General features: G+C 43.6%; 3 protein-coding genes, 1 long non-coding RNA gene and 1 pseudogene across 5 annotated transcripts; 2 read left to right on the top strand and 3 right to left on the bottom strand.

Moving 5' to 3' along the window:
* Window positions 1–13,919: 13,919 nt before the first annotated feature.
* On the top strand, window positions 13,920–50,091 carry LOC123129523 (GDSL esterase/lipase At1g28600-like; annotated as a pseudogene).
* A 759-nt stretch (window positions 50,092–50,850) lies between these two features.
* Window positions 50,851–52,699, bottom strand: LOC123130428 (uncharacterized). Its single transcript, XR_006463826.1, has 2 exons — window positions 52,538–52,699; window positions 50,851–51,763 (listed from the first exon to the last, which is right to left on the bottom strand). It is a non-coding gene; the product is annotated as an uncharacterized lncRNA (long non-coding RNA).
* Window positions 52,700–56,750: 4,051 nt separating this feature from the next.
* Window positions 56,751–57,531, bottom strand: LOC123130427 (uncharacterized). Its single transcript, XM_044550327.1, has one exon. It carries the CDS (start codon window positions 57,490–57,492, stop codon window positions 57,109–57,111), a length of 384 nt encoding a protein of 127 aa, XP_044406262.1. The 5' UTR covers window positions 57,493–57,531; the 3' UTR covers window positions 56,751–57,108.
* Window positions 57,532–61,096: 3,565 nt separating this feature from the next.
* Window positions 61,097–63,414, top strand: LOC123132390 (40S ribosomal protein S14-3). Of its 2 annotated transcripts, none has more exons than XM_044552172.1 (6): window positions 61,097–61,268; window positions 62,313–62,432; window positions 62,524–62,569; window positions 62,659–62,744; window positions 62,828–62,957; window positions 63,085–63,414. In XM_044552172.1, the coding sequence occupies exons 1-6, from the start codon at window positions 61,266–61,268 to the stop codon at window positions 63,150–63,152; spliced, it is 453 nt and encodes a 150-aa protein (XP_044408107.1). In that variant the 5' UTR covers window positions 61,097–61,265; the 3' UTR covers window positions 63,153–63,414. The 2 variants fall into 2 exon arrangements, with proteins under 2 accessions (XP_044408107.1, XP_044408108.1); XM_044552173.1 differs by lacking the exon at window positions 61,097–61,268 and adding an exon at window positions 61,945–62,010.
* Window positions 63,403–64,340, bottom strand: LOC123132389 (early nodulin-like protein 1). The gene is made up of 2 exons (XM_044552171.1): window positions 64,121–64,340; window positions 63,403–64,020 (listed from the first exon to the last, which is right to left on the bottom strand). Exons 1-2 carry the CDS (start codon window positions 64,296–64,298, stop codon window positions 63,578–63,580), a joined length of 621 nt encoding a protein of 206 aa, XP_044408106.1. The 5' UTR covers window positions 64,299–64,340; the 3' UTR covers window positions 63,403–63,577.
* Window positions 64,341–72,089: the final 7,749 nt, after the last annotated feature.

Raw genomic sequence — 72,089 nt, 5'->3', positions numbered from 1 at the left:
TTGGAGAGCATTTTCCAGAAGCCTGAGCCTAACATGAGCCAAATGCTGAGTATGATGAAGCATCTGCCACGCGATGTTGAATACCCAACGGAATTCTTTGTCAAAGACCTAGACTATCTTCCCCGTACCATTTACCATATCATCAGGAAAACTGTATGGCCTTTCAAAGGACATTTATCTGAAGCGAAGCTTGAAGGAGCAATGAAGACTTTGGTTTTCTATATCTTCAATGGCATCAGCTTCAATGCTCAAGACTTTATCAGGCAGTTGGCTGCATCTGGCTCCGACATCTTTGGTCTGAAGTTCTATGCTCCATGGGTAATGCGTCTTATCAAGCTTCACTCTGCCTTCAACTATCAGCCGTCTGCGCGCAATCATCTAGTATTCTTGCCAGAGGTTGATCTGTCTGTTGAAGCTATTTACCCAGAGCCTGCAAAGGATCCAATTTATCTTCACAATGTTGATCGTCAAAGCTTCACCCAACCCATTGAAGGAGTTCAGGCCGTCTCTCGTGTTTATCCCTTGGCTGGCAACACACGTGCCCCTCGCACCCAAACTGAAGCCACTTCAAGCACCATTTCCCAAAGGCCTCGGAAGAGATCTCGTGTTCTCAATGACCGAGAGCTTATCATCGCTCTACATCAGAAACATGATAAGCATCATGACTAGCTGAAGCGTCAGATGCAAAGCCTCTTGGTGGACGTCAATCGCATTCGAAATCTTGCCACCAAGAATGCCTTTGTTACTCATGAAACCTGTCGGAGGTCTTGGAAGAGTTTGACATTGCTCAGTGCTGAAGCTGATCTTCAAGACGATGGCTTCATAGAGAGATTCAAGTTTGACTCAACTCCTCCAAGGAATGCTCACTTGCGTCGGACTCCCTCACTTGAAGACTCTGACTATTCTTTCTCAGCTGCAATGGTGAATGCCAGAGTCATAGATGATCAAGATGATGCTACCTCACCACCTCCAACTTCAGCGCGTGTCGACACTGCACCAAGTTCTTCTGCACCACCGGACCTCAACGACGACCCTGCTGCTTCGCCTACTCCTCATGGGAACGAGTAGAAGCTCTATGTCTTCAACCTTTTTGGTCCTTACTGACAAAAGGGGGAGAAGCATATGAGTTGATAGTCTTCAAGCGGGTCCATATGGGTGGTTGCTTTACTTTTGCTATACTTTTGCCAAGTGCTTACAACTCTCGCTTTTGAAACATTTGCTTCATTTTTGAGTTGTAACACTTAAACTTGATGGCCGTCTGCTACCTTTTCGACACTATGTGATGTGACGATAAATTCCGCATGTGTGACGATAAATTCCGCACGAAGTTATTTTGCAGACGTCCATTTTTCATTATGCATGTCATTATCTTCGTTATATCCTGTCATGCATGATGAATTGTCTTCATAAGTAGAAGAGGAGCTCCGCAAGTACAACCTGCCATATGCATTTGCATTCAAAAGCAAAATACTTATATGCACATCTTCAGGGGGAGCCTTCCTGCTACTTACGAAGACAATGTCTAAATCCTTTACAATTTCACATACTTTTATCCCCGTTGAAAACTTCAACTAGTTTGTCATCAATCACCAAAAAGGGGGAGATTGTAAGTGCATCTAGTGCCACCCCTAGTTGGTTTTGGAGTATTGATGACAAACCTGGTTGAGGGACTAATGTGTTTGTGAGAATTGCAGGATAACACAGGTAGTAGTCCCTCAATGATTTGATTTTCCTACCAGAGATGACCCCTAAAAATGTATGAAGACATTGAAGACAAAGGTGGTATGTGAAGATATTCACATTGAAGAGTATGACAAGAGAAGACATTGAGTGAAGACTATGGAGCGTGAAGACTTAGTTGTTTCATTGTTTCCTTTTCTTCGTTGTTGAGTCATAGGAACCACCGTACTGTTAAGTGGGGTCCCAGTGAACTAGTCAGAATGACTGAAGTGATGCTTAACCAAAATCCTATGTCTTCAAGCGAAGACAATGAGAGCAAATCTTATCCAGAGCTGGATGAGTCAGCTTTGCTTGTAGCCCAAGTAAAGTTGTCATGTGTGTTTGAAATCTGACCGTTGGAACACGTGTCAGTTCCTTAGTGACCCAGGGTCATTTCGGACAAATCAGGTCGAGTTGCCTAGTGGCTATAAATATCCCACCCCCTACACCATAAACTGGTTGGCTGCTCAGAGTTAGTACACGGCTTTTGCCGTTTGAGAGCAACCCACCTCGAAGCCTTTGAGAGAGAAATCCTTGCGAGGACAAAGCCCTAAACACCCAGAGCCAAAGAGTGTTAGGCATCACTGAAGTCTTCTTGTCTGTATGATCTGAAGACTTGTTACACTTGAGGACTGTGAATCCTCCAGCCAGTTAGGCATCGCGTTCTGAGCATCCAAGAGTCATTGTGGATTGCCGGTGAACGAAGTTTGTGAAGGTTTGGAAGTCTCCCTTGAAGACTTACCAGAGTGATTGAGCGAGGACTGGGTGTCCTTAGCTCAAGGGGAATAAGGTGAAGACGCGGTCTTCTGAGTTAAATCTCAACCTCCCTAACCAGACGTACAGTTTTCACAACAACTGGAACTGGTCCAACAAATCATTTTCTTCAACGAGCCACTGGTTCTATCCTTCCCATCTCTTTATTTGAAATTAATCCTTGTGAAGTCATTGCCTGTTTGCATTATCCTTTTGTCTTCACTATGTGACTGCTTGTTCTGATTGGCTTCATACTATCTTCCATCCTGATCCATAATGCCTAGCTGCTAGTAGTCTTTGTGCTTTCACTTCATTGTATACTTTACTATGGCTTGCCTAGTGTAGTCTACCTACCGCTACATGGTAATAGGTTTATTTCTATTGTTTGTCTTCAAAACTTCCATGTTTTGAAGACTTTCATAAAAATCGCCTATTCACCCCCCCCCCCTCTAGTCGATCACTAGCACTTTCAAACATACACTTCTTCTTCAATCTTGCCATTGAGAAAAGCGCTCTTCACATCCATTTGATACAGAAGGATGTTATGATGATTTGCATAGGCTAGCAGTATGTGTATAGCTTCAAGCCTAGCCACAGGAGCAAATGTTTCATTGAAGTCAATTCCTTCAACTTGAGTGTATCCTTGGGCAACGAGACGAGCCTTGTTTCTGACAACTTGACCATGCTCATCTTGCTTGTCGCGATATATCCATTTAGTGCCTATGATATTGTGTTTACAAGGATCAGGACGCTTGACCAGTTCCCATACATTATTCACCTTGAACTGTTGAAGCTCTTCTTGCATAGCTTCAATCCATTCAGGTTCCATGAAGGCTTCATCAACTTTCTTGGGTTCAGCTATTGATACGAATGCAAAGTGCCCACAGAAATTTGCTAGTTGTGTTGCCCTTGAACGAGTGAGTGGACCAGGTGCATTGATGCTATCAATTATCTTCTCAATTTGTACTTCATTTGCAACACGAGGATGAACTGGACGAAGATTTTGCTCTTGCTGATCATTGTCATCATTTGAAGGATTGTCTTGAGGCTGAGCATTGTCTTCAGGTTGATCAGGTGCAGAGATGATAAGTTCCTCTTCAGGTTGTACTTCAGACGGTATGATTTCTCCAGTTCCCATAAGCTTGATGGATTCACTGGGTGGAATTTCATCTAGCACATTTGGCAGGTGCTCTCTTTGCGAGCCGTTAGTCTCATCGAACTGCACATCCATAGTTTCAACCACTTTGTAGTGAAAGAGGTTGAAGACTCTGTAGGAGTGTGAATCCTTTCCGTAACCAAGCATAAAACCTTCATGTGCTTTCGTTGCAAATTTTGAAGTGTGATGTGGATCCTTGATCCAGCACCTAGCACCAAATACTCTGAAGTAACTGACATTTGGCTTCTTACCAGTGAGGAGTTCATAGGATGTTTTCTTCAGAAGCTTGTGAAGATAAACACGGTTTATGACATGGCATGCAGTATCAATAGCTTCAGGCCAGAACTTTCTTGGTGTCTTGTATTCATCAAGCATCGTCCAAGCCATCTCAATGAGTGTTCTGTTCTTGCGTTCCATGATGCCATTCTGCTGCGGCATGTACGGAGCTGAGAACTCATGAGTGATGCCCAATGTATCGAGATAAGTGTCGAGGCCGGTGTTCTTGAATTCAGTGCCATTGTCACTTCCGATGTGCTTGATCTTGACGCCATAGTTGTTCATGGCTCGATTGGCGAAGCGTCTGAAGACATCCTGCACTTCAGTCTTATAGAGGATTATATGCACCCATGTATATCTTGAATAATCATCAACAATGACGAAGCCATAGAGACAAGCAGTAGTAGTAAGGGTAGAGTAGTGAGTAGGGCCGAAGAGGTCCATGTGTAGCAGTTCGAAGGGTTGAGTCATTGTCATGATTGTCTTCGAGGGATGCTTGGCCCTCGTCATCTTTCCAGCTTCGCAGGCACCGCATAAGTGATCCTTCTTGAACTTGACGCCCTCGATTCCTATGACGTGTTTATTCTTTGCAAGAGTATGCAAGTTCCTCATGCCAGCATGCCCTAACCTCCGATGCCAGAGCCAGCATTCTGAAGCTTTTGCAAGAAGACATACGGCAAGCTGTGGTCCTGCTGAGAAATCTACCATGTACAAATCATCCTTCCGATACCCTTCAAAGACTAGAGACTTGTCAGATTCCATTAGAACAAGGCAACGATATTTTCCAAATATCACAATCATGTTCAAATCGCAAAGCCTTGAGACAGATATTAAGTTGAAACCAAGGGATTCAACATGCATCACTTTATCCATGTGCTGATTCTTTGAGATTGCAACTCTACCTAGACCCAATACCTTGCTTTTACCAGTATTAGCAAATGTGATGTGACTTTTGTCAGATGGATGTAGGGTTGAGTCCATGAGAAGACTTTGTTTGCCAGTCATGTGATTAGTACATCCACTATCAATAATCCATTCTGAAGCAGCTAGTGTCATATCCTACAGTGCAGTTAGGGGGATAGGCTTCACGAAGAGCATTGTGAAGCATAAACATTTGACGAGCAAGAGGATTATTAAAGCTTAGATCGAGGTTAGGACTGATAGGGCAAGTAGCAAGCGACTCAGGAACAAAATACATAATAAGACCATTTGAGAATTTGATCTTGCGCCCTACAAGATGTTTAAGGTCCCCAACAATAGCTTCAGACGCATTTGATTTTCGGCTGGAGACCTTTCCCTGCAAAAGAGAGTTAAGCTTTCTTAGCCACCCACATCTTCAACGGTGGCTTCGAAGCAATGAGTCTAAGTGCAGCATCTGAGAAATTTGGCTTTGGAGCCCAAGCAAATAGTCTTGCAGGGGGAGAATAGTACTCATAAGAATAAGCAGAGTAGTTCTGGGTCTTATGAACATGGCGGTTTGATGAAACACGCTCATATTCATAGGCCTGAGTATGGTTTCCCTGCAAAACATTTGCGTTAGTGCGACTCAGGTGAGTCCTCTGTCTGTATGAAGCCTTTGGACCATATGAAGCCTGTGGTCTGGGGTTTGTCTTCTTCCCTTGTGGTGTCAGGATGACATTCACAGGAAGATTCTCTAGACACCTTTTAGGCACCCAGACTTTCTTCATAGGTGGCCCATTCCTGCAGTTAGTACCAATATACCTGGCAAACACTTCACCATTCTGATTCTTAAACAGTTTATAGTTTGCATCAAAGGATTCATCAATGATGATGGGATTAGCACAAGTGAAGCCAGATAGGGTGGATGGATCCACTGAAGGTTTCTTTGCAGCAACCCATGTGGTTTTGCAGCAACCCAACACCCTCTTTCCTAGGGTTTCAGTTCAGGATTTGCCTTTTGAGGACATCACATAGTGTCTGATGCCCTTTGAGACTTTTGTACATCCCTGTTTCAAGCAATGTCTTCAACCTAGCATTTTCATCAACAATATAAGTGGCATCCTCAGCAGAGGGGTTAGTTACCACATCAAAAGTTGAAGATATTGCAACAGTAGCAACAGTAGAACATTCAACAACAGAAGTAGCGTTATCACGCTCAAGGCATTTAAGACATGGTGGTTCAAATCCTTCCTGAGCGGGACTGATTTGTTCGGCGCGAAGTGACTCGTTTTCCTTTTGAAGATCTTCATGAGCCACTCTCAATTTCTCAAGTTCTTGCTTCCTTTGAAGATAATCATAGGAAAGCTTTTCATGAGTTGTTGAGAGCGTTTTATAACGACTTTCAAGTTCCTCATACTTAACATGAAGATTTTTTATGTCTTCAATTAAGGACTGAGATTGAGTCATTTCAGCGTCCAACAGGTTATCGCTTTTGTCTAACAGTTTTTGAATATGTTCCATAGCTTTCTGTTGTTCAGTTGCAATTTTAGCAAGTGTTTTGTAGCTGGGTTTGGAATCACAATCAGAGTCATCTTCACTGGATGTTTGATAGTGAGTATTGCATGAGTTTACCTTGGCACCGCGTGCTATGAAGCGGTAGGTTGGAGAGGATGGATCGGGTTCGGGAGACATTGTTTTAAGTGACTCCTTGAAGTCGAGGAACCATGGATCCTGACATGTCCGATGATCTTCATAAACATCAGAAATCCGATCCCATATAAGCTTTGCATTGCAGATATGCATTATGCGCCTGAACTCATCTCTGGACAGAGAGGAGCATATAATGTCCTTCGCCTTGACATCCAGCAGAGTGAACTTCTGAATGTCTTCGGCATCCGCCATCTTGCATAAGTCGGTGAGGCCAATCTCCGTGACCGGCCAAAGCTCACTGTCCATTGCAAGGAGTTGCTTCCTCATCATAGTCTTCCATTTGGGATAATCAGTGCCATCGAAGACAGGGCACGCAGCGGAGACTTTGATTATCCCTGCAGTCAACATAGCTAAAACTCCAGGTGGTTAAACCGAATCACACGAAACAAGGGAGTACCTTGCTCTGATACCAATTGAAAGTGCTAGTGGTCGACTAGAGGGGGGGTGAATAGGCGATTTTTATGAAATTCTTCAAAACATGGAAGTTTCGAAGACAAATGATAGAAATGAACCTATTACCATACAGCGGAAGGTAGACTACACTAGGCAAGCCATAGTCAAGTATACAATGAAGTGAAAGCACAAAGACTAATAGCAGCTAGGCAGTATAGATCAGGATGGAAGATAGTAAGAAGCCAATCAGAACAAGCAGTCACACGGTGAAGACAAAATAGATAATGCAAACAGGTTGTGACTTCACAAGGACCAACTGCAAATAAAGAGATGGGAAGGAGAAAACCAGTTGCTCGTTGAAGACAATGATTTGTTGGACCAGTTCCAGTTGCTGTGACAACTGTACGTCTGGTTAGGGAGGCTGAGATTTAACTCAGAAGACCGTGTCTTCACCTTATTCCCCTTGAGCTAAGGACACCCAGTCCTCGCCCAATCACTCTGGTAAGTCTTCAAGGTAGACTTCCAAACCTTCACAGACTTCGTTCACCGGCGATCCACAATGACTCTTGGATGCTCAAAACGCGATGCCTAACCGGCTGGAGAATTCACAGTCCTCAAGTGTAACAAGTCTTCGGATCACACAGACAGGAAGACTTCAGTGATGCCTAACACTCTTTGGCTCTGGGTGTTTAGGGCTTTGTCCTCGCAAGGATTTCTCTCTCAAAGGCTTCGAGGTGGGTTGCTCTCAAACGACAAAAGTTATGCACTAACTCTAAGCAGCCAACCAATTTATGGTGTAGGGGGTGGGCTATTTATAACCACTAGGCAACCCGACCTGATTTGTCCGAAATGACCCTGTGTCACTAAGGAACTGACACGTGTTCCAACGGTCATATTTCAAACACACGCGGCAACTTTACTTGGGCTACAAGTAAAGCTGAATCATCCAGCTCTGGATAAGATTTGCTCTCATAGTCTTCGCTCGAAGACATAGGATTTTTGGTTAAGCATCACTTCATTCACTCTGACTTTGTTCACTGGGACCCCACTTAACAGTACGGTGGTTCCTATGACTCAACAAAGAAGAAAAGGAAACGACGAAACAGCTAAGTCATCGCGCTCCATAGTCTTCACGTGATGTCTTCTCATGTCATAGTCTTCAATGCGAATATCTTCACATAACACCTTTGTCTTCAATGTCTTCATACATTTTTAGGGGTCATCTCTGGTAGGAAAACCAAATCAATGAGGGACTACTACCTGTGTTATCCTGCAATTCTCACAAACACATTAGTCCCTCAACCAGGTTTGTCATCAATACTCCAAAACCAACTAGGGGTGGCACTAGATGCACTTACAGGTTGGCCAATTATAGCCGCTCCGAGCGAACCACAGCTGTGTGGGTTCATTCGGTTCCACCCTGTATCGAGGAGTTGTGGCCTCTTGATTGTAACACTGTGATTTTGCAATAAAACTCCCTTTTACCCTGCAAAAAAAGATAATGGACAATAGAGCAAGTTTTTAAAACGACTTATGCAAGCGACCAATCCAACGATCACGCAATCGAATTAGCACCTAGGACATTCCCACAATCCCACTCATCTTTCAAGAGGTATTTACTTGCAATGCTACCAAAACCTTTACGGTTTATGATGGTACTACAGTTGACTTTCCTCCTGTACCATTACCTTCATTCTGGTTTATTGGTCCCCATTGTAATATGTGTCAAATTTTGATTATAAATTTAACTAATGAAATGTTTATGCATGTCACGAAAAATTATATCATTGAAAACTATGTTCAAATACGAATCCAACAATATAACTTTTATAGACATGCACTAACATTTTATCAGTTAAATGTTTGGTCAAAATTTAGCATAAATTACAATGGTGACTAATAAACCAAGACGGAGATAGTAGTAGCTAAAAGCCACACTTTGCAGGGTAGTGAGGTTCCTTTGTGCCAGAATCATGTGAAGGCTAGGAGTGTTGCTACTAGTGTTCCTTGTGAACACGTAGTATATATCGTGTACGTGGAAATCTCTGGTGTGGGTCCAAACATTGATCATCATGGCTCTTGGCTACAGATGGTGAGGAGTAATAGTCTTAATAAATGGCATTGGTGATCAAGTGCGGTACGGCTTTTCGATCCTCCCCCCTCCTCCCCTCCCGGTCGCTCCTGCGAGCGACGGGGAGGGGAAACCCTAGCCGTCGGCCTTAGGGCCCCTCCTCCTCCCTTCTCCCCTCACCGCTGTCAGCTCGCGCTGACGGGCGAAGCCCGGTCAGCGGCGGCGGGGCCTCACTTCCCCCGCTTGATGGTGGCCGACGCGGGTCAGTTTGGTCGGGCGGCGGCGTGGCGCTAGCAGAGAGCACGGCGGTGGGCGGCGGTGTCAGGGATTGTGCCTGGTGGCGGCGTGATGGGCTCTGTGGTGCCCTGGGCGTGTTGCGTCTGGAGTTGTGGCGGCGGCCACAGTCGTGAAGCTCGGCGGCCCTCCTTTAGCGGGTGGTTGTCGCGGATGCGAAGGCGCGTCATGCCTGGCCATGTGGGCGGCAGGTCTAGGCTGGCTCCCGGGGCATCCCCGTTCGTCCTTGCAGCGGACCTGAAGATGGTGGCCTTCCCTGGATCTTCTTCCTGCCTCGCCGGTGGGCGCCATCGGCGTCCTCTGGTGGCCGGATCTGGCGGCTGGTGGGGCTAAGGGTCTGGTAGGGATGGATTGGGGGAAACCCTTGGCCGACTGTTGTGGCCGCAATGTCGGCGGCGCTCCGGCGTCGTTCACTTTCTTGAAGGCGGCATTGCGATCTTGCCTCGCCCTCTCTTCCCGTCTCGGGTGAAAGCCCAAATCTCCGGATTAGGTGGTGACGGCGTGCCAGCGTCGTTTTCTTCTTGAAGACACCACCTTGGGATGGCGAAGTGGTGGTCGAAGCTCCGACGCGGGTGTGGTCTGCCGGTTAACTTCAGTGGTGTTCCGGCTTGGCTACTTGCGGTTGAAGTTGATGCTTGCATGTGTTGGTGGCGATGTTGGGGTGTGTTGCTGCGTGGTGCGATGGTCGTGCTTGTCGTCCTCTCCCCGGCCACCAGTTAGTCCTGGCCGTGTGAGCTCGGTGGTGAGCGACCCTACCTGCCGACGGCGTTATGTCCTCCGATCCAAGACACTAGAAGGCAGGGGTCCTTCTTCGGAGGCAGGGCGGATGGCAGACTGACAATGGCTGGCTTCTAGGGAGTCGACGGAGCGTAGCAATCCTCCGGCAGCGGGACACTACCTCATCTTAGTTGCCTCGTGTGCTAGTTCTTGTTTGCCAAGGGCCTCGATGCTCAAGCTTGCGCTTGGTGCATTCGGGGCTTGTTAGCGGCTCCATCAGTGTCATGTATCTTTGTCGTTTCTTTCTTTCTCTTTTGTTTTGGCTTGTATGACTTGTGATGTGGTGGTTGCTTTATAAGATAAAGCGGGGGGGGGGGGGGTGCCCTTTTTCGTTATCAAGTGGGGTACGATGGAACCGAAATACTGGGGGTAAAGGAATGTGGTAAAGAATCAAATTCCGGGAGGACTTGTTCTGAAACCATACCGAAGGGTGTGCCTTGTCAAGAAGTTATGTTCTTGCCCGTAAAAAAATGAACTTATGTTCATGAAGAGGTAACTGGATCCTAAATGTTAATACAAAGATTTCAGGTGGAAAATAATGAACTTCAGAGAACACTAGTTGTTTTCCACGGAGGTGTGGCTTGGTACCATTCCTTTCTCCGCAGAGATATGGTTCACCTTGGCTCCGTTGCATGGACTAGGCTTGATACCATGTCCATTGTCATCCTCATTCTTCTATGTAATATCCCAATTCTCATTTGTAATGTTAAATAGAAGCATGACTTCCGCGCCCAAGTCTGCATCCTAAAGTTACTAAGCTCCTAGTAAATGAAGCGATGCGAGCGATCTGGACAATTTTTACGTGTTGGACCCCACTTGTCAGATTGCAGGAGCGATGGTCTCTAGGCTGAGCTAGGCTGGTATGTTAACGTGTCGTTTCTGTACTACTCCCTCCTTTTCAGTTTATAGGGCTTAATTCAAAAATCTCACCCACCAAGGTAGATAGTGAGTGATGGAATATTTTTTGTAATTTGTAAAAGCACCAAATTAATGCGTTTGTTTTTCTCAAAAGTTTATGTTTACCAATGTATTAATTGCAATGCATGCATGCATAAAGTACATACATTGATCAATTTTCTCTTAATACTTACATGTAATTATTTAATGCACTTTGGAATCTGAACTTGTGATGAGGAACAATCAAATTGAGTCTATAAAATGAAAAAACTAAAATTTTGAAATAAGCCTTGTAAACCAAAAAGAAGGAAGTACTTTGGCTTAGGTCGGTTTTGCGGCCCAGCATGCGTCAAAAAAGAACCGAAAGGTGTTCTGTTCGCAGCTGCAAGCTCCCCGAGGGATGAGACTTGCCTGCTCCCCGGCGTGTGCCCATCCGTGCTTCCGCGTACGTGGCTTGATTTAATTGAACAAAATAAGACCCGGCCCCACCCTCTTAAAATCAGGGGGGAGATGATTAAATTAAAAAAAAAAGAGAAAAAAACCGATAAAGTGGGAGCACGGATGGGAGCATGAGGAGGGAGCAGGCAAGCCGAATCCCTCCCCGAGGGGGGTATGGGCGGAGGAAATTCAGCGCCTCCTCATCGTACAGGCAATCTGGGGAGAACGTATCCTATGCAACGCTCAACTCATGCACCAGTTGCGCCAATGGCCCATGAGCCGTCGGATTAAAATGAAGGGACAAGATCTATCTACTATGTGGGCTGCTGGAACATTGCAGAAAGGGCCTTGTAGTGTCTCTAAATAATTCCGACTTCCGAGTAATCTGGAGCGATAGTATCTTGTTTTCTTCTCGCCCTCTTGTGTACTGCTGGAACTTTGGGTTAGAAAATTTTACCCAAACCTAGTCGTATTCTCTTTCTCTCTGGATTGTACTGATAATCTCTGCCTATTGAATCTCGATCAGCTGTCGTACCATCTGAATCGGCCATGCACACTCGAGTTCTTTTTGCAGTCGGCCGGCGGCGGCTCATTGAGAGTGTTTCAGTGTGGTCCATATGCAGGAGCTCTAAGAATCGAGGCGTGTTCTCTTCTTCGTTTATCAATGTTATGGACATATTTTCTTTCATACTTCTGTCATCCTTTGTTTTCCGTTTTGTTTTACTGATAGATAAGTATGACCAATGCTCCTCCAAATTTAACGATGTGCACAGTTAAGGCTTATGGTCCAGCGCTCTCTCTATCGATGTGTAGTCTGGATATTGTAACATATTTTTGCAGCTCTTGCATCCCAACCTTAAAAGCAGAATGCAACTTGTATCCCCCATAAAAACAGTTCGAATAGAAATAAACAAAGGGATCTGCTCTCTGATCCTTGATTTGTAAACAAATGTAAATGGAAAGTGTCAAACTGAACTTTGTGAAATCCAAACTAGTTGTACATTGTAGCGACCCTCTAAATTAATACCCTTGTTGGGTCCTGGGTGCTGCTTGTTCTTAGCTTAGTCATTTTGGTGCCTGCAGCTCAAGAAAACTCATCATGAGGACATGATGTTTGAACAACAGTGCTTAATTATGTCCCTGGCAGCTGTATTAAATCCGTAGAGATGTACTCGTTGTATATGTGAAATTTCATAGGACCAACACTCTATTTGATTTTATGCTTATTCACCTGAACCACACAATTTTGTTAGGTACATAACAGTTTCAGGTTACTGAAGAGGAATTTGAGATTAGGATTCTTTCCTTTGTGGTTTGCATTTCCTGTAACATATATATCAGCTTACAAAGAATTAACAGAAAAGAAACAATAAAAGCTTTAACCTGTTCCCGCAAGTGAGAACAGATTCTTCTAATCGACACTCAAACATGATTTTAGTAGTAAGAACCATGATCTGGTACAGAAATCCGGACCAAATAGTACTGAATTTTCGGCACTATAAAGATAAATGTTATCCAATCAAATCACTTTTGTTTTATCCTTTTCTTTTGAATGTACATCAGAAAATAGGTGTTGTTTGTGTTTTTCAGGTCCTCTCCAAATGTTCACTTGCAAGCTCATCTTTAAACAAAAATTGTTTGCTCTTCAAGGTAATGTTCGACTTGCATCCATTTTCTCCTTTTTAGCATTTTAAGATATCTATTTCAACTTACTAGGAGTTGCATGGTGATCAATCTATCTGTGAATGCTTCTGTAAAAAAGATGCAGTGTATGTGTAGATAAACAGTTGCAGATACAAATGACGATGTTAAACTAGAGAGCAAGAGCACATTAGATCTTTTGTTTTAGGAGATGATAATTATGTAATGTAAAACTAGGTTCTCCTTGTGATTTTATTACCTTGTACATAATTTCTTACTCCATTTGTGTATACGAGTATAATGTACAAAGATATAGATGTACACGCAGCACAACGAGCAACCTTTGGACGATTCCGGCTGTGGCAGCCGCTTGCATGTGTTGTTGCTTCAATGCCAATGACGGTCACCCAGGAGAGAAAAGGAGAGAGACAAAGAGAAAAAGTGTGATAGGAAGGTATGTGTCGACTAGTACAGGAGAGCTCGAGAGGGAGACTGAGATAGGCGCTTCCTGGTTCAGCAGTAAAAGGGAGGTCAAAGGGAGAACATGACTGACTCTGGAAGCGTGTTTTGTATGATTCAGCAGCACTACAAGGTCTAATTTGTAAATGTTTCAGCAGCCCACATCGTAGATGGATTCTGTCCCTTCATTTTTAATCCAACGGCTGGTTGACCATTGGCGCACCTGGTGCATGAGTTGGGGCGTTGCACAGGATACATTCTCGAAATCTGGGGGCCTCCTCAACGCCCGTGCGCCCACCACTGTCGCTCTTCGGGCTCCTCGCCAACACGCTGCGGGGAGAACTCCCCGACTTTGCTGCGTTCGCCGTCGTGGGCGGGACACTGTCCCTTGGGTGAGATTCATCCACCTATCTCTACGGAAGAGCTCGAGAGCAGATGCACCTCGCCGCCGTCGAGGCCACCACGGCCGCCTGCGTGTGCGACGAGGTGGAGGGGGATCTCCTGCTGGAACTTGGCAGCGGGAATGAGTCGGGAAGAGGAGATCTCACGGAGCCGTTGATTTTGAGTCCGCACATAATTACCGATTCACTGGACCTGCAGGTTAGGCGACTGTACTTAGTATGTCTTCTTGGTCTCTTAGGTTCAGGTTATATGAGAAGGAAAATAATTTTTGTGCCTGCATATATTCATCTAAGAAATATTCCAACAACTGAAAATATGTCTGTACTATGGTCTGATGCAGGTTCGGAGGACAAAATCTCGATGTTGTGGCCAAACAAGTTCCTTTGATAAATAAATATGTTCACTTCTACAAAATGTAGTAGCAGCAGGTGTTTAAACTTACAACCAGTATTTTTTTTCCACTCTCAAATAAATTTGTGCTAGCCTTTTGTTTTTGTTCATTTACAGGTTGAAGAAAATAAACATGATAAGTCTGGCCTCTGACAGGGTCTCTATTGCTGTCTTTCTTGATCAGAATCTCCTCATCCATGATACATCATCGGCCAACAATGAGGTTAATCCAGTTTGCTGCTAGGTTCATGTAGTATGGTTTCTAACCCAGACGAGAGTTATTTGGGGTGCTTTTAGAAATCAGATTCACTGTCCTTGAGAACATTCTTCTAATTCATGATGTTCAGGTGAGCAACAAGCAACTTGGCTGTAACATATAATTGACAGTGGGCGAGTAGAGAACCCCTGCATTACTGATGTTTACCTTCTTCTGTAGTCCAAATGTCTTCTGGCTAAGGAACTATAATCACATCTACTCCCTCCGTAAACAAATATAAGAGCATTTACATCACTAGTTTAGTCATCTAAACGCTCTTGTATTTCTTTACAGAGGGAGTACATCACAATGGCTTCTCTCACAACTCCTGGATTCGGGAGATGCAACATCCATCGGACAAATCAATAATAATCAGTATAATTTTAGCGCACCAGTTTCAACCAGATGATGTTCAGAATTGCAGGTCTAAACTAAGGAGAGGCTCACGTAAGAAGAGTAGTGGAGGAGTAAATAACCTGACGGAAAATTACATGAAGCATTCTTATGTTTGAATTGTGTGCAATATATTGTTTTATTTGCTTGGGTCAGATGAAATTTAATTTTACATGCGGCTTTGTTTGGCCTGTTAAAATCCTCCACTAACTGAAATGCATCTAATTTACCGGTTAAGTACTCCTATATTTTTTTCGGATATTCTGTTTAGGCTTTAGCTATTGTCCAGTTAATATCTCATTATTGTTTTGGACTGAGCCATGTCAATTATTATGGGTCAGGAGAGGGCATCATACATTCATACTGCTGGTGCTCTACAGTTCATTATTTTTGTTCCCATCAAAAAACAGAAGTTCATTCTTTTTGCTTTCTTTATTCTTCATTCACTTTCTAGAGGCAAGATGGATGGATCAAGTAGTTAGATGACACCCTTGTAGACTTGTAGTAGTGGATTAGTGTGTTTTGGTGTATCTGTGCAAGCATGGCGACGCTTCACTGGTGTTGAAGGCTCTATTTCCCGAGTAGATTAAGGTGCTTCTTATATCAATAGTTTAACCATTTAGACGAGGTGTTCCATATATTTGTGGACTCCATGTTTACAACAAATAATACCTCATGCTTAAAGTTTTGATGTAATTAATACCATATTTGGTACATATTTAACACATGTTTCTCCTTAATTTTGATTTGTGTAAAGTGTGTTGCCCAAGTGTACTAACAATATTTTTCAATGACATGCTTTCATAAAGACACTGGGAATGTACTTTCACATATTTTTGCATCAATCACAATGTGTCTTGCTCATAAGTAAAAAATGATCATTTTATATATTTTGCTTTGTGCTTGCTGGTGTCTCCCTTTAGCAGCGTAATCTTGCAAATTGAATAATATCTTTTATTATTAATCAATTTAATAAACATTTTTTGCACTGCACATACATAATTAGTAGTGTCCAATCAAAAGATATTAATCAATTTAATAAACATTTTTTGCATTGCACATACATGATTAGTAGTGTCCAATCAAAAGATGGGGACCGAACCCATCAAAGCAAACAACATAAAATACGCCGCCCAACAAACAACGGTAATTAAACGATTAGAAGAAAAATACACAACGGACATGATAGTGAACAAGGGCGCAGCGAAGCGCGCGTCCCCTTCTAGTCCGATTGCATGCCCCCACACCCTTTCCTTTTCCCACGAGGTGACACAATGGCAAGTAAGGGACGAAGGAATCAATCCAAATAAATGCTAGGAACACTTGTGTCGGCCTTGGCCATATCCCCCTGTCTCGAGCACCCCTCCTCGCCCCCCAGCACCGCACTCCCCTCCGCCCCATTTCACCCATCAGAGCACAAGCTCTAGCCCACTTGTCCTCTAGAAATTTCTCGCCGGAGTGCAACGGTCGTCGTCCCTTCGCCGCAAGGTGTCGCTGCCATCCTACGAATCGGTGCCCTCCTTTTCTCTTGCTTTCCGTATATCACCATCTTGTCTCGTGGTTTTTTTGTCTTGCTTCGTGACTGGGCTGGCCCTATAACTCTGTTAGCCACAGTTTGGGGAAGCTTCTACGACCGGTTCATGGAACCATCCACCGGTTCTGATAGGTTTTGGGAAGGTTCCACATGGTTTTTTGCTCTCTTTTTTTCCTTTCCATGGTTTATCTTTGTATAGGTTATCATTGTTTTTTCTTTTACTCTTGGCTCTCCTTTTTTGTCTATTTGTTTCTATGTTTTCCTTTCCTTTCTTTTCAAATACATGTTGAATTTTATGAATACACATTGAACATTTTTCGTATACATGTTGAGCATGTTTTAAATGCACGCTAAACAAATTTCAAATACACGGCGAACATTTATTTGGATACATGGTAAAAAAAATTCAAATGCACACTGAACATTTGTTAAATACATGGTAATTTTTATAAAACACACACTGAATTTTTTTAAAGCGTTCAAACATCTTTTTAGTGTTATCAAGTTCATTTAATGTCAAGAATATTTTTCAAAAATATGTGAATACATTTTAACATTGAACGATTTTTTTTCAAAAATATCATAAACATATTTCTAAATGCATGAAACATTTTATCAATTTTGTGAAGAACTTTTGAATATGGTACAGACATTTTTTACAAATTACAAAAACACATTTGTACATTTTTATGAACATTTTGACAAAAATTCAAGAACATATTTTTGTATGTCAGAACATTTTCTAAAATGGTACAGATATTTATAAATATTACGCGAGCATTTTCACATCCCATGAATATTTCTTAAAAAATTGTGATGAACATGTTTTTAAATAACTAAACATTTTCTAAATGCCACGTATTTTTTGAATGGTCTGAACATTTTATTTTACCATTCATGAACATTTTATAATGTTCGATGAACATTTTATATAGATTGAGTAAGTAAAATTTTAAGATATATATAAATTTGGAATATGTCAAAGTATAAATATAACTAAAAATGAAAAATAAAATAGAAAAACAACAAACCAACATGTATGTAACAGTCTTTTTTGGCAAGCTCTAAAGCTTATTATTGCAGCACACAATGTTTACAGGGACAGATAAAAGACCATTGGGTTGACCTATCTAAACATGACGGCCAACCCCTATGGATAAAGCATGCTTTGTGAGTTTGTGAGCTTCGATATTCGAGCTTCTAAACGCATGAATAATATTACAAGTGGCAAAAGTAGACTTTCGATGTATGATTTCCTGTATGATCGCCCCATAAACAGCTCAGCTCTATTGAATGTCTTCCATGACCAACCTGCAAGCAAAAGCCACATGTAGCTTCCTCTCATGAAGATCATCTGCGAGAGCTAGGGCCCCCCTGATTGCAAGAGCTTCGAGTGTAGTCGGATCGGATATGTTTGGCAAAACAACAGTCGATGCACCCAAAAACATGCATGTTTGGTCCCTGCAAACCGCACCTACAGCTCCATGTGAGGCTCCTCTACCAACTGCGGCATCGACATTAACCTTCACAAGCTCCGTCGGAGAGGCGATCCACGTTGTTGGCCTGTTTGGTTATGAAGCAGACACATGTGATCTCGGAGTCTAAATGGCCTTTAGCTCACAAAGGTATGACTGCACGAAGCCATGGATGGAAAACTGAGTTTAATAATTTCCTCATGGATCACTTTCCGTCGTGCTCTCCATAACGACCATAGAGTGACTGCAAAAGGGAAGGTCGTAGTGGACCGGCTTAGTCAGGTTTGGTTTGTTCCTTTATTTTGTACCGTTTTTACTTTTTGCTCATTCGTTCGCCTTTTTTCTTTGTTCGTTCGTTTTATCATTTTTATTTTTATTTTTATTATATTTTACAAAAAATGTGTATAATCCATAATTAATTTATATTGATTCCGGAAATCGTTCGGTCCGTTTAAAAAATGTTCATGCAGCGTAAAATATTTGTTCACACAATTTTTTAAAAAGTATATACCAATTAGGATTAAGTTCTCATGCATTTCAAAAATATGTTTGTGAAATTTCCGAAAACAAATATACAATGTAAAAAATGTGTCATACCACTAAAAATGTTCATTCATATAAAAATATGTTTGGGATTTTTCTAAAAAAATATTTATTCAACGCAAAAAATGTTGTGTAATTTAAAAAAAATCTTTAATACCATTAAAGGAAATGTTCGCAACACTAAAAGAATGTTCATGTGTTTCAAAAAAAATTGACATTAAAACTGTTTATTCAATGTAAATAAAAGTCAGTATAATTTTAGAAAGTATTTCAAACATTTAAAATACTGTTTGTGAACAAAAATATATTCTAACACTTAAGAAATCTTTTCTTGTTTTAAATTTATTTTATGATAATTTATGAAAAAGTATGTGTTAAAAAACAATGTTTGTGACATTAAAAAAAATCAACGTGCATTTGAAAAATGTTCAACCAGTATTTCAGGAAAAAACATCAACGTGTATTTATAAAACTTTCAATGCTGTTAGTGAATGCACTCTTATCACCACCTTTTTAAAAATACACATGTTTATTTAAGATTGGCAAGAGGATGGCTGCCTCGACTCAAATCTGTTAGTGAATGCCCTCTTATCACTACAGGGAGGCGAGAGAAATTCCTCGAAGGTAGTGTTAAGGGGATGGGGCCTTACTGGTGTTAGCGGCAAAGGGCAGGGAAAATAGGTTCAAACCCATGACTTCTGGCATGATGGACCATCACTTTAACCAACTGAGCTATTTCCCTCTTTCGTAACTACTGTCGATTCAACAGTCACCTACCGATTAATTCTGTAACTATACTGAAGTAGTTGTACAACAAAATGCCCTTCACCTTTAGTACCTTCTTCTTATATATATTATGTTATATACTAAAGGTGTCAAAGTAAAAAAAATGAAATATATAATGAACATTTCTTATTACGCTGGGACTGATTTGTGTGCACGGAAAAGAAAGAAAAAAGGTAGATTGGGCTGGCCTAGATTTGAGCAGCGATAGGCAAGCGTATACTCTTGTAGTAGGCGAGATATAGCATGTGCGTACACGAGGCCCTGTGAGTGGGATGTACAGAGTCTGTTGCGGCCTAGTAACCTAAAACTCTAAGCTCCCTCGACAAGAGCTCTCCTGGTGAATCGTGGGGTGTGAAGAGTGTGTGGCCCCCGGGTGATAGTGGGTTAAACATTTTGTGTGGGCAGCTGGTTCCTTGCGTGTCCATTTTTCTTAGGTACGTCTCCTCCGTGTGATGTGGAGGATAGCTTTTTTTAAGGAAAGGATGTGGAGGATAGTGTAAGTGCATCTAGTGCCCCTTAGTGATTTTGGTGTATTGAAGACTTATACGTTAAAGGACTAATGCGTTTGTGAGTGTACACAGGTCTATAAGCCTATGAGGAGTTTGCTATTTACAGAGAAAGTTAACCCCTAAAAATGAAATTCTTTGACTGAAGACTTTGAATCACTGAAGACTTTCTGAAGACTTTGAAAGTGCAGAAATTGGTGTGACCTTGAAGACTTGGTATTCGTTCGAGGAACATGAAGTGTGAAGACTTTTTGTTTTTGTAGTTTCATTTTCTCTTTCTTGAGTCATAGGAAACATCGTACTGTTAAAGGGGGTCGAGGAAATACTAAGGAAAAATTTCCATGTGATGCTCAACTCAAAATCCTACACCTACCAATCCCTTCGAGTGAAGCCATTGGAAATCTCATACAGTTCAGTCAATTTCTTCAGTGACAGAGACGAAGTTCTTCTGGTCTCTGAGGAATTTGTCCTGACTGAGGAGTTAGGAATTCGCCAGTGCGGATTGCCTACACAGTGAGGAACATGATAGCCCTGAAGATTTTGCTACTCAAAATTCCGACCGTTGCTGTGCTATGCGCCAGCTATCCCAAAATATCTATCCACCTAACGGTCATGTCATTGAAGGGCATTTATGTCTTATCATGTCGGGCTGCTCCCTAGGCTATAAATAGCCGCCCCCTACAACCACTAGTTGGTTGGCTGCTCCGAGAGAATCTGACACTTGTCATTTGAGAGCAACCCATCCTTTGAGGACTTTGAGCGAAAATCATCAAGTGAGGAAAAACCCAAAACCCAAACACCTACAAACCCCAAGTGATTGAGCATCACTGAAGAGATTGATCCTGCGTGGATCCGACACTTGTTACCTTTGAAGACTGTGCTTCTTCCAGACGGTTAGGCATCATGGTCTAGAGCATCCAAGAGAAATTGTGGATCGTCGAGTGACCGAGTTTGTGAAGGTTTGGAAATCGCCTGAAGACTTACCACGAGTGATTGGACAAGGTCTGTGTGACCTTAGTTCAAGGAGAATACGGTGAGGACTGGGTGTCCTGAGCTGCGTGTTCAGGACTGGGTGTCCGGGACTGTGTGTCCTCGAGTTTAAATACTCAGCCGCTCCAACCAGACATACAACTGAGACAGCAGTTGGAACTGGTCTACCAAATCATTGTCTTCACCAAGCTTACTGGTTCTATTTCCTCATAACTGTGTTGTGTGCTTGTTCATATCTGTGTTTGAAGACTTTGACTGAAGACTTTCTCAATTTCCTCAGTTCAATTTCTTCAGTCTATTTGTCTTCATCATGTGTTATCCTGTGCTTACGCTTCTGTACTCTGTGCCTATCTTCATTTTATCATGATGACTATGCTTGTATTCTGTTATGTTTACTTTTGAGTACTCATTCCGCTGCTAGTAGTTCTTCGCTAAGGAATTTGCTCACCGGCAAATTTCTCAGTGAAGAATTTCATAAAAATTGCCTATTCACCCCCCTCTAGTCGATATAACGCACTTTCAATTGGTATCACAGTAAGGTACTCCCTTGTTCTGTGTGATTTTGGTTTAACCGCCTGGAGTTTTAGTTATGTCGACCGCAGGTATGATCAAGGTCTCTGCTGGGTGTCCTACCTTCGATGGTACGGACTACCCCTACTGGAAGAACAAGATGCGAATGCATCTTGAAGCAATTGATAACGATCTCTGGTATGTTGTGGAAAATGGTGTTCCCTCAGTCACACCTTCTCTGAATGCTGCTGATGTGAAGAGATTCAAGCAACTCGACTCTCAAGCGAAGAATATCATATGTGGCCATCTGAGCAAAGGACACTATGGCAGAGTGAGTGCTTTGGAGACAGCGAAGTTTATCTGGGACAGGTTGTCCAAAGTGAATGAAGGAGTCTCAACTCAGCGTGAATCTCGAGTTGATGTTCTTCGCAATCTCTTCAACCGCTTCAAAAGACTCGACAATGAAAATGTTCAACAAACCTTCGATCGCCTTACTGACATCTCAAATGAGCTTCAAGCACTTGGTGCCACTGACATCATCGACCATGAGGTGGTGAAGAAATTGCTGAGATCGCTTGATTCCTCATTTGACACTTTGACATTGATGATACAAGAACATGCTGATTACAAGTCACTTGATCCCACTGATATTCTCGAAAGGCTAAATACTCATGAGTTCCAACTTGCTGAAAAGAGAGATCTCTATGGTTCAAGCTATGGTAGAACACGTGCGCTGAAGCCAAGGCAGTATCTGAGTCCGAAGAACTAAGCCATGATCTGGCTCTGCTTGTGAAGAAGTTTCAAAAGTTCTCAAGACGTGGTCGTCTTGGAAGACCCTCAAGGAGCAGTGATTCCTCATCCAGTGACTACAAGAGGAGGCTCTGCCACAAATGCAAGAAGCCTGGACATTACATTCAAGATTGTCCTCAATGGAAAAAGGAATCAAAGAAAAATAAATACAAGGATTACAGTTCTGATGATGCGAAGAAAAAGAAAAAATCCACAAAATCCTCATCATCAAAATCCTCAAGGCCTTCATATCACAAGAAGAGCAGCTCCAAGAAGGCCAGGGCATTCATTGGCAAGGAAATGGACTCTGAGGCTGAATCTGAAGAAAATGAGGAAGAGGAGTCATCTGAGGAGTCCGAATCCGGAGTGGCGAGCCTAGCTCTCGCTACTGCATTCGTCAGCAAGTCTATCTTCAACACTGAAGAAAATAACCTCACCAACAAAGCTGATGAAGGGGATGATGACTATGCTCCCACCTATTGCTTCATGGCAAAGGGTGCCAAGGTACTCAAATATACCTCATCTGAATCAAGTGAGAATGAATCTGATGAAAATCTTAAGACCAGCTATTCTAAACTTGCTAAGACTGCTGTAAAACAACAAAGGGCTTTAGAAAAGGTTCAAAACATGCTAGACAAAAGTGATGATATGTTGGGTGAAGAAATGGATCGCACTAAAGCCTTGACTGAAAATCTTCAGAGATTTCAGACTAGGTTTGACAATCTTCAAAGTCATCATAACACTCTCTTATCTGATCATGAGAAGCTTTCTTATGAATTTCTTCAAAGAAAGTAAGATCTTGAAAAGCTAAGAGTGAGTTATGAAGATCTTTAGAAGGAGCGCAATTCATTACTTGCTCAACATATCAGCACTTATCAGGAAGAATTTGTTCCTCCATGCTTGAAGTGCATTGAACGTGAATCTGCTAATTCTTCACCTAAATGTTCAAATGCTGCTAATGTTTCAAATTCTTCACATGCCTCTACTATCACTAATTCCTCATCTGAGGACATTGCTAGTATCACTGATGATGCAGGGTTGAAGGAATTGTACATGACAGGCATGTACAAAAGCCTCAAAGGGCATCAGACTCTTTGTGATGTGCTTAAAAAGCAGATCCTCAACAGGAACCCTAGGAAAGAGGGTATTGCCTTTGAGAGGAAACTCAATGTTGATGGTACATATTGGAAGCCTGAGTAGTACCCCAAAACTACATGGGTTGCTGCAAAGGGACCTCCAGTTGATCCATCTAACCTATCTGGATATGCATGTGAATCTCCTCATCCTGATGATGAGTCATTTGACTCCAACTACAAACTATTCAAAAATCAGAATGGTGAAGTATTTGCTAGATATGTTGGCACTAACTGCAGGAACGGTCCCCCTATGAAGAAAATCTGGGTTCCCAAAAGATGCCTTGAAAATCTTCAGGTGAATGTCATCATGACGCCACCTGTGAAGAATAGGAACCCCAGATCAAATGCTTCATATGGACCAAATTCTTCATATGGATCCAAGTCCTCATACGGACAAAACTCCTCACATGGATCATATTCCTCAAAAGGATCAAAGTTCTCAAATGAACATCATCGTGCTAACCCGTCTGTTTTGCAGGAAAGATCTAAGGATTATGGATATGTGCATTGTTCTTCAAATTATTATGTCCATAAGTCCTCGAGCAATTTCTCTGCTTACTCTTATGCTTATTCTAACCCCTCTTATGTGAAACGAAATGGACCGGCTTCTATGTCATCCTTCTCGTATGGAGCTCGCAGAATGATGAACTCTTTGCCACTCCTTCAGATGTGGGTGGTGAAGAAAAAGAACTAATCTCTTCTGCAGGGTCAGGTCTCCAGACGTACGTAATCGTCTGAAGAATTTGCTGGAGACCTGAGTATGCCTGATAGGACGCAAGCTAATCATGAAGAAATGAACTTTTATTTCTCACGTCCTCATATTGCTTTATCTGTTCTTTTGCTTGATGAAATTGATCTGATGAATTGATGTCATATTCTTCACTAATGAAGTATATGAGTTTGTAAGCTGCACTAATTCATCTGTGGGATGATCAACCCAAAGCCACTGAGTGGGTCCTAGATAGTGGATGTACAAACCACATGACTGGTGACAAGAATCTATTGATGGATGCTCCATTATCTCCGTCGCATCTGAAGCATATCATCTTTGCTGACAAAGGCAAAAGTCAGGTATTGGGTCTAAGTAAGGTTGCGATCACAAAGGATCGACACATGGACAAAGTCATGCTTGTTGAGTCCTTAGGATACAACCTTATGTCTATCTCAATGCTTTGTGCTCTTGATATGGTTGTTGTCTTTGGCAAGTACCGTTGTGTTGTGGTTATGGAAGCTGACAATTCCAAAGTCTTCAAAAGCTTTAGGAGAGGAGACCTGTATATTGTTGATTTCTCTACAGGACCACAACCAGCCGTGTGCTTACTTGCAAAAGCTTCAGAAGGCTGGCTCTGGCATCGACGACTTGGTCATGCAGGCATGAGGAATTTGCACACGCTTGCAAAGAAGAAGCATGTCATTGACATCGAGAATGTCAAATTCCTCAAGGATCACCTATGTGGAGCCTGTGAAGCTGGGAAGATGACGAAGGCCAAGCATCCAGCAAAGACTATCATGACCACCACTCGCCCATTTGAATTGCTTCACATGGATCTCTTTGGTCCTAATCATTATTCTGCTATTTCAAATGAAGCATCTCAATATGGCTTTGTTATTGTTGATGATTATTCTCGCTACACATGGGTACACCTTGTCACTTACAAACATGAAGTGCGGGAAGTCTTCAAACGATTTTCCTCGAGGGCTTCAACCAACTTTGGTGTGAAGATCAAGCACATCAGAAGTGACAATGGCACTGAGTTCAAGAATTCTGGTCTCGATGACTATCTTGATGAACTTGGTATTACTGATGAGTTATCTGCTCCTTATACTCCTGAGCAGAACAGCGTCGTGGAGCATAAGAACAGGACTCTTGCTGAGATGGCTTGCACTATGCTTGATGAATACAAAACGCCTCGTCGGTTCTAGACTGAGGCAATTGATACTGCGTGCCACATCATCAACAGAGTATATCTTCACAAATTTTTCAAGAAAATTGCCTATGAACTCCTTGCTGATAAGAAAACACAATGTAAGTTATTTCAAAGTCTTCGGTGCTAAATGTTGGATTAGAGATCCTCATCACAACTCAAAATTTGCACCGAAAGCACATGAAGGTTTTATGCTTGGTTACGGAAAGGACTCGCACACCTACAGAGTCTTCAACAACGTTCTTCATAAGGTTGTTGAAACTGTAGATGTGCGGTTCAATGAAACTAATGGCTCGCAAAGAGAGCACCTACCTACTGTGATAGATGAACCAGCACCTGAGGAAACTATCAAGTTCAAGGCTACTGAGGATGTCATTCCCACTGAAGAATCTGCTGAAGAATTCATTCCAGAACATGAAGAACGTCGAGCTAATGCACCTGAAGAAAATGCTGAAGAAAATGGTGCTGAAGAAAATGTTGATCAAATTCTTCAACGGCAACCAGCTCATCCTCGCATTGCAAAAGAAGTGCAAGTTGAAAAGATCATCAATGACATCAAAGTGCCAGGTCCTCTCACACACTCAAAAGCTTCACATTTGTCTAACTTTTGTGGGCACTATGCTTTTGTCTCTATTATAGAGCCCACTAAGGTAGATGAATCATTTCTGGAGCCTAGGTGGATTCAGGCCATGAAAGAAGAATTACATCAGTTCGAGCTCAACAATGTCTGGGAACTGGTCAAACGTCCAGATCCTCGCAAGCACAATATCATCGGCACAAAGTGGATCTACCGCAACAAGCAAGATGAAAATGGCCTTGTGGTGAGGAATAAGGCACGGCTTGTAGCTCAAGGCTACACACAGGTTGACGGAATTGATTTCGATGAAACTTTTGCACCTGTTGCTAGGCTTGAGGCTATTCGCATATTACTTGCTTATGCTAACCATCATAATATCACTTTATATCAAATGGATGTGAAAAGTGCATTCCTCAATGGTAAGCTTGAGGAAGAAGTATATATTGCTCAACCCCCAGGTTTTGAAGATCCAAAGAATCATGACAAAGTCTTCAAACTCAACAAGGCCCTCTATGGCCTCAAGCAGGCCCCACGGGCGTGGTATGATACTTTGAAGGAATTCCTCATGATGAAAGGCTTCAAACCCGGTTCACTCGACCCTACTCTTTTCATTAAATCTTATGATGGTTAATTGTTTGTGTGCCAAATATATGTTGATGATATTATCTTTGACTGTACTGACCAACGTTATAGTGATGAATTTGCCTATATGATGAGTGAAGAATACCAAATGTCTATGATGGTAGAGTTGAAATTCTTCTTAGGTCTTCAAATTCGTCAACAACGCAATGGCATATTCATATCTCAGGATAAATACCTCAAGGATGTACTGAGGAAATTCGGCATGCAAGATTGCAAAGGCGTCAAAATTCCTATGCCAACAAATGACCATCTATGCACTGATGAAAATGGTATTGACTTCGATCATAAGGTATACCGCTCCATGATTGGTTCTTTATTGTACTTATGTGCATCTAGGCCAGATATAATGCTTAGTGTTTGCATGTGTGCCCGATTTCAAGCTACACCGAAAGAATCACACCATAAGGCTGTGAAGCATATTCTTCGATATCTAGCTCACACACCAACACTTGGATTATGGTACCCCAAGGGCTCGGCTTTTGATCTCATTGGATATTCTGACTCTGACTATGCTGGTGATCGTGTGGACCGCAAGTCAACATCTGGTACATGTCATTTCCTCGGACGATCTTTGGTCTGTTGGTCCTCGAAGAAACAGAACTGTGTATCACTATCTACTGCTGAAGCTAAGTACATTGCCGCTGGTTCTTAGTGTGCTCAACTGCTATGGATGAAGCAAACTCTCAAGGACTACGGCATCAACATGATGAATGTGCCTCTCTTCTGTGACAATGAGAGTGCCATCAAGATTGCTCACAACCCAGTTCACCACTCGAAGACAAAGCACATTCAGATTCGTCATCATTTTCTTCATGATCATGTGTTGAAGGGCGACATTTCTATTGAGCATGTGAAGACTGAAGAACAGCTAGCCGATATCTTCACAAAGCCCTTGGATGAGAAGAGATTTAGCAAGTTGCGGTGTGAGCTAAATATCCTAGAATCTTCGAATGTTCTTTGAAAAGGACACTCATCCTAATACTTATGCAAAATTGATGATTTAGATGTGTAACACATGAAGAAACGTTTTTCTTCAATTCAATGAAGGACAACACTCTTAGTGTGAAGAAATTAACGACGAATTTGATTCTCAGAACCCTACGATAATTGTACGCAGTGTCTGAAATCATCATTCTTATACGGTGGGTCACGCCACCACCAAAAGTTGAAATTCCTCAATTATTCATATTCTTCAACTTTGCATTGTCTTCACTGCTTCCGTCGTTTTTCTTCATTGACTATATATATATAAGTTTATGTCCTCTACATCATTCACTTATTGCTAATTCAAGTTGGTTTTTCTGCTAAGTGAATGTGATCGGACCCTTCCCCCTCTATGCTATACTCAACCCAATCTATTCACAAATTCTTCATGTGCGTTCTATTTGAAACTCGTTCAAAATCTTCACTGTGTCCTTGTCAGCTGAAGAAATTGTGAACGGAACTTTAAAACCTATCTTATCAAAATTTTCGGCTTTGCCGCTTAAACCGTTCTGCATCCCACGTTATACTTATCCACTCACCCACGATCGCACATGATCTCCACCTCTCAGTACGTGGGTGACACATGTCAAGCGAATGAGAAGGGTCAGGGGCACGTTCGTCCAATTTCTTCGGGCGAGCAGTTTTTCACCGTGGCTATAAATACCCCTCCGTCCCTTCCTCACTTCTTTTACTCCGCTCGACCTCTCTCTCCAGCTCGAGCTTCTCAAACCCTAGCGCCGCCGCTACTTCATCGCCGCCGGTGAGGAAGAGCTTCACTGCCTCGACCTCGTCGCCAACGTACTCGCGCCGACCGCGGAAATCTTCACTCCGCCGCCGCTGTAGCCGTCTTCCTCCGCCAAGTTAGGGCATGGAAGATCTGCATAGACGAACTTCACATCTCCTCACTCCAGTTCGTCATGTTCTTCGTCCAGGGTAATTAAAAGTTACTGCCCTCGTTGATTCGAATGATTATCTTCAAAATCTTCAAAGGTGTTTTTCTTCATAGTTTCACACACTATGTCAGGACCCCGATTCCAAGTCACATTGGTCTAGCCGGTAACACCTCATATCACTTTGCGGCCTCACGCATGGTATTCCCATGTGTGTCGCCTTACCATGGCCCGGGACCGTTTGCGCTTTTGGCTCACGTATATGATAGTGTCGCTAGCATCCATGTGACAGAGAACCCGGGCCGACATGGCTAGTCGTGAACACAAAGCGGCACCAACCTATGGGGACATGCATACATGAATCACATCGAGCATGTCGGTCAGCAGCGTGTGAATCCGGGCTGTAGCACTGGGCTAACAGGACTCCGGGAACCCGGGCTGTAGCAGGCTAGGCAGGACTCCGGATGTCACTGCGTGACATTTCCCCAAAGGGACAGACACAGGAACGAAGTGAAACACATGCCGGCCAGTCAAGTGTCCTGAGCAGTAGTGCTGGGCTAGCAGGACTCCGATGAACCGGGCTGTAGCGGACTACTATGGCTCATGGAAGCACAAGACTACATTTCCCCATAAGAGAGGCTACCAAGGATAAATAACTAGGTTGTCGGATCCCACACATACCAAGCATTTCAATCATACACACAATATGCTTGATATGTGTGAATACAACATGGCATCATAACATAACTCTACGACTCAAGTATTTATTCATTAGGCTTCGAGGAGCGAGATATTACAAACATGGGTCTCATGACCCAACAATCATAGCATACAAATCAAAGCACATGCGGAAGCTTAACATGTCTGAGTACAGACATCTACAATGAAAGAGGCTAAGAAGCCTGACTATCTACCAGATCCTGCCGAGGGCACAAGATCGTAGCTGAGGTAGCAAGCTAAACATCGAATCCCACACGGAACTACTAGCGAGACTGACGTCTCTCTGCAAAACATAGTGAGTACAATTGTACTCAGCAAGACTTACATCAGAACTAACTACATATGCATCGGTATCAACAAAGGGGTAGTGGAGTTTAACTGTAGCAAGCCAGCTTTGACCTAGTGGCTAACCTGAACTACAACTACAAGCAACTCTTTTGAGGTGGCGCACACGAGTCCACATATTCACCATTCAATACACCACTATGGATCCGCTCCCGTCTCCCTACGAGAAGGCCATCCATAGCACTCACACTTATCTTGCGAGTTTTAGAGTATCCACTTTCACTTGTCTATGAACTATGCAAGGGGTCCAAGTTTCCATATCCGAGGAATCCGGCTATTCGAATAGATATTGATAACCCTGCAGGGGTGTACTTCTTCACACACACTCCCACCACTTACCGTCGTTTACACGACATGTACTCGGCAACCTTCAAGTGGAAGCCCAACAAGGGTGTCGGCCACGGCCTACCTAAACACTTAAGTCTTTAGTCCAGGTTTATCGCCTATCCAGGTTCCATCCGCAGGGAGTCCGGCCGAGGTTTCCACATACGGCCCCGAACGATGTGAACAGGGTTCTCGAGACACCAAACGGGCGCCCGGTACACCGTGCCACGGTGTATCTACCACATCATAGCCCACCCCTAGGGTCAGCGCTACGCACGGCCGCCAACACATAACCTACAAACACCAAAAACTAGTTGCAACTCCTGGATAGAGTACTAGGGTGATTAAGAAGCCGAGAGGGTCAATTAAGGATCCGAATGAGTGGTAGTAGCTGTTCATAGATCACAGACACAGAACTCAGTTCCTGAGGACGGTTTCAATGAGACAACCCACCATGTACTCCTACATGGCCTCTCACCGCTATCTTTACCAAAACGTCTTCACACACTTAGCTCACACACAGTACGACATGTTCACACACCTCCGATTCATTCCAGATGAATCAGACCTGACACAACTCTATGCAATAGCAGGCATGACAAACAAGCATGAATGAGTAGGCACATCAGGGCTCAAACAACTCCTACTCATGCTAGTGGGTTTCATCTATTTACTGTGGCAATGATAGATCATGCAGAGGATAAGGGGTTCAACTACCGCAACAAGTAAAAGATGAATCGTTGTTGTCCTAATGCAGTAAAAGAGAGCAGGAGCGAGAGAGTGGGATTGTATCGGAATGAACAAGGGGGTTGTGCTTGCCTGGCACTTCTAAAGATATTATAGCTCTTCATCGGTGTCATCGAACTCATCGTCCAAACCATGTCTATCGAGAGGGGACAAATACCGGCAACAGAGAAAGAAACACAATCAATGCAATGCACAATATGATGCATGATCATGACATGGTAAAATGAGTGTGTTGGGATAATGCAACTACAACCAGATGGGTTTGAGCTATTTTGAACCAAAGATTCAAAGTTCAAACTCATTTGTGATCTTAAATAGTGCTTATCATGTTTTTGCACTAAACAGCAAGTTAACTTGTTTAAACATGCATGAAACCAGTACAGATGGATAGATTGGATTTTTCTGATCATTTTCCATATATAAATCTTTGCATTTGGAGTTACAGATTAATTTCTATGAATTTTTGAAGTTTGCAACATTTTCTGGAATTTCCTATATAAAAATAAATCTAGAAAATACTTATTGCGTCAGCATAGCCTCACTATGACGTCAGCAGGTCATCTGCGGCTGACCAGGTCAAACCTGACCAGTGGGGTCCACTGGTCAGTCACACTGTGCTGTCTGGGTCACCGACAAGTGGGGTCAGGTCAACAGCCACGTCAGCAAGTCAGCACTGAGGTGTGGGGTCGGTCAATGTGTGACGTGGCCGGGTCAAACTGACCTGTGGGGCCCATGTGGTTAGTTTAATCTAAACAAAAACTAAACCAGAGTTAATTAGGTAGCGGGGCCCACATGTCTGTGAGTCTGTGGGTCATTAGCTTAGTGCTAATTAGTTGTTAGGCCGGTGTTTAGCTGCCGGCGACGAGCAAACGCGGCGGCGAGGCTCAGGTTTCGCCCACGGGCGACCAAACCCGTGGCGGAGGGCATCTACGCGTTGCTCGTGCTCGTCCGCATCGAGCAGTGCAAGCGGCAGTGGCTAGGGCGGCCCGTAGCGACGGCAATGGCGACAAGTGCGGTGGCCGGAGCTCGGTGGTGCCTAGGAGCCAGGTAGCTAGGCCGCATCTAGGTGGGCCTAGGAGCATGACGGACGGCACAGCTGGGCCTGGTAAGCTCAGAGGTGAGAAGGAGGTCAGCCATGGCAGACGGCGGCCTCGGGAGCTCATGGGGCGGCGGCTAGAGGAAGCTAGCGAGAGGGGGAGGCGAGGGAAAAAGCTCAGGGGCTCACGGCGAGTGCAGGGGAGCAAACGGCAAGCTCGGGGAGGCACGGACGACGACGGGGCATCTCGGGCGATCTGGGGAGGCAGAAAGTTGAAGACGACGGCGTCGGCGGCGTTTGGCGGTGGCCGGCGTTGCTTGACTCAGCGAAGAGGGTGTTGGCTACGAGGCGATGGCCGTGGACACGTCGGCGAGGCAAGGGGGAGGCGGTGGCTGCGGCAGCAACGATCAGTGGTGATGGCTGCTCTCGGTGGAGAGAACAGAGGAGGGGGAGACCGTTCGGGGAAGAGAGAGAAAGGTCCAGGGCGGTGAGTGGAAGCGAGAGGGAGCGCTGGGCGTCTCCGTGGCACGTCTGGAGGGCCAGGGCCGTGCGACTGAAGCAGGAGGTGGCAAGGCGTCGTCGGCGCGCTCGCCACGCACCTGCCTGTCCTCCTGGCAGGAGGAAGAAGACCACCCAGCCCCTGGTGGGTTGGGCCTCTTCTGCCAGGTAAGGCCCAGGTACTCCCTCCTTCTCTATTTTTTATTTACTGTTTTCTATTTTTTTCCCTCTCTGTTTTGATTTAGTTTTAGCCACTAAATCATTTTCATAAATTCTGTAGGTTATTATATGGCTTGCTAAAATATATACAAAGCCACTCACAAACTTCCAGAATTATTGAAGTTATATTTAATATATATTAAATATAAATCCAAAGCAAATAATTATTGGATTAATTCAAATGGCCAAAATAAATGTTTCTGAGCTCATAAAAATATTGGTTTGAATTTTAGCTCCTGCCAATAATTCTATGGAATAACAGGAACATTTTATTGGACTCATTTGAGAAGATTTTTAAAGTTGGTTATTTTTGAACTGATTTCTGAGGGTTTCAACAAACCTCAATTCAACTTTCAGAAATTAGACATGATGCATGGATACTCTCTTATGCAACTATTGCAAACAATTCTAGGGCTGTGACAACTCACCCCCACTAAACAAGAATCTCATCCCGAGATTCAAGACGTGAGGTAAGAAGACAGAGGGGACACAAAACTAATGCAATCCTCATGACCCAACTGCTCTTCTCAAATATATTGATCCATTGCATCATATTGATCTTGGCGTCTTGCTTTGAGAACTACGTCCAACATGACAACGAGTAGAAAGGAACAATTTTTAGAAGAATCGATCTTCTTGAGGTTCGAGCAACTTAGGATCATCTTGATGATCACAAGATCAACTCACGGAATGAGACATAGAAACATCTCTGGAGCTGAGAGGCAAAACTTGCATCAGGAGCGATAGAAGAAACAATTTGACGAGGGTTTCAAAGTAGCGAGGGAAATTGCCATGATTCCAAAATGGGGCACCTCGGGGAAGGTGACTCAAAGAACCATTCCCTTAAGTGGCAAAAAGAATTACTTTTGATACAAGATCATTGAAATTCTTTATACCAGCCTAAGGCATTCACAAATGATCGTGTGAACAAATTCGAAAGAATGGCATACCCATACCAGAATGGATGATGTGGACTACCTTGTTGAAGACAACACAATGGATGATTTTGCTTATCATCGGGGATGGATGGGACCCATAGTAAGTCCACTTTTGAAGATGATCTTGGACAACAAGTGTTGAGGAGGGCAGCCCATGGGAAATTGGCACAATGGTGGTGCAAGCTGGGAACAAAATGCAACTGTTGGGAATGTTCCAACCATCATATCTGCCCGAGATTCAGATCTGGTTGGTGATAGGATACTTCAGACTCAGCATGTCTGAAAAGAAAGTTTGCAACACAAATCGACGAGATGACGTTGCGATATTCTCGGGAAATGAACTACGATAATAAGCTCCAAAAATGAGTTGGTTCTGCTACACACATGTGAGCATGTTGTCCAAGACAAGAATGACCACATGGTAGTCTTATAATAAAACACTATCGAGTTCTGGTCGGGAACCATCATCAAGGATTTCGAAGTCTTTACGCAAGTCCATGGATTAGATCCCAAGCATAGACTTCTTTTCCTTGAACAAGTCAATCAGTGGCTTGGTGGGCTACAAAATACATATGGAGTGGAGGTAATTAATCTACCAAACCATAGAATACATTCACACATGCATAACTGACTTGGGATGGTACCAGGGGAAACAAAGACAATCTTTCTCGAACTCACGGCGGCAACTTGCACCAAGTGCACATGAATTCGAGGAAGTCACTTCTTCCATCCAAGCATAAGATTCATGAACGGAACACGAAGGCATTGCTTACAAAGTTTCCAACACTAGGTTGATGTTCAACATGATTCATGGGGGAGACAAAATGCTATTGATGGACTCAATAGCAACTCATCGGAATTTCCATATCACTGGACTTCCACCATCAGGTGAACACGGTGATAGTGTTGGTCAGACCAAAAGATGTAATGGTGTATGCTCGAGGAATCAGCCACAAGCAAGACAACATTACGAACATCGTTGGTTCTGATTTGACTTGACGATAGCCAATACTCGAGTCAAAGTTTTGACAATACAATAGATCCAACAACCGGTCACGAGGAACAATCGATGAAGATATCATCTTTCTTCAACACACACACACACACAAAGATATCCCTTAACACGAACTAAGTTAGACAAGCTTTTATCTTCCAACTCTCCAAGTTGTTGTCTAGCTCAACCAACTAGCTCAAGGATATCCAACACAGATTCTTGGAGAAGGGGTGATTTATAAGAAAACCAACTTGATCACGAACTCAACATAGCGGTTAGGTGACAGCCAGGTAATACTTCCGAGAAGATCTTCGGAAAATCACGAACCACCGATATGTTACTAAGCTCGAGAACAATCTTGCTCTTCAGAGCAAGACGACATGATCAAATAAGCAACGGATTGAATAATCCTAACTCATTGATCGAAGAGTGCACCGGAAAAAAAGACTAGGTAGCACGATCAATCTCAGAACGATGGTTCAGTAACCAACACGCTAAGGATGAGAATATTGTCCTTTAACTACCAAGCAACGAAGTTGCTAGGAGTATTGATTTCACACATCACGATTCACTTGTCGGCATTCCGGTTACAATAACACAGGAACCGAGGAATGAACAACGATGGCGAGGAGTATCACTATATCAAGAATTCATGAGAGGTTGTGCAATTCTCATGACATTCTTGGCATAATACGGTAATACTTTAGGGTAGAACAGAATCAAAAGCTGGATTGGCATTTTGATCTGCGGAGCACAACTATTTTGACCCAATCCTGGATATGGATGAGGTACTGGAGTTTTCTTTCTCCTAGTCATTCCGAGATAGAATGGCTTGACGGACCACAAGAATAATAAGCATCGATAGCATGAATGCATAATTACTCCTGACTATCAATTGATAGACGAAGGTCAGAGTACAACTGAAAAGGGACAACTCAAAGGAACATATCACTTTCTGAGTTGTTGATGCATAGGTTAGCATGTCGAACGGGTTCAACATAACTCTTCCGGATAACCCATGCAGAAAGGTAGAACTGGCAGAGTCACAATGTAGAACGGAGAACTCATCGAGAGCACTCTTATTGTGATCTTTTGATCCAACAAACTTCTGCCATAAGTGGTTCATAGTATTTGGAAGAAGGAAATACCACGGACCTCGAGGACTAATGCAAAGGTTACTAATAACCTAAAGGAACGAGCAAACACTATCAACATGAAGTAAGTAGGGTGAATCTCGGGTTCAAAACCCAGAAATAGAAGGCCTACTAACTAAATGGCATCACGGGATGCTTTCGAGAATGGTGGCCAGAATCATCACACTGGGAACACAAAACATGGCTAAATTACTAGGTGACTCCCTAAACACCTAGGGTCATAATAATAGCTCCAACATATATGTTGAGGCAATAGAGTACCTCAACTGACCGGTTAGTTTGCTTATTCTGACCAAAAGGACATTGGGAACGGAAAGAAAGGATTTGTAAATGCATCAGACTATTTAGTAACCTGGGATGACTCGGACAACATAACGGCTGTAAATGCTCAAAAATATTTGAGACATCCTGCAAAATGGTGGCATAACCACTCAACAACACAATATCAAGGTTCCGAGATCAACTGTCAACATACGGAAGTAGTAGGAACGGAACTGAGGCTTGAAACTATCAATTCTATAAGTCTATGGATTAGTAACATGTCATCCTGATAGATAGATGACAAGGCCTAGTTCTTAATCCCTGTAGAAAAGAAGAGGTTGACTCAGATCAGAAGGGCATAGGGTAAAGGAGTAAAAAGAGCCTTACGTTCCCTTCCACAATCAATTCCCTTACATAAATAAAGCATTTCTAGACTCGACTTCGACCAGTTTCGCTTGGTAATCCTATAGGCAGTCAGGCTCTGATACCAAAGTTGTCAGGACTCCGATTCCAAGTCACATTGGTCTAGCCGGTAACACCTCATATCACTTTGCTGCCTCACGCACGGTATTCTCACGGGTGTCGCCTTACCATGGCCCAGGACCATTTGCGTCTTTTGGCTCACGTATATGATAGTGTCGCTAGCATCCATGTGATAGAGAATCCAGGCCGACATGGCTAGTCGTGAACCCAAAGCGGCACCAACCTACGGGGACAGGCATACATGAATCACATCGAGCATGTCGGTCAGCAGCGTGTGAATCCGGGCTGTAGAACTAGGCTAACAGGACTCCGGGAACCCGGGCTGTAGCAGGCTAGGCAGGACTCCGGATGTCACCGCGTGACATTTCCCCGAAGGGACAGACACAGGAACGAAGTGAAACACATGCCGGCCAGTCAAGTGTCCTGACCAGTAGTGCTGGGCTAGCAGGACTCCGGTGAACCGGGCTGTAGCGGACAACTATGGCTCATGGAAGCACAAGACTACATTTCCCCATAAGAGAGGCTACCAAGGATAAATAACTAGGTTGTCGGATCCCACACATACCAAGCATTTCAATCATACACACAATATGCTCGATATGTATAAATACAACATGGCATCACAACATAACTCTATGACTCAAGTATTTATTCATTAGGCTCCGAGGAGCGAGATATTACAAACATGGGTCTCATGACCCAACAATCATAGCATACAAATCAAAGCACATGCGGAAGCTTAACATGTCTGAGTACAGACGTCTACAATGAAAGAGGCTAAGAAGCCTGACTATCTACCAGATCCTGCCGAGGGCACAAGATCGTAGCTGAGGTAGCAAGCTAAACGTCGAAGCCCACACGGAACTACTAGCGAGACTGACGTCTCTCTGCAAAACATAGTGAGTACAATTGTACTCAGCAAGACTTACATCAGAACTAACTACATATGCATCGGTATCAACAAAGGGGTAGTGGAGTTTAACTGTAGCAAGCCAGCTTTGACCCAGTGGCTAACCTGAACTACGACTACAAGCAACTCTTTTGAGGTGGCGCACACGAGTCCACATATTCACCATTCAATACACCACTATGGATCCGCTCCCGTCTCCCTACGAGAAGGCCATCCATAGCACTCACACTTATCTTGCGAGTTTTAGAGTATCCACTTTCACTTGTCTATGAACTATGCAAGGGGTCCAAGTTTCCATATCCGAGGAATCCGGCTATTCGAATAGATATTGATAACCCTGCAGGGGTGTACTTCTTCACACACGCTCCCACCACTTACCGTCGTTTACACGACATGTACTCGGCAACCTTCAAGCGGAAGCCCAACGAGGGTGTCGGCCACGGCCTACCTAAACACTTAAGTCTCTAATCCAGGTTTATCGCCTATCCAGGTTCCATCCGCAGGGAGTCCGGCCGAGGTTTCCACATACGGCCCCGAACGATGTGAACAGGGTTCCCGAGACACCAAACAGGCGCCCGGTACACCGTGCCATGGTGTATCTACCGCATCATAGCCCACCCCTAGGGTCAGCGCTACGCACGGCCGCCAACACATAACCTACAAACACCAGAAACTAGTTGCAACTCCTGGATAGAGTACTAGGGTGATTAAGAAGCCAAGAGGGTCAATTAAGGATCCCAATGAGTGGTAGTAGCTGTTCATGGATCACAGACATAGAACTCAGTTTCTGAGGACGGTTTCAATGAGACAACCCACCATGTACTCCTACATGGCCTCTCACCGCTACCTTTACCAAAATGTGTTCACACACTTAGCTCACACATAGTAGGACATGTTCACACACCTCCGATTCATTTCCGATGAATCAGACCTAACACAACTCTATGCAATAGCAGGCATGACAAACAAGCATGAATGAGTAGGCACATCAGGGCTCAAACAACTCCTACTCATGCTAGTGGGTTTCATCTATTTACTGTGGCAATGACAGGTCATGCAGAGGATAAGGGGTTCAACTACCGCAACAAGTAACAGATGAATTGTTGTTGTCCTAATGCAGTAAAAGAGAGCAGGAGCGAGAGAGTGGGATTGTATCGGAATGAACAAGGGGGTTGTGCTTGCCTGGCACTTCTAAAGATATTATAGCTCTTCATCAGTGTCATCGAACTCATCGTCGAAACCACGTCCATTGAGAGGGGACAAATACCGGCAACAGAGAAAGAAACACAATCAATGCAATGCACAATATGATATATTCATGACATGGTAAAATGAGTGTGTTGGGATTATGCAACTACAACTAGATGGGTTTGAGCTATTTTGAACCAAAGATTCAAAGTTCAAACTCATTTGTGATCTTAAATAGTGCTTATCATGTTTTTGCACTAAACAGCAAGTTAACTTGTTTAAACATGCATGAAACCAGTACAAATGGATAGATTGGATTTTTCTGATCATTTTCCATATATAAATCTTTGCATTTGGAGTTACAGATTAATTTCTATGAATTTTTGAAGTTTGCAACATTTTCTGGAATTTCCTATATAAAATAAATCCAGAAAATACTTATTGCGTCAGCATAGCGTCACTATGACATCAGCAGGTCAACTGCAGCTGACCAGGTCAAACCTGACCAGTGGGGTCCACTGGTCAGTCACACTGTGCTGTCTGGGTCACCGACAGGTGGGGTCAGGTCAACAGCCACGTCAGCAAGTCAGCACTGACGTGTGGGGTCGGTCAACATGTGACGTGGCCGGGTCAAACTGACCTGTGGGGCCCGTGTGGTTAGTTTAATCTAAACAAAAACTAAACCAGAGTTAATTAGGCAGCGGGGCCCACATGTCTGTGAGTCTGTGGGTCATTAGCTTAGTGCTAATTAGTTGTTAGGCCGGTGTTTAGCTGCTGGCGACGAGCAAACGCGGTGGCGAGGCTTGGGTTTCGCCCACGGGCGACCAAACCCGCGGCGGAGGGCATCTACGCGTTGCTCGTCCTCGTCCGCATCGAGCAGTGCAAGCGGCAGTGGCTAGGGCGGCCCGTAGCGACGGCAACGGCGACAAGTGCGGTGGCCGGAGCTCGGTGGTGCATGAGCGTAGAGCTACGGCTCGCCCTCGAGGGAACTAGGTAGCTAGGCCACATCTAGGGGGGCCTAGGAGCATGACGGACGGCATAGCTGGGCCTGGTAAGCTCAAAGGTGAGCAGGAGGTCGGCCATGGCGGACGGCGGCCTCGGGAGCTCATGGGGCGGCGGCTAGAGGAAGCTAGCGAGAGGGGGAGGCGAGGGGAAAAGCTCAGGGGCTCACGGCGAGTGCAGGGGAGCAAACAGCAAGCTCGGGGAGGCACGGACGATGATGGGGCATCTCCGGCGATTTGGGGAGGCGGAAAGTTGAAGACGACGGCGTCGACGGCGTTTGGCGGCGTCCGGCGTTGCTTGACTCAGCGGAGAGGGTGTTGGCGACGAGGCGATGGCCGTGGACACGTCAGTGAGGCAAGGGGGAGGCGGTGGCTGCGGCAGCAGCGAGCGATGGCGACGACTGCGCTCAATGGAGAGAACAGAGGAGGGGGAGACCGTTCGGGGAAGAGAGAGAGAGGTCTAGGGCGGTGAGTGGAAGCGAGAGGGAGCGCTGGGCGTCTCCGTGGCACGTCTGGAGGGCCGGGGTCGTGCGGCTGAAGCAGGAGGTGGCAAGGCGTCATCGGCGCGCTCGCCACGCACCTGCATGTCCTCCTGGCAGGAGGAAGAAGACCACCCAGCCCCTGGTGGGCTGGGCCTCTTCTGCCAGGTAAGGCCCAGGTACTCCCTCCTTCTCTGTTTTCTATTTACTATTTTCTATTTTTTTCCTCTCTGTTTTGATTTAGTTTTAGCCACTAAATCATTTTCATAAATTTTGTAGGTTATTATATGGCTTGCTAAAATATATACAAAGCCACTCACAAACTTCCAGAATTATTGAAGTTATATTTAATATATATTAAATATAAATCCAAAGCAAATAATTATTGGATTAATTCAAATGGCCAAAATAAATGTTTCTGAGCTCATAAAAATATTGGTTTGAATTTTAGCCCCTGCCAATAATTCTATGGAATAACAGGAACATTTTATTGGACTCATTTGAGAAGATTTTTAAAGTTGGTTATTTTTAAACTAATTTCTGAGGGTTTCAACAAACCTCAATTCAACTTTCAGAAATTAGACATGATGCATGGATACTCTCTTATGCAACTATTGCAAACAATTCTAGGGCTGTGACACACTAAACACCTCACAAGTCATCTGTTCTTGATTCGTTTCTCTAAGATCATTTTTCTTCAAGATTCCTCAATTGTGTGGATCTTCGATCTATACAACTCTGGAACCTAAGACAAAGAACGCTTAATGAAATTCTTCAAGACTCATCTGGTCAAATTCCTCAAACTTGTTCTTTTGAAAAACCCTCTGAGAACGCATATGACCTCTCCAAATTCCTCGCAACTATACTCTATTCACAGGTACACATGTCAGCCGCTGAATCACTAGGTTCTCATCAACTTAACTCATTTGCAGCGTTCCTCAAAGAAAAGTTGCATACTTCTTCAGAGAATTCAATTGTTCAAATTCCTCAACTGAAGAAAATGGCCGACGGTAAGAAGCCACAGAAGGGAGGAAAGAGGCCTGAGGTAAATACAGCGTTTGAGATCCCTGATGAAATATAAGCTGGGTACTGCACACCTACTGAGGAAACCAAGAATGAGCGCAAAGTGCGCATTCAGAAGATAGAGAGGAGATGGGCAAGAGAATGGAGGGAGTACAGATATGTCACTCCTAAGTATATGAAGAAATTCACACTCAATCCTCCATGCCCAAGAGCTCCATTGGCACCTGGCCAAATCGCTGATCCCACCAGCCTCAAGCGCGGTGAGGAATCCTGATGAATGGGCCAAGCGCCAAGCCAAGTTGGCTAAGCAAGCCAAAGAAGCAGTGAGGAAATTCAATGAAGACTCTGCTGCTGCCGGTGCCTCTGCTGAGGCCTTTGCTGTCAAGCCAAAGAAGGCTATGTCAAAGAAGCCTGCGCGCAAGCCAAGTGCTTCACCAACAATGCCCTCACGGCCAGAATCCTCAAAGCCCTCACGGCCAATTCCTCATGCTGCTCCTGTTCCTCCAAAGTCCTCAGCTCCTCCGCCTAAGCCCTCAGCTGTTCCGACTAAATCCTCAGCACCTGTGCATCTCGCCTCGTGCCAAAAGACTGCAGGCATCTCCATTGCCTCAGGTGTCTCAGCTAGTTCCTCAGCTGCACCAAGTTCCTCAGCTGGCCCCTCACTTCTGAAGACAAAGGCCATTGCTGGATGAGGTCCTCGCCCAAGTCCTTAAAAGAAACAAGTCGCTTTCCAAGTACCGTCTGAAGAAGACGAAGCTGATGATGATGAACTTGCAGAAATCATCAGAAACAGGCAAGTCAGGGCCGCTAGAGCTAAAGGATCAGATGTGCCACTGCTTTTGGATCCCAAGTTGATCCTCGACTACATTGATGTCTGGCACAAGGACCCCAACACTCACATGCCTGACTTCAAGCTGACTCCTGGCCAAAGTCACATGCTGACCCACTTCATTTAAGAAGAAAAGTGGAAATTTGAGAAGGCCGGGCAGATCAAGAAAGCGCAGTACAAGAAAGAGCGCTATCTGAATAAAAATGTTGTCTCTATGACAACTGAAGAACTTGTCACTATTCAGACTGAGATCAAGAAACTCAGTGATGACTTTGACGCATATCGCGCTGATTGGCTTGGAGCCAAGGTTCGTTTTGTGAAACTTGCGGATAACTTCACTTCCAATGTTGCAGCCCCAATGCAATAGGAAATTCCTCAGGCTGAAGCATCTGCTCAGCCTGCTGAAGAAAATGCCAGCACCGCTGATGACAATCAGGCTGCTGAAGAAAATGTGAGTTCCAGGGCTGATGACTGCATTCCAGCCACTGAAGAAATTGCCAGGGCACCCACTAGTGGTGCACCTGAAAAAACTGAAGAACTCAGGGCAACTGCATCAGTTGTGCCTGAAGAACATCAACCAGATTCCTCAGCTGCTCCTGCACCAACTTCAACTCCAATCCTTCCATCTGCATCAGATGTGAAGAAGACCAAGGTTGCAGAGCGTGCTGCAGTGAAGAAAAGAAAAGCATCAGTTGCTTCAGATTCTTCAGCTCCGAAGAAAATGAAGCCTATGACAAGTTCATTTGCAAATCCAATTGATGTTGTTCTCATCCCAACCAGGCCATCAAAGGACCTTGTTCCTTTTGATGAATAATATGTGATCCCCAGCGGATCTGATGAAGAAACTCCTTCTGCTGCTTTGTCTGAACCGTTGGATGAAGAAATTGAAGTGGATGCGATCCCTTCAACACCTATCATCTCCTCGCCTATGCCCCAGTTCACAGCTGAAGAGGCTGGCGTTGAAGAAATGGAAGATGAAGATGTGGACGTTGGCTGCTCCACACCCGTAATCAGTGATGAATTCTGGGAAAGTCAACATCCAAACTCTCCAATGTTCACCCCTCTACAACAAATTCGTCAGTCCCCCACACAAACTGCACAAATGGGCTCTGAAGAAACTCATCCCACTGCATCTGTCCATGAGAAAATTCCAGCCACTAGCGCTGAAGAAACTGCTGCTGCTGAACAACCAATGACGCAGACTGCCACTGAGGAGGAACCAAAAATTCCTCAGCCTGAAGAACCTGCGATTGAAATTCCTGAGATCGTGATGCAACTCACTGACACTCCTCTGCCGAAGCCAAAGGATCCATTCTCATGCAAGCAAAAGTTCAAGGCTGATGATTTCTTCGGCGAGCACGTATTCTTCGAAGATTACAACCCATATAACTCTGCTCGCATTAGGAAGAGGCATTTCTGGACTGCTAGTCAAGCCAATTTCTATTCCTCAGTGATGTTCAACAAGGAGAAGATCTTCTACCATGAGAATATTCCTCACGTGGATATGGAATCTCTGCCGTGCTTCGCACCAGTCCTCAGTGTTCTTCACGATGCTGGACTGCTCAACTTTTGCTCTGACATCTGCGATTGGAATGAAGAACTGATTCTTCAATTCTATGCAACGATGCACATCACTGGAGATGCTGAAGATGTGAATTCATGGGTGCTGGACTGGATGTCTGAAAACACTCACTACACTGCACCAGCCTCTGAATTGCTTCGTGCTCTACCACTCAGTCCTCCCTTGAGGAAGCTCGCTGCATCTACAGTGAACCTGAGCTCACACATCATTACATGCAGGTGCTGATGAAACCTTTGAAGCCAGGTCAAGCACCAAGAACCAAATTCCTCATGAAGGAATTGATGTACGTGCCCAGAACTGTCTATCGTATTCTTACGAGGACAACCAGTTCTATCAAAGGCCACGACTCATCTGATGAGGAAATTGTTGGCATCATGAAGAATCTGGTATTCAACATCGTTCATGGCATTCCTGTCAATTATCACGATTTCTTCATGAGGACTATGGCAAATGTTGCACTGTCTCTATTTGAGCTGAAGCCTTATGCACCTTGGATTATGAGATTCCTCAGGACAAGGTCTTCACTCAACTACAAAGCTGATTTCCAGAATCACCTCAGCTACTTACCCCCAATTGAAGTCCTCAAGCAGACATATTCCTCAGTTGATGGAAAGGGCAAGGCACCAGCTATAATAGATGAAGGCATTCGTCCATTGGATGGTCAGTTTCGCAAAGCTGCATCTTATTCCACCAAGTCCACTCCTCAAGCCACTGCTCCGCGCGTGATGACTGACCGTGAACTTCTGCTTAGTCTTCACCAGAAGGTGGATCGAAATCACAAATGGGTTAAGCGTCAGTTTGGTTCACTTCTTCACAACATGACTGCCACACACAATGCAGTGAACAAAAACCACTACTACCTCCATCAAGTCTTCGGTCGCACCTGGGTAATCCTGTCACATCTGTATGGTGAAGAAGATCTGAAGAACATGGGTCTAAATGAAGATTTTGACTAGTCTGCACCACCACCGAAGAAATTCAAGAAGGTCAAGGTTCCTTCTCTGGTGGCCAGCTCATATTCTTCATCGCGCAACACTGATGAAAATGAAGACTTGGACGACACTGCGGCAGGCCCTACTACAACAAACGACCCCAACAACGCTGGCGCTCCTTCATCAACTTGATATTCTTCAGGGGGGTTAGTCCTCATATTCGATCCTTTTGGTCATTTGATGACAAAGGGGGAGAATTTTGAGTTAGTCTTCAAGCGGGTCTTTCTATATGGGCGTTTTTTTGTTAAGTTATAACTCTCATTCTTCTGAGACTTTATTGGATCGAGTTGTAAACTTAAACCCGATGGTGCTCTGATACTTTTGATATGTTTTTCTGCATGCTTATTCCTCGTTAATATTATTGCACGCATGCTGAATTACATCAGTCGCCATATTTCATCATGCATTTCAAATTCTTCTCTGTTATATGTCAAATGCGTGTATGAATTACAAGATATAGGGGGAGATCTCCATGATTCAACTCTTCAAGTGTGCATTGCTTCAAAAGCAAATTCCTCACTATGCACATCTTCAGGGGGAGTTCTTCTATATCATGCAATCAAATTCCTCAATATCAGTAGTTACACTTCATATGTTTATCCCCGTTGAAAACTTAACCTATACTGTCATCAATCACCAAAAAGGGGGAGATTGTAAGTGCATCTAGTGCCCCTTAGTGATTTTGGTGTATTGAAGACTTATAGGTTAAGGAACTAATGCATTTGTGAGTGTACACAGGTCTATAAGCCTATGAGGAGTTTGATATTTACAGAGAAAGTCGACCCCTAAAAATGAAGTTCTTCGACTGAAGACTTTGAATCACTGAAGACTTTTTGAAGACTTTGAAAGTGAAGAAATTGGTGTGACCTTGAAGACTTGGTATTCGTTCGAGGAACATGAAGCGTGAAGACTTTTTGTTTTCGTAGTTTCATTTTCTCTTTCTTGAGTCATAGGAAACACCGTACTGTTAAAGGGGGTCGAGGAAATACTAAGGAAATTTTTTCATGTTATGCTCAACTCAAAATCCTACACCTACCAATCCCTTCGAGTGAAGCCATTGGAAATCTCATACAGTTCAGTCAATTTCTTCAATGACAGAGACGAAGTTCTTCTGGTCTCTGAGGAATTTGTCCTGACTGAGGAGTTAGGAATTCGCCAGTGCGGATTGCCTACACAGTGAGGAACATGATAGCCCTGAGGATTTTGCTACTCAAAATTTCGACCGTTGCTGTGCTATGCGCCAGCTATCCCAAAATATCTATCCACCTAACGGTCATATCATTGAAGGGCATTTATGTCTTATCATGTCGAGCTGTTCCCTAGGCTATAAATAGCCGCCTCCTACAACCACTAGTTGGTTGGCTGCTCCGAGAGAAACTGACACTTGTCATTTGAGAGCAACTCATCCTCTGAGGACTTTGAGCGAAAATGATCAAGTGAGGAAAAACCCAAAACCCAAACACCTACAAACCCCAAGTGATTGAGCATCACTAAGAGATTGATCCTGCGTGGATCCGACGCTTGTTACCTTTGAAGATTGTGCTTCTTCCAGACGGTTAGGCGTCATGGTCTAGAGCATCCAAGAGGAATTGTGGATTGCCGAGTGACCGAGTTTGTGAAGGTTTGGAAGTCGCCTGAAGACTTACCACGAGTGATTGGACGAGGTCTGTGTGACCTTAGTTCAAGGAGAATACGGTGAGGACTGGGTGTTCGGGACTGTGTGTCCTCGAGTTTAAATACTCAGCCGCTCCAACCAGACGTACAACTGAGATAGCAGTTGGAACTGGTCTACCAAATCATTGTCTTCACCAAGCTTACTGGTTCTATTTCCTCAACTCTTCCATTTCCTCATAACTGTGTTGTGTGCTTGTTCATATCTGTGTTTGAAGACTTTGACTGAAGACTTTCTCAATTTCCTCAGTTTAATTTCTTCAGTCTGTTTGTCTTCATCCCGTGTTATCCTGTGCTTACGCTTCTGTACTCTGTGCCTGTCTTCATTTCATCATGATGACTATGCTTGTATTCTGTTATGTTTACTTTTGAGTACTCATTCCGCTGCTAATAGTTCTTCGCTAAGGAATTTTCTCACCGGCAAATTCCTCAGTGAAGAATTTCATAAAAATCGCCTATTCACCCCCCCCCCCTCTAGTCGATATAACGCACTTTCAGATAGCTGACGGCAAGAGTTAATTTGATTAGCTGGCCGCCAAGAGTGCTTTGTTGCAGCTCCAAGAGAGGTCAGTTGTAGCGGCATGTCACGTGTGGGTTGATTTAAAAATGTTGTGAATTAAATCGCTGATAGTTATATGTGAAATTTTATAAATCTTTGAAATTGATTTTAAATTTGTAAATGTTTTTAAATCTATGAATATTTTCTAAATTCCCACGCATATAAAAAATAATGGGTTTTAAAAATCTTTTGATTTTTAAAAAATAAAAAATAAAACCAGCTTTTTATCAGTTTGCAGTAGGGTGAGCGCAAAAATATATTACTAAGCGAGCGAGTGGATCAAAGAGTCGAGCTGAGCGAGTGGGAGATTCATTGACCATCAATTCTACAATTTCATCGTGGAATATAAGCTCTTAAGAGGCTCACACAATGACCACCGGCTGACATCAAGGCCAAGATATGCAAGGATATCACAATCATGCGCTGAAGTACTCCAATTTACTCTCAGAACAAATATCGTCTTTTTGGGCACCTTGACACGATATGCAAATTAAAAACCATTCAGAACATAATTAAAAATCCAAGTCAATGCAGATAAAACCAAAAAATAATAATCAACTACAATAACCTGCTGGAAAAAAAACCGGCAAGTGAAAAATAGCGCGGCAAAGGGCGCGTTAGCCTCTACTTAGAGGTACGTATCCTCTTGCTGCTTATTGGATTCGTCTTTGTGATGCATGCATGTGGCCACAGATTGATCACGGATTGATTTCACCCCCCCTCTCTCCCACATTATATATGTGTTAGGACAAAATTATCCTTGGTAAATTTGTTTGTTCGTCGCAAATAAATCTGTGAGTCTATGAACGTAAGAGATACATGCAATCGAGAGAGAGATTGTTTTCTTTTTCTTGATACAAGGAGAGATACAGGAAATCAGGAGAGAGATACTTTCCTCTTTTTCTGGAGGGATGAAAAGGGAATTATGATGATTTACAAGAAATGCATCTTGTGTAATTTTATTAAAAAATAAATACACATTATATAAAGGAACGGAGGAAGTACGTGGCTACGTGATTGCATATACATTGATGAGAGAGTATGGCAGAATGAAGCATGCCGCACCGGTTTGACCATGGGGACCAAAAGATAATGACATCACCCTGATCCAGTAAGGATGCCCTACTTTATGCAATTTAGTTAAGCAGGGTTCCGTATGATTGATGAATACCGCATGTCCGCCTACGTATGCAGTGGTCTACATTTTTTCGTAAAACGTGGGGATATTTTGCAAGAGGAATTCCACACGCATAGAGTTGTGATAACTCAACGGATGAAACATTGAGGATCGAGGTGCAGGATAGGAATAACTGCAATCGACTGCTGACAAACTCTTCCTATACACACGCCTGGCACCAGCTGCATCTGATGTCCTCATATGTCATGCGGAATGCGCAACAGAACTGCTCAACCACACGGCCAAAGGGGTGCCAGACATAGACTTCGTCTGACTGCCCTTCTTCTCTATGAAAAAATCCTTAAGCTCCTCGACCTAAACCCCAACTCAATTGCAAGTTCCTTTGCTCTAAATAGCCATGCCAGAAGTTTCTAATCTCATTGTTCCACCGACTTCGTCGGAACAGAAGGGCCTTGAGCCACTCGGTCGACACCCCAACTCAATTATTGTAACCCTTGAAGCTTTCAATCTCGTCATTCCGCCGACTTGAACACCGTCCACCTGTGCTCCACACGAGGTACGTCATCGTACAGTTTGCACAACTGGGACCACATGCCAAGCTAAATGCAATTTTGTCGTCAAATTTACACTTTAAACTAATAAGTTTGTGGTGAAAGCAAGATCATAATTTTGGATATCGGTGCTACAAACAAATAAGATTGATCCAAAAGAAAAAAGAAAAAAGATTGTGAAATAAGTGAAGTGCTTTATTTTTCTTTTGAGAGAACTGTCGTATAGTGGAATTAGAGGACCGCAATTGGGGTAACCCATAAAACCAAACAATAATTAGGATGAACCCTAAGATGATTGAGTTTTAAATATATTTTTAGGTGTCCAAGCACATATCGATTTATTCTGCATCCATTCCAGCACATGGGCCCTTTGCTAGTAAATAGCAATGATAAGAGAATGTATAATGGAACGATGCAATTTTTATTTGGAAGATAGAACATTGTGTTTGCCGGTTTGATAAATAACTTTTCACAAAAATGTTTTGTAACTAAATCTTAATCACCACTTGTCTTGGAGATACATAAACACTTTTTTTAAGGAAAATATATACACTTTCTTTGCCAGCACTAAATAATTTGAAGAGAAGATTTTATTTTAGGCAATAGATTAGCTTCCTCTTTTTTTGTTTGTCCAAAGAAACTAGAGCGCGAAACATTGGCCTTGCCGGCCGATATATACATGGACGATGGACCAACGATGCCATAAAAACCATATCTCTTCTCCTTAATAAGGAACAATGCATGTATATATATAGAAGTAAATCAACCTTTTATATAATTCACCTCATGTATATACGTCCGCCGCCTTACATAATCCTTAATTGATGCACATATTGATATGCATTATTCCATATATGTCACCCACACGCATACCCCATGAAGTTCTATAAAAGGACTTGTTTTTTCGATTCGATGTAGTACACGTCCTTGATTTTCAGATATGGGTAGTCGCACGTGCTCCTCCGCCGTCGTGCTCGCCATCTCCGTCGTGGCGGTGCTTCTCAACGCGGACGTGGCGCTGTGCGGCTGCAGCTACAAGCGCTTCTTCGCGTTCGGTGACTCCCTCATCGACACCGGCAACTTCGTGTACACCATCGGCAACGGCCCGTCGCCACTCAAGGAGCTCCCCTTTGGCATGACCTTCTTCAAGCACCCCAGCGGCCGCATCTCCGACGGCCGTGTCGTCGTCGACTTCTATGGTGAGCCGCCGTCGCCATCATCGTTTACTGATATTTTGCCAAAGGCCTAAAGCGATGTGTGCATGCATGTTTCAGCGGAGGCGTTGGGCCTGCCGCTGCTGCCGCCCAGCATCCCGGAGGAGGCGACCGGGCAGTTCCCCACCGGCGCCAACTTCGCCGTGTTTGGCTCCACGGCGCTGCCGCCGGAGTACTTCAAGACCAAGTACAACTTCACAGTGAACCCGCCTTCCACCCTGGACCGGCAGCTCGCCTCCTTCAAGAAGGTCCTCGCGCGCATCGCTCCAGGGGACGGTGAGTAACATAGTACATGCATATCATATGCACGTGCATGCAATGCATGCGTCGTCTATTTCACGTTCGTACGTGTGGTTCAATAGATCTCGTCTTGTGCCTTGCAGTCGCCACGAGGGCTCTCCTGAACGAGTCCCTGGTGCTGGTGGGCGAGATCGGCGGGAACGACTACAACTTCTGGTTCGGCAACCCCAGTAAACCCCGCGAGACGCCGGAGGAGTACCTGCCCGACGTGGTCGCCCACATCGGCGCCGCCGTGCAGGAGGTGATCGACCTCGGCGCCAGGACGATCGTCGTCCCGGGCAACTTCCCCATCGGGTGCGTGCCGACCTACCTGAGCGCCCACCAGAGCAACGTCACGGCCGACTACGACGAGTTCCACTGCCTCAAGTGGTACAACGAGTTCTCCCAGAAGCACAACCGGGCGCTGCAGCAGGAGCTCGCCCGGCTCCGGTCGAAGAACCCCGGCGTCAAGGTCGTCTACGCCGACTACTACGGCGCCGCCATGCAGTTCGTCCAGAAGCCGCAGGCGTACGGCATCGCCGACCCGCTCGTCGCGTGCTGCGGCGGCAACGGGCCGTACCACACACCGGCGGGGCGTGCAACAACCAGACGAAGCTGTGGGGCAGCCCCGACGGGTTCGCCAGCTGGGACGGCCTGCACATGACGGAGAAGGCATACAAGATTGTCTCCGACGGCGTGCTGAACGGGCCGTTCGCCGACACCCCGCTGCTCCATCTTTGCTAGATGGGATTCTTGGTGATCCTAGATAATTCTTATTGGGATCGATTCGTATAGCTGCAGTATACATGATAATAAACTAGCACATATGCCCGCGCGTTGCAACGGGATACAAATCCTAACACAACACCCAGAGCAAATCTCAAACAGGTACGGTTACAAACATATGTTCCTTAGTGAGTGCCGTTTGTGTCCGGCAAAATCAGGATTGCACAAAGATCCTTCTTCATTAGGCACACACATCGTGCCATCTCTCGTTTGCTCTCATCCCGGCACATAACATTATCAGGCAAGAGTGTTAGACATTGGCGCCCAGCGAACAAAGTATCACCCATCACTTTCGATTTGACGACTTCGATTTTGCCGTAGATATCTACAAACGAAGTAATCCTTACAAAGGTGACACCGAGGACCACATAGCAAAAAATATATCTTGTATTGTGCAAGGTCATACAAACTATATACCTTAAAAATAATTGAAAGAAATGAAATCTCAATTAAAAAACAAATATACAGCACCTTAAAAGAAACAATGGTAATCTCATGCAAAAATAAAAAAATAATAGTTCGGTAACAGAACCAAATGATAACATGTGCGTATACGTAGAACAAGGATTTCTGGTTATATCTTGTCTTAGCGAGGCCTTGGCAATAATAATCCATGAACAAAAATGATCATCCATATTATTTATTTCCCATGAAGAAGCTTAGATTATAATAATGGTTCAAAATTGGTAAGCAATTAATTTGAGATTGTAATGTACATACAGAAAAATCCTTTCCTTACAATTGAAGCCTTGGCAATAATAATTCGACAAAGTGCATTGTCAACAAGAATAAGTAGGGGAAGGACCTAGGGAGAGAAAAAGTTAGTATGTACCATGCCGGACAGAGTAGTATAGTATCACCTATGTCTATGCCTTGTCTCCGTTGTTTTACACACATGGGCAGCTCTATACTATCTCTGAATATTAATTGTACCCAAGATCTGCACGGTGGCCTTCTTATTCTCTGAAATTGTTGCCTCTCTTCCGTTTCCCATGGATAATTGGGATCAATGCCTCGCCTCATTTCCCTGCTTTATCAATTGTTGATCAATGCCTCACTCCCTACTTATCAATTGCTCCGCTACCTATTTCATTTCTCAATCTATAAATTGAATGAACGCTTCATCCTCTGCTTTACAAATAGGTTCATGGTGTCAGTGATTCCCTACAAAAATGCTTGCATTACCGAACATATTTCATCTCATTACCAAGTGCTAGGTCAGACTGTCTTGTACTCCCTTCGTCCCAAAATTCTTGTCTTAAATTTGTCTAGATATGGACGTATCTAACACTAAAACGTAAGTAGATACATCCATACTTGAACAAATCTAAGACAAGAATTTTGGGACGGAGAGAGTACAAAGTTTGCATGCTACTCTTTGGCTGTGTGTCCAAGTACAGATTAATTAGGTCATATCACTCAATAATCAAATAAATTAGTGAAACATGTTGAATGGGAGAGAAGTACCACTAATCAAGGCAGAGGAAAGGCTTGGACAGCAGCGTCCTTGACAAGAAATCAACACAGCAAAGCTTATGCAGGATCACTGCATCCGTGTGCCCGCTAATTGCAGTGTGCCCTTCGCTGCAGCCTACAGTGACCTCCAGGACACGGAGGGCTATCTCCCTATCTATATTGTCATAACTTTCAGATATCAAAATCCTTGAATAACATGAAGACATGACATCCAAGATAATCATTGAAAAAGTATTACTATGATCTTATTTCTGCATGTAGTCCTTTCTACATGAACAACATTTGACAGGAGAATAACTATAGTAAAATCGTATATAAATCATCAAATGGTTTTGTTTTTGTGATGAGGTCATTATGTGGACAGGAGAGCCTTGGTTTCAGACTCATGATGCAACCTCCAAGCCATGTTATCCTACTTCTGAATTTATTGGACATACATATACTAAGTAGCTTCCCTGACCAAATCTTGACTTGAGGAAAGAGAGCATGCACATAGCTCATTATGCAAGAAAGCATCTGAAGAAGTACAGTACGCAACCTATTGACCCTCATCAAGAGCAGCTACCTTAAAATATTTCATGGCCTTAGAAAAGAGATCACGCACACACCCCTCAGTATGCAGGAAATGCATAAAAAATAGCATGCAAGCAAATTTACTATGTGCACAAAATCAGTTTGTTCCACTTTCTTACTGCAGCAGTAAATGAACCGACTTCTTCTTATAACCACCATCATATTATGAATCTACCTCTTTGCTTGATAGCAAATTATCGACATATCCATTACTTCAATATTTTTATCACAGATACATAAGTTTCGAAACATTGATTAATGCACCATCAGAAAAGAGCATATGTTCATTACCGGTTGAACATGAGAAATATTTGTACAAAACACATGTATCATAAAGCCAGAACAATATACTCACTCATGTCAAATCATAAATCTTGGTATTGGATCTCCCCCTGCCCTACAAAATCAAATGAACTTGGATTAGAAAACTGCTACTATTTGACACGAATTAATCAGCAAACAGTCTAACTTCTTAGCATAAACCCAGTACTGCAGCCTCATATGCTCACCAGATTGATAAAACTGTTCATTACCGGTTGAACATGAGAAATATTTGTACAAAACACATGTATCATAAAGTTATTATTCGAGTTTATTATTCAAATTAATGAAAGACAAAAACATGCACACAAAAGATCAATGGACAATAGAGCAAATTTTAAAAAGGATTTGTGCATGAGCCGGTGAAATCCATTTTTTTGAGCCGGTGAAATCTGTTTTTTTAGGAAAACTCTTCGTATCGTGCCTTTCTGAAACCCACTTACGTGTATGTGTTCTGAACCAGACCGTCGCGCGTCGCGTCTTCTCCAGAACGCTCTTTCCATTCCCCTGGTCTCTCTCTCTCTCTCTCTCTCTCTCTCTCTCTCTCTCACCACCAATGAAGCACACCGCCACCATCATGGATGTCCGCTGCCCCTGTTGTTGGGCTGCAAGCACGCCCTACGCCTCTCACCCTGGCTTCTCCTCTCTATCTCTCTCTTCACGTTTTTTGCAACATGATCTTTGTTGTAATTTTTTTGCAACTATAGTCTTGTTGCAGGAATAGGGATACAGAGAAGATGTCAAAAACGTTGTTGCAAACTTTGCAACAACGATCTTGTTGCAGGAATACAGAGAACAAATCGGAGATGCCCGTAATGCAAAAAAAATATTCGGTCATGTTGCAGTTTATTTTTCTGCAACACGATCTATGTTGCAAAAAAAAAATCCTGCAACACAGCCTATGTTACAAAAAAAAACCGCAACATAATCTGTGTTGCAAATATTTTCCGCAACAAAACCTCTGTTGCAAAGTGGAGGAAAACGTGGGGCTGATCAATTGTGTTAGATCTGACGGCTCGCGAGGCGGCGGATCTTTTTAAAATATCCGCCGGTCGACGCGTAGCAGGCCCCTTTTTTTAGCAACGTGAAATATGTTTACCAGATAAAAGGCGAGGCCCGACGATAAGTCAATGACACCCTCGCAGACCTAAAGGCCACGAGAAACAACACAACACAACATATGGTCACCGTATAGCGACCAAACAAGTACCCCTGAGTTTCGCGGACGCTCACGGCTCGGGGTTCCTATGCGGCGCGTAGGTCGCCGCTAGCGAGTGGGCGCTTACCCCCCAGAACGTCCACAGCTTTTTGGGCCGGCCCATATAGGGATTCGTCCCCACCGGTTTTGGGAAGGTTCTAGAACCTTCCCAAAACCGGTTTTTTCTTGTTTATTTTTACCGGTTTTTTATTTTGTATTACCTTTTTCTTTTTACCTTTTCTGATTAATTTGTTTCTTTTTCTCTTTTCTTTAATGTCCTGTTTCTCTTTTTCTGAAATCGTGAACTATTTTTTTGAAATCTTGAACATTTTTATTTTTTCTCTTTTCTTTAATGTTCTGTTTCTCTTTTTTTTTTGAAATCATGAACATTTTTTCAAATCGTGAACATTTTTCTTGTTCTCTTTTCTTTAATGTTCTGTTTCTCTTTTTTTGAAATCGTGGACATTTTTTTTGAAATCGTGAATATTTTTCTAAAATTGTGCACATTTTCTGAAATCATAATTTGTTTTTGAAATTATAAACATTTTTTGAATAGACTAACATTATTTTTGAAATTGCGAACATTTCTTGATTCCTTGAGAATTTATCATTTCCTGAAAAAAATTCAAATTGTGAACAATTTATGAATTCACGAATAATTGGACAATTTGTAACTTTTTCTGAAATACTAATTATATTTAAAAACAAAATAAAGCTGAAAACAGAAAAAAGGCTAAAAAAACAAGGGGCTCCCCGCCCTACACATGGGCCGGTCCATGATGGCGAGCGGGGGAGCAGGGCTCCCGTGGCTGCGGGCGCGTACCGCGCTGTATAGACGCTCCCCTCATGGCTCCTATTTAGCTCGTAGGTCGCTGGATAGAAACCAGACGTTTGCTACGTCCCATATTCGGCGGCCCAAATAGCCTTGTATGAAAGACTTGCTATTCCGGTTTGGGAAGTTATAGAATTTTCCAGTTTCTGTTCTTTCAAAAAAAAATCTAGTTTTTTTCATTTTAGTTTGTTCTTTTATTTTTATTTTTATTCCATCTCTTCCGTTTGGCAAACATTTATTGAATTCACGTATATTTCTTGAAATAGTGAATATTTTGAATTGGAGAACAATTTTAGAAAATCATGTACATTTTTCTCAAACTTGGAAACATTCTTTCACAAGTCGTGAACAGATGTTGAACTCACGAGTATTTTTTGACTTCGTGAACATATTTTTATTTCACGAATAGTTTTTTGATATTCTTGACAAAATTTCAAAGATTTTTGAAAATTAGTGAACATTGTTTGAACTCACAAACTAAATTTTAAATTCGTGAAAATGATTTTGTTTTTTCACAAAAAAATCAAACTCGTGAAAAATTTATAAGTTCTTGAAATTTTTCATAATTTAGAAAATATTTTTGAAATACGTCAAAAATATTAATTTTGTGAACATTTTTTAATCGATGAACACCTTTAGAAATTTGGGAATTTTTTTTAAATAAGTATGAATATATTTTGAATTATTTAATATTTATCAAATTTTAAAATAATTTTTGCAATTTGTGAATAATTTTCTAATCAACAATGATTTTTTAATCGATGAAAACTTTTTAATTTTTGCAACAATTTTTAGAAAAATCTGAAGTTTTTTTTAGTTTGTTAACATTTTTTAAATTTTGCAAACATATTTTAAATTCATGAAAAAATTATAACTTTGGAAATTTCATAATATTTAGAACATTTTTTCAAAATCATGCCTTTTTAAAAAAAATCCTGAATTTGATTGGAAGCAACAAAATGAAACAAAAGGGAAAAAACAAAAAGGGGGGTCTTACCCGCAAATGGGCCGGCCAAAAATGAAGCGGAGGGGGGGGGGTGCGCATCGCGTCTTCTTAGCTTCCACTGCGCGGAATAGGAGCTCCCTTCTCTTCTTATGCCCTCGATGCAGGCTTAGGCGGGTGGGTTGGGGCTACCGACAATGATCCAAGTCAATTCTCATTTTGTTTCTCGATACAGGCTTCCCCTTTCCATCCATTGTTCCCTTCTATCAAGTGAAGCAGGGTGTTTCTTTATTTTTGCGGGTTGCTTCCTCTCCGATGAGTGATCGATGGGCAAAACCGACGTTCTCCCCCCCTCATTCTTCACCACCATGGAGGTGGAAGGAATGGACATGTGCCCCGATATTCCTACCGCTAGAACGGGCCCCTCATTCTTCCGCCAGAACGGGCCCCTCATTCTTCCGCCAGAACGGAACTCCACTGATCTTCACATTCATACCCCAAGCACACCAACCCCGGCGTACATGTTGGCGACCGCGGAGCAATGCGCGTCCAAGCCCAGGGTTGGTGGCAGAGGTGGGAGACGCTTCCTCAGGGGATGGGGAGCAACGGCGACATCTCCGCTGATGAGCTTACCGAGGGCAGGGAAGGTCATGCGAGTTGACCTTTGCGTCGATCTGGTCTACTGCTGCAAAAAGATAGCTCAAAAAACTAGATTAAAAAACATCTATGTGGCACCTAGTCAGCACAAAATGGAGAAAAATGTGGCACATGCGGGTAAAATGTGGTATAAAGTGCATCAATGCATGGGATATAAATTGAGAATTTTTAAAAGATATGTAAAATCTGTCACAAAAGCAAAAAATGGGGTAAAAAATGAATCCTACTCTAATATTTATTACATGTTGCAAAAGATATAAATATTCTAGGACGTTAGATGAAAATTGTAGCAATAAGCGATTATTAAATGAAAATTTATGGTGATTTACCTGCCCAAGTAAAAAATAGAATTTTATTGTATTTGGCAAGGCCTTATTTGCTTGTCAAAGAGAATAATAATTTTATTTGATAAGCCATTAAATGGAGGACAATTAAGTCGATTTTCAGGGAAAACTAATGAAAAAAAGTTAGAGATGTGACAAAAAATCAAAACAAAAAGAGAAAGAAGAAGTAAGGTTGGATGAATGGCGAGGACGACAGAACCTTATTTTTCATTCAAAGAGAGATACTTATATACTCTTGCATCCCTCATACGATAGTTTATAGAAAATGCCGAATCCACTATCTTTTTTTAATACAGAGCAAATGTAGGTGCTTGCATACACGCATACACTCATCCATACAATACACAAATGAACATTCTATCCAACGAGCACCTTTGAAATATTGCGCCAACACAATATTTCTTTAGATTGACGAAGTTATTGCACACGTCTCATAATCGACAGGTCTCCTCTCACTAAATGAACATCGTCAAAAATCCATAGTCACATCAAAGCTTAGCTACGCATGCTAGCATACTAGTACTACTATTAGTCTTCGGAACGGGACAAGGGCACACTAATGAGATTGATCGAGCTAGTAACAGACATGGATGTGGACGCCCAAGTTCAGCAGCAAGCCTTGTTCGTTTGCTTAATTTGCATGCGTCCGGTGAGCAAACACGGCTCGTCGGCCGTGCCCTTTGCTGCGCGTGCTCTCCCAGCCGCCACCGCCCGCCTGGCCGTGGACGCCGTTGCCGGAGAAGCAGCTGCTGAGCTCCCTCATGAACCCGGCACCGCCAGTGCGCGCGCCGGCCGGCAACGCCCTCTTCATCGACGCCGCGGAGGCAGTAGCCTGACGATGATGATGATGATGATGATGATGATGATGGTCGCCGTAGGCCAGCTGCTGCAGCTCCCTGTCGTCCTCGACGATCGTGTCGAGGCTCCTCGGCACCTTCCTCCGCCGCACGACCGACACGAGCTGCGGCGGCGCCACCTCCGTTACGAACCTCGCCCTCACCTGCACCTTCGCCATGACGTCGATCGATCACACCGTAGAGTATCAGTGCGTAGGCCTTGGCGTTGCGTGTGGCCACCCCAGGGCTCATGGCGGGGCGTATTTATACTCGCGCGAGACCAGCTCTATGCCATGGGCCACACGGCAGAGCTAGAAGCGGACGGTGGCGTCGCCGTCGTCGCGGCCTCTCCGACAAGACGGGTCGCACAGGTGTACGGGTCTAGGGGCCATAGCTCGCTCTCCGGCCTCCCATGCACGCACGGTGCCGCGCGCTCGCCGACGCAGCTTTCCGGGAAAAGGCGGGCGTGATGGCGTCATGCATGTCCCGGTCGCGTCGGGCCAGCGTTCAACGTGGAGTTAATGCGGCCCCTGCCGGCTACTGTAGCTAGCAACGCGCATGCCGGAGCGCGCGCCCGCGACGGCGACGGCGGGTCGGCGACGTGTCGCGCGCACGGGCGGCGAAGAGGAACTTATTTCGTTTTCTGTTCATCTTTGCCATGCATGCATTTGTGTGGTTTTGCGGCTGGGGCTGGGTACGTGTACGTTGGCGACGCTCTTGTCCGGCAGGCCGGACGGCCGACGTTGTCCATATACGGCGCTGGAAGAGCGTCTGAGAAGCTCAGCAACGCCGTGCGCAGCCGGGCACGAAGACGGTATACATACACATCTGAGAATTACGTTTTCGTCTCAACTTTTGTCCATATATGGCCGGTGACGAGACGGTGACCACTGGCCGTCGAAAGAGGTGACGCGTGGCCTGAAAATTGTAGGAAGGAAAAAGAGCAGAGACTGAGTCCACTTATGCTCAATCAAATCATTTTGAAATTGACTACGAGTTACACGATCACGTATTTTAAGATTAAATTGAATGAACTGTACAAACGTTGCCACTCCACTCTCAGGCTCAACATTTTCACTATGGTAATCCCACCCTAAAAAAATATTGTCATCACGCTTATCCTCTACGATCATGTTGTGCACTCTTTTCCTAGCACTCTCTTGTTCTTCGGCAAACCTACCCCTCCTCTCTCCTTGGGGTTCAGCTAGGTAGTATCCCTTATTGTGTTGGCGGCAAGTGATGTTATACTTGACCTATGGGTCGTTGCTTTCCGAAAGCCTCGAGAACACCGGAGAGCACTGAAGCACGTTGATGTCATTATGAGAACCTACCATGTCAAAAAAAGGGTGCCAAATCAAGAGATCTTATGATGCCAAAACTTCAAGTATAGCCGTGCAACCATCGACATGTCCCTTATATTGCCCCTGCCAAGCAAATGGAGAATTCTTCCATTCTCAGTACATACAATCTATGCCTCCAACCGTGGAGGTGGTGGTGGTGTGCGGAAGGGCGGCGACGCCCCTTGGTAGGGTACGGTCCGCGAGCTACACCATCTGCGGCAAAAAGTGGAGCAACGTCGACGGTGGATGCGGTGCCGGATGGGTGGGGTGCCGGAGGTGGCGAAGAGGCCGGAAGCTGGGTGGTGGCGGCTACGACGACGAGGCTGGGGAGCCCAAGCTCATTTTGGGAGGGGGTTGGAATGGCATGTGTGCCACCAACAAGCGGGTCAGTGGAGGACAAGAGAAGGACGTTGCGGGCGTCCGAGGAGTGTTTTCGCGCGGATCCAAAACCAGACCAAATTTGTGCTGGAAATAGGTCGAAGTGGACATGAAAACGAGCATCCATCCATTTGTGTTGGTGCATTGGGCCGTGTTTCTGGTCCGCATGGATCAAAACGGACGCTGGCGAATGAAATGTGTTAGCCCTTTGGAGTTGCGCTTGTGCGTGCATGCCGTTGCGAGCAGCCTCAAGGTTCTCAAAAATTGTTAAAGAAAATAGAGTGAATTTCAGTTTTAACCTCCACTACTTGTGTGCTTGTGCGACATATTTGTAAACCTTTTAAACAATGCCGTTCAAGATCACTTATGGTGCCAAGGCCTCGTGGTTAATAGAAACATTGGCTCCCATTGAAGAGCATGGCCTGAAAGTATAGGATAAATCATGACAAAATGACCACCAGCATCAAGTCTAAGATTTGAATCCGGGAAAGTGGTTCCTTCACAAGAAATCTAACCAATTAAGTTCTCATAAGTACAAATGACATGCACATAAAGGTAATGTTTTTCTGAATATTTTGATATTTTATTTGCATTTTTATGAGCTCATATGAAATTTTTAATGAATTTTTGAAGTATTGTTCAAACAATCAAATAGCACACAGACAACCCCAGAGACAAAACAAAGGGCAAAACTGAGCAGAGCAAAAAAAAATTAAGGGCAAAACCCACAGGCTGACACAACTAGGGGCAAAAGTGTAATTCTCCTTTTTTTATTTGACTCTCATCTATCACTGAACCCATGCTTCCTCGAGCAACCGCAAAGATGAGCATGTGATTTTAAATCCTTGAGAAAAACATGAAGAAGCCCAGACCATGGAATTGCGGCAGAACATATATAACACATGATTTTCTGCATTAGCCTATTAGCATTCTGCATTAACCTTAAGATACTGCATTGCAGTAAAAAAACCTCCTTATTTGGAGCTAGGATGCACCAAACGGGTTTATTTGCGAGAGATACAAAAAAACTAAGCTTAGTTTTCTCAAAGGACTAAAAACAAAGCAAGCTCATTTTTCACGAAGGACGACATACATAATAGTCAGATTGATATTACTTTGTGTCTTCAACATACTTCAGTGTCATGCATATTCCTTTCGGAGCACATATTATAAGACAATAAGAGATATTAATTATTTATGGTTGAATTTCCCTTCAAGTATAACTCTAATCTATCCTGCAACATCATGAGTTCTGCGCAAGTTCAGTTGAAGACACAATGTTGCAAGCCGCAGAAGATATATGCCATTACCATCATTTTGAAGACACAATGTTTCCAGAGATATTTCACCTCTTTTCCATAATTAATCCGTGTTTATGAAAAAAATGATGGAAGGATGGACCTGATACACAAAATGGGACATTATTTTGCAAGTGCTGAACTAACCAAACCTTATGAATACACTACGAAGCAACTTTTGCAAATATAGAGCCAAAAATGGTACAAATAATACACTGACCAACCATCTGACTAAATACTTCATGAAAGTTCTTTGAAAATTGACATTTGGAATTTGGATAGTATAGTTTAAAGAGAAGCAACATCTACCATTAACATGAGAATTTACACATTCTTTTCCAAAAAAAATAAGACCATGTATATTGTGCCCTGCACACAAAAACAAATCGTGCAACGTGCATACTACAGCAAGTTTTCACATGAACAAATTTTTAGTGCATGATTACATGATAGAAACACAAGTGTGGTAAACTTAATGCAAGCCTCATATGCACGGGCGTACGTACATGTGTCGACATCTCCTTCACAACTCGATGCACACATGATAGATTGTAACCCTTTGGGGGTTAAAAATAGGCCAAAATATGAATTACTTGTTGAATAAGAGATAAATTACCATTTTCAGTGTACCTTCATGAGGTGTGAGCCCAACCGTACTAATAAATGAGCCCAACCGTACTAATAAATGAGCCCATTTGCTGCCTTTTTTTTCTGGCCTGGGCGGCCATCTAGGCCCATGCGATCACCGGTCCCACTTGCAGACACTGCTTCAGCCTCCGCATTAAACCCTAGTACCCGGCATCCGCCGCCGTCGCATATAACCTCTCCCGCTAATACCTTTCTCACACTTAACGAAACTCCGGCGGCGGCGGCGGCGAGCTCGCGACCTGAAGCACAAGGAGAAGGCGCCTCGATCCCTCGTCGCCTCGGTCCACCATGGTATGCCTTCGCCTCCGTCGCCCCTCACCTGGCATTTCCATGGCTGTCGAGTTCGCGCGACGGATTCGCTGTGCGGACGCTAGTTCAGTTAGGGGAATCCGGCAAGATGTGCAGCTGCAGTTTGTGATCTAAGGCGTTCTGCCATTTTTATGGAACTTTTGCAGTATCATTCAGTGCTGGCGTATGATGGAACTGGCTGGCTGTAGCTCTGCGATTTAGGTGCCTAGAGAGTAGAGACTGGAACTGTAACCTGGTGCTTTGATTTTTTAACAGCTGAACGTATTCGAGAAAAAGAACAGCTGAACTGGTAGAGAGATTTCAAGTTCGATCTGGATGAAGGGTTTCTGTGTTTTGTAGGTGATGATCTTAGTGGCGAACTGTTTGCCTGTGTTCCAAATGATTTGGGGCGCTCATATTGGCAGGGGTTAAATCTGGTTTTCGTTCACAAACATTCCCAAGAGCCACAGTCTTTTACTAATTCATTTATACACACTTGCCGTTCACACTTAGATGATTACTGAAGAGGCTAAGATTTAACTTAAACTCATTTGACATTCCTTTTGTTTACTTGCTGAGAAGAATACTGCATTGGTAGATTTTGAAAGAATTCTCAGTATGCTGCTCTGATTAGTTACATATTGTCTGCTCATACGCATTTCCACTCTAGTTTTTGTTGTCATCATGCTACAACATGACAAGTTTTGGCATGAAATTAGTTACACTCAACTTGGGATATAGTAGTGTAAGTGAATACAATTTTGCAGTTAATACCTTTTCCATTTAGTTGATGTGAGTTCTGCATTTGGCAGGTTGTAGAAACAATTCTTAGTATGCTCCGTTGATTAGTTACATTACATGTTCAACTTTCTGTTATGCAGTTTCCACTTAGTTTTAGCTGTCATTGTGCAACTGCATGACAGGTTATTGCACGCAATTTGTTATACCCAACTTGGAATGTTGCTACTGTGACAGTGAAATTTAATTCAATGTTGTTATGCAATTATGTCAAGTATGTACTCAGCTAAATCTGATTTGCCTTGCTAGTCGAAGAGGAAAACCAGGGAGCCTAAGGAGGAGAATGTTACTCTTGGACCTGCTGTCCGTGAAGGGGAGCATGTCTTCGGAGTTGCTCATGTCTTTGCATCATTCAATGACACATTCATCGTATGTACTGGTTTGCCTATTACATGCTTTATTATGGTTGTCACCGTCATGTGCTGTTCGGTTTCTTACTGGTGTTAGCCTCCATCTGCAGCACGTCACTGACTTGTCCGGGAGAGAGACCCTTGTTCGTATCACTGGTATGCTCCATACTTAAATTTTCTTTTCGTGATCTAGCTATATTTTTTATGGTTTAAAAGTAAATTTGATTGTCCCATAATCAATGCAGGTGGAATGAAGGTCAAGGCTGATCGTGACGAGTCATCACCATATGCAGCTATGCTTGCTTCTCAAGATGTGGCGACACGTTGCAAGGTTTGTATGGGCTTTCATTGGACTATTTTCTGTTCAGGTGCCTACATCCAGGATTCTTATATGTTTTCCACTCGCGCTTCCAGGAGCTCGGCATCACTGCTTTGCACATTAAGCTCCGTGCCACTGGAGGCAACAAGACCAAGACTCCTGGACCTGGTGCTCAATCCGCTCTCAGGGCACTCGCTCGTTCTGGCATGAAAATTGGACGCATTGGTAAATTCTGACTTCCCGCCGCATATATGCAAATGAAGAACACATATCTTGTTACTTTGCTGTTTCATTGTGGTCTCGTCCTTATTGGGCATAGAACTAATAATTGTATGTCTGATTCTCTTTGCAGAGGACGTGACCCCCGTTCCCACTGACAGCACCCGCAGAAAGGGTGGTAGGAGAGGAAGGAGGCTGTAGACGCCTTCTTTTTCATCGTCTCTCATGGCCGTGATCGAGAATTCGGTGTTCGAATAGCCTTATAGATCCTATGTAGTTGCCGATCAGTTTACTCCAAGTTCGGATTTGTTTACTGTCAGTTTCAGAGCTGTGCTTCGCTTCAGACCATCTCTGATCGTGTATTTATGCAAAAAATATTCTAGTCCGAACATGCCTTATTATGGTTTCTGATAATATGGTTGGCTCTTATTAGTAATATATCTGATAATATGTTGTGCTGGAATGCCAATGCTGAGTGCTATCTCATTCAGGAACCATCATATTGCATTTGTCATTGACCATAACGGAAAAGAATCTGAGCAGAGAGACACATTGCCCTCTGAAAAGGAGCAAATAGTTTCCCGGCTTTGAAAAGGAGCAGTGAAAGATAGGTTTGGAAAGCAGTACTAGAAAGCAAGCATGGCGTATCCAAACAATGCCGCGAACGAGCCGGCGAGGCCTGCCACCGTGAGGCCGGCGCCGCTGGCGGCTCCAGGAGGCGCGTCCTTGGCCGGCGTTGAGTTACCCGCCGGAGCATTTGGGGCTGCTGGGGAGTTTGGCGGGGCGCCACCTGAGGGAGAAGACGGCGGGGTCGTTGCTGTTGCTGCGGGTGACCCCTGGCTGGGCGTGGGAGCGCCCTTGGCGGCGGCGGCGACCATGACGATGAGCTTCTCGTTGGCGCGGCAGTTGGCGTCGACGCCGCTGATGAAGAAGAAGGCGCCGGCGCGGTCGAGGTCGAAGACGGTGTTGCCGTCGGTGAACTGCTTGTCGTACGTGTTGGTGTTGCAAGCGTTGTAGTCGGCCGGCGCCACCAGCAGCACCGAGTCCTTGTCCTTGGGGTACACGAACACTGCACACGCAACGCATGCATGCATGAATCACACACACACACACACATCAAAATCACGTCGCCGAGATGCAAAATGAAAGGTGGTCGTGCGGTTACGTACCGAGCTGGTCGCCGACCTGGAAGGTGGTCTTCTCGGCCCAGGTGTTGTAGGACTCGGCGCCGGCGCCGGGCACGCCCCAGCCGTTGTCGCCGCCGACGTTGTACTGCGCCGCGCCGGCCACCGCCGCCATGAGGGCGGCGCAGGCGAGCACCAGGCCACAAGATCTACGGCTCGACATTGCTAGCTAGTACAAAGTAGAAACTGCACTCTCGATGATGCTTGTATTGGTCGATGGGTATAGGCGGCCGGGGTACGTACGTATTTGTAGTCGTAGGCACATGCATGCCGCGTACGTGAGCTGATCGAGCAGGCCGGCTTTACACGCTGTGGGTGCCTTGCTTTTGGCGGTCGCCTCAAGCTACGTACTACTACGTAGAGGAGGAGGCATGCACGTGCCGGTGGTCTGTCTCCTTTTTCGTGCGGCGCGCCCCTGTGCCACCCCATTGCGACTGCGTGCGTGCATGCGTGCGTGCTGTGTGCCTTTCGAATCGATGCTTTGCCGGTTGCACTTGCACCCGGAATATCGGCGTCGTGGCTTAGCTTGTGAACGTTGGGATCCACGCGACGTGATGGCTGGCTGGTGCCATTGGTCGGGTCAGGTGCAACGGTCTGTACTTTTGCACCCTGGGCTAGCGGTGACTTGGTGATTGATGTATAGTAGGAGAAGATCAACGCACATCTACACAAGACAGATCGATCTACCAAAGCTGTTTACACTCTTTAATTTGAAAGAAGAATAACACTTTTGACTTACAAGAGGCATAATGACTCTAATCCTTTTCCCTTCATTTTTAAACAGCAAGGAATGTCTTTCCAGCTTTTTCATAGGTCACTGTGTTTTCATATATTTTCCGGTTTTCGACTAGCTTTTGCTAAATCTTAGTAATTGCCTACTATTCGAAAAAAGTTCTCAGCGACTTACAGTTGCACACTACTAAATTCGAAATAGCAAACGTTTGTGAAACTCCAGTTGCATGTTACTGTAAAATTATGTCTATGAGTTTTAAATGGAGTGATATGAAAATAAGAACAATAAGGTGTTGATCACCTACCCCTCTTGGCGGCGGACAGGGCGCAACGGCGGGGAGGTATTGATCGGGGGCAACCTGTGATGGAGGTGTTGGAGGGTTGCTGTGTGACGGTGAAGGTGATGTGTGCTCGAGTGGTGGCCTTCGTCAGCGGTCGTGACTACAACATTGGTGAATCCGACGGCGGTCGGATGGATTCAGTGCGGCGATCCCAGTCTGGCTGGAGCCATGGAGGAGAGATCGTCAGGGCATGGTTCTGGACGGTGGCAAGCTCAACATCAGATCTGGATCTGTCATACATTGGCATGGGTGAACTTTTCATGTTTTCTTTACGAATTCTTCATGCTTTGTTTGGGTTTGTTTCATTTGGAGCGGTGAAGCGGTGGCGCTGTCTCAACGTAGGAATAATGTTCTCTCCCGCCCTATTCTCGTTCGTTTGGTGTGTTCTTCGCCGGCGAAGGGCGTGTGAGCTATGTATCTTGGTTGGTCTAGGTTCCTAGTGAATTTGTTTGGATTCGTCCGGCTTTCGAGATCTTTGGAGTTTCTACAGGCCCTTATTGGCAGGGTTTTTCTTCCCTCCAGGGCGGTGATTTGCTTCGCAGCTCATGGCTGTCGCGTCTCCTAGATGCATGGACGACTTCCTAGCCGCTGCTTCTACAAGCTCCCGATTTTTAAAAAGTTTGCTCCACCATGGTAGAGACCTAGAGGCGGCATCGGGCTATGCTCACGACACGCCGCAGGTGGGCATAGGAGGAAGAAGACTTAGGCACCCCACGAATTTGAATGTAATTCCATTTTACTGTAAGGGTCTGTTTGTAAGGACCTATGCTACTTAATATATGCCCCTAGACCTTTTTCGCAAGAAAAAATAGATTATATCCGCAGAATAAACAAAGTTTTCTTTTATCTTCCTAATGTAAAAGAAGTTCGGATAAACCAAAATCCTAGTTAAAATGGGAAAATCAAGATGCACACCTATTTTGCTATGACTAGACCATGGTGAGCCCTGACGTCGTGGGTTATCTTTTTTTAGAGAAGCTGACACCTGGAATTGATGTTGGACGCCAATAACCATCACACGTGTGGCGGAAGCAACACCCGACCACACGCTCCATGACCACGGATTGCGCCACGTCACAGCATACATGCACAAGTGACGAAACTGATGATGTCAGGAGGAACCTTTCGGGTTTTTAGTTTTTAAAATGTTTTATCTCTTAAATAAAAAATCCGATTAAAATCCGTTTTCACCATTAAATCCGCCACGGCGAGATATTCGAAACTAGATCCCATATCGATATGTTTTGACGACTTTATTTTTGTTAAAAGTTGCCATGTATATTGCACATAAATTGTCATGGTGTTTACACTGAAGTTGCCATGATCTATTTCAACTACTTTTTCTTCTATGTTTAAAGTAAATTTTGACATGTTGTAAAACGGAGAATTAAGAAACTAAACTTGCCATTGTGAATTACTAAAATTTGCCATAATCCATGAAATAACTTTGACATGGTTCATAATTAAAAAGAAATCAGTTGTCAGATACTTTAAAAATGCATGGTCAATGACTCAAATTTGCCATGAATCATAAACTAAAATTGACCTGGTGAATTACTTAAATTTACCATGATACATGCACTAAATTTTGCAATGGTTCATACAAAAAATAATTTCCATGTTCAAAAATATGAAAATTGCCATGATCTATAAACTAAAATTGCCATAATCTATAAACTAAATTTGCCATGATGATTTACTAAAAATTGCCATGACCCATGAATTAAATTTGCCATGGTTAATTACAAAAATTCCATGGTTAATTAATAAAATTGGCCATGAAAAGTAGTTAAAAATACAATGGTAGCTCTAAATGTAGAAGAAAAAATAGATGAAATGAAACATATAATGGCAACTTTAGTTTAAACTCTATGGCAATTACAGTGTATGCAACATGGCAACTTTTGGCAACAAAAAAAGTCGACGAAACATATCAATATGAGATCTAGTTTTGAAGATCTCGTTGAGACAAATTTAATGGTGAAAACATATTTTTAATCGGATTTTTATTTAGAAGATAAAACATTTTTAAGTCTGAAAAACTAAAAAGATTCTGCTAATGTCATCTGTTTGATGTGGCAAGATGAATGGTAATGAGCATGTTTGGACCATATTACTTCATGCCATACACGTGTCACTTGTCATTTGAGTATGATGTTTCGTTTTTGCGCTTATAGCGCTGCTTACAGCGTTATCAGTAGAAGGTGCATATCCCCCTCCCTCGATCAATTCTCTTATGGGCTGGCCTGTGGAAGGCACTCACGGCAAGTTCCCTTTCCCAGCCATGGGAAGCTTCTAGAAGCTTCCTAGGTCATTATTGGGAAGCTTCTAGAAGCTTTTGATCGCCTATTCTTTTTTGGTTTTGGTTTTTCTGGATCAATTTTTGTTGTTTTATTTTTCCTTATTCACCTTTTGTATTTTTTAAAGAAAATTCAAATGCGTGCATTTTCAGAATTCAAAATATTTTTTCAAATCTGTGAAGTAAGTCCTAATCCATGATTTAAAAAAATCATGAACCTTTTTTCAAAACATGTGAACTCTTTTTTGAATCCGTGATTTTTCGAACACATAAATATATTTCAAGCCCATTAACTTTAATCGAAATTGTGATTATTTTTTTCAAAATGCTTGAATTTTCAAAGCTGTGAACTTTTTTTTGCAAAATCCATGATTTATTTTTCAAATTCATGAACTTTTTTGTAATTTTAAACATTTTCATATTAGTGAACTTTTTTGCAAATATAGGAAGATTTTTTAATCCATGATTTTTTATCAAGTTTATTTTTTTATGAATTTTCCATATTCATTTTTTTCAAAAATCAAATGGTCAACTTGGCCGGTCAACAGTTGACAGGTCAACCATAGACAAATCAAAGCGAACAAAGGAGACATTCGCATCGAGCGACTAGGTCTCGTCGTTGTTGCTGCGCCAGCCCCAGGTGGGTTTTTGGGCCTCTTTGATTCACAGGATTGTCCAAATGAAGGAATAGGAAAAAATGCAGGAATAGGATGGCATGTCCCATAGTATCCTACAGGATTTGAAAGAATGTTTGATAGCGCGGGAAAAATAAAGGAATTCTACAAAGAGGTTTGAGTGGATGAAAATTTTCCTTCAAAATGTAGTACAAATGGATCCTATGGAAAAATTCCTAAAGATGCCAATCCTACGAATCAAACGAGCATCACAGGAAAAATTCCTAAATGTTCAAATCCTTCAAAAAATTTATGCAATTCCTTTGAATCAAAGGAGCCCTTAAATAGAAGGCTTTGAATGATGCTCTTTGTCTACACCTAAAAGGGTGGCCTTGAATGCCAGCATCAACATCTGAGTCTACTGATCAAAGTGATATTGGTCATTCTAACTTTTTCCCATCATGCAAGAGGCCAGTGAGCAGGAACGGAGGTTCAGGTCAGGCCAACTCCCGGTGACCATCAGCGAGCAAGCATGTTTAGCGCTAAGATGGGTTGGTACCAGGGGCGGACCCAGGAAAAAACTTGAGAGGGGGCAAAAATATATCGCCATTTTTTTTGAAGAACCTCATTCGACGGCAGGGGTTTTGCAGTCGTTAAGCATAGGAAAGATGGTCTAGTTTATAAGGAAAACATGACCAAAAAAATAAACATTCCCAGTTAATCAGGGAAAAGCCAAGCGAAAACCAAAAACACAAAAATATATTCGAGTTTGGGGACTATGAATAAAAGACGCTAGCGACATCAAGAAACATCATCTGAGCCAGACACAAGAGCGTCAAGACCCAAAGCTAGCAAGTGTGGCCCAAGAGCAACCAACCCGAATATATGGATATATTCACGTTCAACATGGCAAATGCATTGATATAAAGTAAAACACTTGCCATAATCACATCATTCTCCACATGGTAACCAAGTTAATTGAGAAGTGAAACAAAACTAACCATTTATGACAACATCTTGTTCCGAAGTTGCATAAGAGAACATTATTGACGCATTGTTCTATCAATCTAATTTACAACTTGCAAGAAAAAAAAGCACTATTCGAAGTAGGGAAGAATGGAAACACCGAAGAAGGCCGGTATTAATAAAACAGAAAAGAGCTTTAGCACATTACCTTCCGTTTCATCAACCAACAATCTTTCACGGCATGAAAATGTATAACAATCACTTCACTAATTAGACGTTTGTCCAAATCAACTTGTTAAGGCATCTTGGGCATTGTTGTTTTCTGAAAGAGAAAAACTCTCCATTAGCTTCCCATAAACGTTAAGTGACAAAATTAAAATGCCAAATGAATTGCCAAATTTCATATGTCATACATGAAGAAGAAATGTGAGGAAACTAGGAAGTACTAATAGTTGACCTGAATAAATTTGAGTTTTTTGTCAGAACTAGCCAATAATCTGAAGTAGAAAGTTGCATACTGAAATTTACACGTCACCGTTTTTTTAAACTAACCTAATCACCTGAATTGATAAATTATACACATCAGTAAGTGCAACTAACATGGCTGTTAACATATAGGAATTGTAAACAAACAAAAACTTTGGGGGAAAAGGATACTATACAGTTTACCTTTATGTCAATTAGAATTAGAGAAGAATTGAAAATTAGGGCCCCTCTTAATTTGGTGATTGGGTTGTGCGGCCGCTACTGTGGTATCATAGTGCTAGGCCGCGATGGCGCGAGGGATGGCCGACGCAAGTTAGGGGATTGCAGCGGCTACGCGGCGCGTGAGACAAGAGATCGGGGGATTCCATTAGGTAGGCGTGCGTGTACAAGGGAAATCTAGCAATTGAGTCTTTTTTAGGGCATCCGGCGATTGAGTTAGGCAACGATTAGACCCGTAGGCTGCAGCCCATGAGACAACCTGCGAGGGAATTCCTATTCAGTGGGCTGCATCTTAATTTGGAGTTCGGCTTTTAGAAATAATACAAAGAATTGGGCTGAGTGGGGGCAGGGGTAATGGGCTGAGTGGGGGCACATGGAAAAATGCGAATGGTGGTTGACCACCATGACGGTTGTTATCCTGGCCGTCCAGCTTCCTCGTGATCCACATCTGGCGCATATTCCGGTCCGAGCTGGCACCGTAGCCGCGCGTATTCTGGTGAAAAGGCAACCTAGTGACAGCCTATGGAATCTCGTCAGGCCGTCTGCCCATTTCACGTGTTGAGCACCCTAGCAGTGTACCAACTGCTGCCAGAACAGTGGTCTGTGCGTGGACTAATTCTTGTCCACATGTCCACATGCAGTAGACAGCGGCGCTAGTGTTAGGAGAGATCATTTAGGGAATGGGATTATCATTATTAGAGATTTTTCTCTAGTGACTAATGTTGGTATTATGATAGACAGTTCTAAAGTCAAACCCATTATTGTTTTAAGGGCTGCCGTGTTCAATAATACTCGACAATAAGCACACCAAAAAAACGGGTTAATAGAAACTAGCATGTCGTATAACTATAGTTGATTATCTTTATACAAAATTACTAATTACACCTGCAAAAAAATTACTAATTACCCATAACTTCAGAAGCACTTCTTGGCGGCGGGAGGAAGAACACAGACTTGGGAAGAACCAACAACAGCACATCTGTACGACAGACAACCTGTGCTTCGTTCCTCATTTTGACCTGTAAGCACGCTGTGCTCCAAGCGGTCAAGTCAAAATGCACTAGAATCAATAGCAACCTCTCCTACCAGGAAGCATTCAGCAATCTATAACACGCTACAACACCCATTTAGGGAAAAAGTTCTGGCATGATGGCCTCAAACAGCGTAGAGGGAACCAGTGCCATATGGTTTGCTGGACTTTTTTACTTTTAAATGAAACAATCAGAGTCAATGTTTAGTCACCCCATGCATCGGAGAAAACCAAATTACTCTGACAATAAACATCGGCAAAATTTACCTAGCACATATGAGCAGGAGTTTAAAATCACGTGCATGCACAAATCCATGTTAACATCCTAGACAATCAAACCAGACGCAAGATGCATATGAAGTTTTAAAAAAGAGCTAGCAAAATGATATGCCACCCATATCACGATTGCTCCTAAAGAGTTTGGTTTCCGCGGCACACCCGGAGTGTACTGACAAACAAATGATTAAACAAGCATAACAAATAAGGTTCTCCCAAACGACCAGTAGTCATGTTTTGAAACAGAACGACGTAATCAAGTTCATGTATCTATAGAAAGTTAGGCTCAAAAGGCCCTGTGTCCTTACCACACACATTGCGGCGGTGTCCCATAACACCACATTTTGAACATTTTGGCAATTTTCGTGGCTCCTTTGGCAAATTTCCTCTATCAGGACACGTCGCGCTCTTGTGCCCTTGCACTCTGCAAATGGAGCAGAAACAAGACCTCTTGACATGATGCTCGTAAGGAGGTTTGTCCCTACTAGTTGTAGGTCGACCAGCAGTCCTCTTCTTGTTAGGCACGACAATGGCAGAGCAGCTTGATGCACCATCAGTGTTTTGCCTACAAGCAACGATCTTATGGTTCTCATCACGAGGGGTGGGTGCTGCACTGTTTTCCTTCTGCTCACGCTCGGCAAGGCCCATGCCATCCTTTTCCAAGCTCAACGGCAACAATGTAGCACAAACATCCTTCATCAGGCTCATGAAAACTTCATGACACTTCACATTGCTATCTCCAAGCCGGACAACCTCCAGTGCTTTTATGTACATCGCATGATGCCTGAAAGTGTCGCTCGAAGGAGGTCCTTTGTCTTTCTGGTAGCTAGCTAGATGATTCGGAAGCACATCATGGGCATCTCTGGTCCGGCGTTTCAGTATGTGTTTCTGAGGAATCTGTGGCAAACGGAAGTGTGTCATAACCTACATAAAAGATGTGGGATGGAAATGGCAATTAGCAAACAGGATGAATGAGTCAATCATCGACCAA

Source organism: Triticum aestivum, chromosome 6A, assembly GCF_018294505.1.
Source record: "Triticum aestivum cultivar Chinese Spring chromosome 6A, IWGSC CS RefSeq v2.1, whole genome shotgun sequence".
Taxonomy (NCBI): domain Eukaryota; kingdom Viridiplantae; phylum Streptophyta; class Magnoliopsida; order Poales; family Poaceae; genus Triticum; species Triticum aestivum.
Note: the sequence above shows the minus strand (reverse complement) of the source record. Positions and strands in the feature narration are given on the sequence as shown.

Coding starts and splice junctions, on each gene's coding strand:
- LOC123130427 (XM_044550327.1), bottom strand. CDS start 57,492: ATGGCGAAGGTGCAGGTGAGGGCGAGGTTCGTAACGGAGGTGGCGCCG.
- LOC123132390 (XM_044552173.1), top strand. CDS start 61,960: ATGACAAGTTTTGGCATGAAATTAGTTACACTCAACTTGGGATATAGT. Junction 62,570..62,658: donor GACCCTTGTTCGTATCACTG/GTATGCTCCATA, acceptor TAATCAATGCAG/GTGGAATGAAGGTCAAGGCT. Junction 62,958..63,084: donor CATGAAAATTGGACGCATTG/GTAAATTCTGAC, acceptor TTCTCTTTGCAG/AGGACGTGACCCCCGTTCCC.
- LOC123132389 (XM_044552171.1), bottom strand. CDS start 64,298: ATGTCGAGCCGTAGATCTTGTGGCCTGGTGCTCGCCTGCGCCGCCCTC. Junction 64,021..64,120: donor CCAGGTCGGCGACCAGCTCG/GTACGTAACCGC, acceptor TTGCGTGTGCAG/TGTTCGTGTACCCCAAGGAC.